The sequence below is a fragment of the Nicotiana tabacum genome, chromosome 24, assembly GCF_000715075.1.
Source record: "Nicotiana tabacum cultivar K326 chromosome 24, ASM71507v2, whole genome shotgun sequence".
Classification (NCBI taxonomy): Eukaryota; Viridiplantae; Streptophyta; class Magnoliopsida; order Solanales; family Solanaceae; genus Nicotiana; species Nicotiana tabacum.
Window position 1 is genome coordinate 101,630,756 of NC_134103.1, and position 72,089 is coordinate 101,702,844.

The following is a 72,089-nucleotide window of genomic DNA, read 5'->3' on the forward strand; positions in this document are numbered from 1 at the left end:
GTCCTTCGTATCATCTACCTCTTCATGCCCTTGATTTCGCCGTTCTGATCTTATCCAATCTCTGAGGCACACTAAAATTTCCAAAGCGTTGCTGCCCAATGAATGACGGGTATCTCCTAGTTACTACCTTGCTTGGCTAAATGCGCTCTCTGATGCGACTATTGAAATCGGCACACTTAGCACGTCTCGAGCCATGGCCGAAAGAACAGAAAATTAATTTGAGTTGCTCCTCCACCAACCAGCGGTAGAAATTCATTTGTGCGGGTCTCTGGTAACTTTTGCAAGTAGAATTGGAGTTCATCAGTATTACTGCTACTGGTTTGTTGATGCTCTCCTAGTGTATACCAAATCAAATAATCTTCAACACCATCATTATCCTCCAAAGCACCGATCCCAGATTTTGAAACTGAACTTGAAGGAATATTTGCATCTACAGCAGTAGAAGCATCAACAATGTTAGCATAATAATTATGTAAAGTTTGTAAACGTTTGTGTAGATCAGAAATATAAGTTTCAATATCAGGGGTTTTAGATGGTCCAATATCCATATAAACATATAAAGCAGTGATTAATTGGCGACAAGTGACCATTTTGATAGAAGGGTTTAAAATAGCACCAATTAGGTAAATAGAAAAATTGGGTAAAAATATTTCTTAAATTTATCTAGCATAGATTCAACAACAAAAATATATCATTCTTTCTTCTTCAAATTATAGAGTAAAATAGAAATTTCAGCAATATGAACCAAACCATTTGCAATAATAGGATAATAAGCTCCAAAAAACTCAAGTGTAACCATATAAATTTTTTGTAAAATTTTTACATCTTCAATGACATCCCAAGTTCTAGATGTTAACAAACAGTTAGGATCGGTACAATGAGAATTAGCAACTTCAGTTATAGGCATTTTATATTTATAACAACATCTTAAGAATAAATAAGTATAATTTCACGTAGTAACTATTTGTCACGACCTAAATCCACATGACCGACACCCGGCACACTAACCGACCCGAGTGAACCAACCCATATGTCAAATCCAAGTATAATTGCGGAAACCAATAGAAAATCTTATTCATTTTCAAATCAAGTCACAACATATTTTTCATTTCCAAAATCATACATGAAACTTTTCATAAAAATAATAAAATCAAATTAAATGATTATTCTTTTATGCATGATGTCCACAATCCTATTTTTTTATAATCCAACACAACTATCTATGGAGCCTCTATACCAAAGAACAGAATCAACACTTGGAGTAATTCCAACAAAAGAAAATAAGAATATACATGATAGCTACCACAAAATAAAAGTGGTGCTTCATAATATCTCGGAAAGAGAGTCATCCTAGCCTTGACCGCATGCCACGTATCATACCTCATCCTGAAACATGTAAAGTAAGCGGAGCCCCTAAGGGCTGAGTACACCACAACGATACTCAATAAGTGTCATAGACTCTCTCTAACTTAAGTTCTTGGGACAAACTTTATAAAAAATCATGCATCAATATTTGATATAAAATGATGAGAAGTTTTATCAATTCATGATCCTTGTCATTTTAAATAAAAGACAAGTAAAATGTAAACCACAATATAAACTTTTAAAATATTTACATCAATCCAAGATTTTGGATAAAATCATACAAAATTATTCTACTTGTATTAAATCATTGAAATTTCTTTCGGCTCCTTAGGCCTAAACATAAGAAAATCATCCTTACCTTTCACTGTGAGTACTATACCATCACTGACATAAGAGGGCCAACTAGGTTATGTACCTAGCGGCAAGTATCATATACCCTACTTGCTCAGGTCGTCTCATCGTAGTACCGTACGAATTGACTCAGCCATGCTAATAATAGTACAAAATAGTACTCTCTTGAGAGAGAGCACTCTGTCGTAGTCTATACTACAAAATGGATATCTACGCCTACACCGGCACATGTAGTTTGATGACAACGAACACAATATATCCGAAGTCAATCTCGGTGAACACAAGTAACTCCCAAAATATTTGATACTTCAAAAATAGATTTATAGCATAGTAGTTTCAAATGATCTATTTTTATCAACTCATAGCATTTATAGAAAATCTAAATCATTTGAATAAAAATTAAATAAATAACCTTTTACATGCTACAACCTTTAGCAATTTAACATCAATTTTTAAAAGATACCACAAGTGCTATTCTGTTCGTCAATTTCCAAAAATAGTACTTTCCATGAAAACTTGTCTTTAGTACTCAAATATGTATACTCTTGTCAATACGTAAGTTTTGATAAAAATCTATAACATTTACCTTGAGTGTCATTTTGCCAACAAGATTTAAAATAAAATTTTATAAAACGACATGACACTACATATGCAACATAATATTCTAGTACATGGAGACATCCGTACTTGTTGGCCCAAGTAAAGGATAGTTTTAAAGATTGACAAAGGAACTCATGGATGAACCAGGTCCATCACTGGTAGGCATAGACACAGGCAGATTCAAAGCACGTGAGATGCACATTCAGGATATAAACGAAATCTGGCATAATAATAGATATCTCCTGATCGAAAAGATTGCATAATTGATAAGGAGAAGGACTCCTTACTCAACGAAAACATTATCCAAGATAAGGAAGGAGTTAGGAGTTGAGATTAACTAGAACTCTTCCACCAAGGAAGAGTAGCATTAGAACTCTAGTTATTTTCTACTCTACTAATTTTATAAATCGCAGGATGTTCTCATTCTACATGTGACGCACAAAAGCAGAAGTTAAACGTGAATTGAGAGTAAAATAGCAAGGCATTTTGCAAGCAGTTCGTGTGTGATTCAAGTGTGCGAACATGAAACTACATGAACCAGATAGAAGAACCAGCTCCAAGTGTCTGTCTTTTATTCTAGTTCAATTGTAGTAGGTATTTTCATATTGTACCTTTCAGCTTTATCTAGAGGCAATTGTAATAGGTACTCAGAGTATTCAAGTTAGAGTTAACTTGAAGTTGTCGCAGCAGTTAGAGGCTGGTTGCCACAACGTGATTAGAGTTAATCCTAGGTTTACAAAAGTGTTTTGTAAATGCAGTTTTTGGCTCAATGATTTAGTGGAGAGTTTGGGAAAATCCTATTGGGAAGTAGATCGTGGTTTTTTCACTTTTTGAGCCAGATATTTTTCTCGTAAAAATCCTTGTGTTCTTTAATTTCTGCATTTATTATTCTGCACAGTAGGATAAGGAACACATAGAAGAACCAGGTCCTTCTATAATCTGTGCACGCGAAAAATTAGACACCACACAAATCATCCCCCCCTCTTGTATGGTATTGAAGTTAAAATATCAATTGGTATTAGAGCGGGTTATCCTTGAAAAGGATAACACCTTAGGAGAAGAACAAGATGAGTGCACCACCTGAAAACTAGGAAGGGCAATCCACTGCTAGGCCATGACTCTTCAGCGGCCAGTATTATTCTTGGTGGAAAAACAGGATGAGAGATCACATCATAGGAGAAGACTATGAGCTATGGGACATTGTCACAGATGGTCCACTAGCTACCATGAAGATAAATGCCGAAGGAGAAGAGGTGCCAAAAACAAGAACTGACTACACTGCTGACGACTTAAGGAAATGGGAGAAGAATGCTAAAGCCAAAAAATGGCTTGTTTGTGGACTCGGTTCAGATGAGTACAGCAGAATTCAAAGTTGTACTACCGCTAAGGAAATTTGGGACACTTTGCAAGTGGCTCATAAAGTAACACCTTAGGTGAAGAGGTCCAGAGGAACTTTACTATATTCTCAATATGAGAATTTCGCTATGAAGGATGGGGAAACCATCCAAGATATGTATACAAGGTTCACCATACTAACAAATGAACTTAAGTCTCTTGAAAGGGTTATTCTTGAAGAAGACAAAGTTGAGAAGATTATGACAAGGGTTCTGCCGGTCTCATGGGAGAGCAAAATCACTGCTATTCAGGAATCAAATTATATTTCCACTCTTAGGTTGGATGAGCTAATTGGAAATTTCACTGCTTATGAACTTAGAAGGCAAACCATGAAGATGGATGTACCCAAGAAGGAAAGTAGACTGGCACTCAAAATCACTGAAGGTTCTGATCTAGAGGAAGATGAAATGGCTATGATCACAAAGGACTTCAAGAAGTATCTGATGAGAGGAAAGGGTTCTTCGAGAAGTGGAGGCTACAGCAAATCAAGGGTTACTGGAAAACAGACCAATGAGGGCTGCTACAAGTGTGGAAAAACTGATCAACACATCAAAAACTGCCCTCAATGAGAAATTGAATGGAAGAAGGAAAGAGCTGAACGAAGAAACAGAAAGAAGGAACAGGTTCATCCCAAGAAGAATAAAGGATCAACAAAAGTTATGGTTGCTTCTTGGGGAGAAAGCTCAGATGATGACTCAGATGATGAAGATGGAGATGAACAAGCACTTATGGCAATTGGAGAATCCGATGAGGAATCCGAAGTAAGTATAATCCATCTAAAGGACAAGATTAAGTTTTTGTCTAAAGAAAGGCTATCTGAGTTACTTCTAGATTTCATTGATGAATATGAGGATATAAACAATGAAAAGGAACAGCTGTCCAAGGAATGTGTGATTTTAAAAGCAAAGTGTAAGAACTTGAAACTTAGAGTTAGTAAGACTGTAAGTGAAAATGCGGCTCTAAAGAACCAGGTTCATGCATTTGAATCAAATGTCCTAGAACTTAGATCTGAAAACCTAAAACTGAAATTAGGAACAAGTAAAAAGACAACTGATTGCACACAACTCACTTTAGAAGAAAATGTAGGTAAACTAAAAGATGAGTTGTATAAGAAGGATGAGCATGTAAGAATTCTGACAGAGGATCTAGGTAAGGCCAAGCATGAACTAGACAGAAATTGTAAATGGAACAGGTCCTCCCATGCACTGTCATGGATACAGGAACATCATAGTAGCAATAGAAGAGGAAATGGCTTTGGGAATCTGCCACCTAAATGGGATCCCAAAAGCAAGTATCTCACACTTCCTGAGAACAAAATTTGCACACACTGTGGTAAGACTGGTCACTATAAAAGTGAATGCACTGCAAAAGAAAAGGCTAGTCTAAAGAATAAAAATTTTGCTCAAGGGAAGAATAGGCTACCAAGTTGGGCTAAAAAGAATCTGATTCATCCTTTTGCCTATAGAAAGGGACACAAACTAGTTTGGATTCCTAAGACTAACCCCTGATTTCTTTTTGCAGGTCCAAGTGAAGGGGAGTAGCCAAATATGGTACATGGATAGTGGCTGCTCAAAGCACATGACTGGATGCAAGAACCAGTTCCTTTCACTTGAGGACCTCAAAGGAGTTAATGTCTCCTTTGGAAATGGGAAGAAATGTGAGATCATTAGGATTGGTAAGGTAGGTAAGGCTGACTCTCACTCGATTGAGAATATCCATTTGATAGACGGCCTAAAATGCAGTCTAATTAGTGCATCATAACTGTGTGATAGAGGTAACTTGGTAGCATTCACCTCTACTAAATGCTTTGTGATTAATCTTACCACTGACAAGATTGTTTTGCAGGGAAAAAGAGTGAACAATATATATATTGTAGATCTGTCCACATTGTCAGAAAATGAACTCACTTTCTTAAGTGTGTTGGACAATGATACCCTCCTTTGGCACAAGAGACTTGGACATGCAAGTCTGAGTCAACTCAATAAATTAGTATCCAAGGACTTGGTGATAGGACTGCCTAACATCAAGTTCAAGCAAGACAAAGTTTGTGAGGCTTGTGCAAGGGGAAGCAGGTAAGATCCTCTTTTAAATGTAAGAAAGCGGTAAGCACCACCAGGACGACGGAACTGGTCCATATGGATCTCTGTGGTCCAATGAGAATATTTAGCAGAGGTGGTAAGAGATATGTGATGGTGCTTGTTGATAATTACTCTAGGTTTACTTGGACATTATTTTTAACATCTAAAGATGAAGCATTTGACATGTTCACTTCTTTTGTTAGAAAAACTCAGAAACAACTAGGTAATCAACTTGCATCAATTAGGTCTGATCATGGCACTGAATTTGAAAATGCTAAATTTGCTGAATTTTGTGATGAGCATGGCATAGATCATAATTTTTCTGCTCCTAGGACTCCACAACAAAATGGAGTAGTTGAAAGAAAGAATAGGACACTTGAAGATAGAAGCTATAAATATTGCATGCTACATCATAAATTGGTGCATGACTAGACCTCCTAGAGAAAAGACTCCCTATGAGTTACTTAAAAGGAGAAAACCAAATATATCCCATCTTAGGGCATTCAGATGCAAGTGCTTTATGCACAACAATGGTAAAGACTCCCTAGGTAAGTTTGATCCCAGAAGTGATGAGGGAGTAGTCTTGGGATATTCTTCACATAGCAAAGCTTATAAAGTCTATAACAAAAGAACTATGTGTGTTGAAGAAAGCGTTCATGTAGTTTTTGATGAAACTAACATTATTTCTGAGAGACAGGAACATGATGATGAAGCAATTGGGCTAGTAAGAAACTTAAGTAAAACCACAGCCCAGACTGAAGCTGCACTGGAAGAAGAAACAGGTGATGGAACAGGTACTTCCACCCAGAGCAACCTGACAGGGGGAATAGAACAAAGAGGAAATAATTCTCAAACCTCAAGGGAACCTGTCCATGAACATGTTCCACAGCAACAAAGCATTGAAGGAACATCAAGGGGAAACCAGTTGATTGTGAAACCTTACAAGTATCAAATTTCTCATCCCATTGAAAATATAATTACTGATATAACCTCTGGAATCAAAACCAGATCTTCATTAAAGAATCTTTGTACTTTTGATGCTTTCTTATCTCTTTTTGAACCTAAAAATATTGCTGAGGCTTTGCAGGATGCAGATTGGGTAAATGCAATACAGAATGAACTCAACCAATTTGAAAGGAGTCAAGTTTGGCATCTGGTACCAAGACCCTTGGACAGATCAGTAATTGGCACAAAATGGGTCTTCAGAAACAAATTTGATAAAGATGGAACTGTTACAAGGAACAAGGCAAGATTGGTGGTTCAAGGATATATCCAGGAGAAGGGCATAGACTATGATGAAACCTTTGCTCCAGTTGTAAGGTTGCAAGCAATAAGACCCCTTATAGCCTTTGCTGCTTACATGGAATTCACCCTCCACCAGATGGATGTCAAGAATGCCTTCCTTAATGGATATCTAAAGGAAGAAGTGTTTGTCAAGCAACCTCCGGGGTTTGAAAGCAAGGAGAGTCCTGATCATGTGTACAAACTTGACAAAGCACTTTATGGGCTCAAGCAGGCGCCAAGAGCATGGTATGAAAGATTATCAAAATTTTTGCTTGAGCATGAATACAAGAGAGGTGACAATACTTTATTCTTGAAAGAAAAAGGTAAAAATCTCTTGGTAGTTCAGATATATGTTGATGATATAATCTTTGGAGAAACAACTGATAAGTTAAGTAAAGAATTTGCTAAACTAATGGGGAGTGAATTTGAAATGAGCATGATGGGTGAGGTTAATATCTTTTTAGGCTTACAAATTAAAGAAAATCCAAATGGAACTATGATCCATCAGCAGAAGTATGTAAACGAGTTGCTTAAAAGGTTTAAAATGGAAGATTCCAAAGAAATTGACACTCCTGTTGCAATAGCTACAAAGTTGGATATAGATGAACTTGGTTCATCTGTCGATCAGAAGTTGTATAGGGAAATGATTGGCTCATTGTTGTATCTCACTGCTAGTAGACCTGACATTGTCTTCAATGTAGGCCTTTGTGCAAGATTTCAGGCAAATCCAAAGGAGTCTCACTTGAATGTCGTCAAGAGAATTTTGAGATATCTAAAAGGCACCACTGATCTTTGTCTTTGGTATCCAAAAGATAGTAATTTCAATCTTGTGGGATATGTTGATGCTGATTATGCAGGTTTTCTTGTGGATAGAAAGAGCACCTCAGGTATGGCACACTTTCTTGGCTCATGTCTTGTGTCTTGGGCCACCAAAAAGCAAAATTCTGTGGCCTTATCTACTGCTGAAGCTGAGTATGTTGATGCTGCTTCATGTTGTGCTCAATTGTTGTGGATCAAACAATAATTAATGGACTTTGAAATTGATGTTGGTTGTATCCCTATTTTTTTTTGTGATAACACTAATGCAATTAGTATGACCAAGAACCTGGTTCATCACAAGAGAACTAAGCACATAAATGTTAGGCATCATTTTTTTGAGGGATAACTATGAAAAATAGTTGATCATTATGGAATTTTGTGCTACTGACAAGCAAATAGCTGACATCTTCACAAAAGCCCTAAGTAGAGATCACTTTGAAAGGAACATGTTAGAATTAGGGATGATTAAGATCACCTAAAAGGATCAGTTCAGAATTCACAACAGAAAAAAAATTGAAAAAAAAAATTGAATTTTTTTTTTTTTTTGAAAAAAACAATTGTTGGTTTTGGTTAGAAAATATGAAAATGTGTATATAATTAGATTAATTTTTTGCTCAGACTCATACTTTCAATAGTATACTCTTGTGCCATGTGTTAAAATAACTCATTAATCTCTAATAATATTTTTTCTATTTTGGCAAATTTAGACTTACACAAGAGAATTATCAGTGAAGAACCCGATTCATCAAGATAACACGGTATATTTTCTACACTCTGCATAATTTGAAATAATAATATTTGGATCATGAGCGGAGTCCTACTTAATTCCAAACTCCTTTTGGACTTATATGTTACAAGTGAACCAGTTCTGTTCAAAAGAGTCCCAACCGAATTGAAGTACCTAGATTCTAGGGATACACTCCAAAGTCTTTTCAAAACTGAAATTCAGTTTGATTAGACTTCCACACCCACTATCATCTCTTCCACCACCCCAACCTCTAAGAAAATAGTAAAGATGCTTGCTCGCAAGGTTGTTACGGGGAGAGAACAAATTTGGAGAATAGGTTTATACTAGTAGGGTCTAAAGCAGGTGTTGAAACTACAGAGTCTGAAGGAATTGGTGGTAAAAATAAAAAAGAAAAAGAAAAACAAAAAGAGAGCAAGGGTGTTTGAAGTGCTACGAGGGGAAAGGGTAGAAGAGTGGTTGATTCTTCACCCACTCCTGTGAGTTTAACCAAAGACACAGGTGTAATGGTTGTTTGGGGAGAAAATCTGTTGGAGTAGAGGAGAGTGTAAAGAAAACAGGAGAAAGTGGGTCTGGCGAAGCCGTTGAAGGGCTGGTTCAACTTGGGAAAAATATAGATGAACCTGTTTCATCTGAACAGGAAACCCTCGCAGACCTACTGAAGAGAGTGATTGAAAGTTATAATCCAAAGAAGAAAGGGAGGTTGGTACAAGCAAGGATCATTTTGGGGCAAATACAATGCATGCTTGTGACTATGAAGTCCATGTCACTCCTAAAGAACCTGGTTCATCTAAGAAGGTACCAGTGAATAGCAAGGTGCGAGCCTTGGTGCAAGAAAGTGGGGCTAAGGATGCTGAGATTGAGAGGCTGAAGAAAAGGTTGGCTGAGGTAGAGTCTGAGAAAGATGCTCTCAGAACTGAACTAGCAAGGAAAAAGAAGAAGAATGATGGAATTCTTCAAGACATGTTGAAACTTCTCCAAGCCAAAAAAAAAACCAAGCCCCCAGTTCTTCCATGCCTTAAACTTCTAGCCTAGTGTAGACCTTTCAGTGACCCAGTTTGGGATGTTTTTTGTTTGCTCATGTTTTCAGTATTTTTATTTCTTTTTATGCTTTGTGGAAGAATCGTATCAATCATCAATGAAATTCATTGTTTTTGCTCTAACTGTTTGTTTATATTTCTTTGATGGTTAAAATTCTTAGCTTGATCTATGATGATTAGTCCATGATTGCATTTGAAGTAGCCCCAGTGGCCATGAGTAAGTTTTAAAATCTGGTTATCTCATATTTTTTATGCAACTTTTTGATGATGCCAAAAGGGGGGAAAAGGTTGTGCTTTACACTTTGAACAATGATGTTTATAACCTAATGAACCTGGTCATTGATGATAAGTGAAAATTGTTCTAACATTGTGTTGATGTTGGGCTAAGTTGAAATGGGCCCTAAGCTTGTGGAAGCACATAGTTTGTCATCATCAAAAATGGGGAATTTGTTGGCCCAAGTAAAGGATAGTTTTGAAGATTAACAAAGGAACTCAGGGATGAACCAGGTCCATCACTGGTAGGTATAGACACGGGCAGATTCAAAGCACGTGAGATGCACATGCAGGAGATAAACGAAATCTGGCATAATAATAGATATCTCCTGATCAAAAAGATTGCATAATTGATAAGAAGAAGTACTCCTTACTCAACGAGAACATTATCCAAGATAAGGAAGGAGTTAGGAGTTGAGATTAACTAGAACTCTTCCACCAAGGAAGAGTAGCATTAGAACTCTAGTTATTTTCTACTCTACTAACTCTATAAATCGCAGGATGTTCTCATTCTACATATGACGCACAAAAGCAGAAGTTAAACGTGAATTGAGAGTAAAATAGTAAGGCATTTTGCAAGCAGTTCGTGTGTGATTCAAGTGTGCGAACATGAAACTACATGAACCAGATAGAAGAACCAGCTCCAAGTGTCTTTCTTTTATTCTAGTTTAATTGTAGCAGGTGTTTTCATATTGTACCTTTCAGCTTTATCTAGAGGCAATTGTAATAGGTACTCAGAGTATTCAAGTTAGAGTTAACTTGAAGTTGTCGCAGCAGTTAGAGGCTGGTTGCCACAACGGGATTAGAGTTAATCCTAGGTTTACAAAAGTGTTTTGTAAATGCAGTTTTTGGCTCAATGATTTAGTGGAGAGTTTGGGAAAATCCTATTGGGAAGTAGGTCATGATTTTTTCACCTTTTGAGCCAGGTATTTTTCTCGTAAAAATCCTTGTGTTCTTTAATTTCTGCATTTATTATTCTGCACAGTAGGATAAGGAACACATAGAAGAACCAGGTTCTTCTATAATCTGTGCACGCGAAAAATTAGACACCACACAAATCATCTCCCCCTCTTGTGTGGTATTGAAGTTAAAACATCACATAGAGACATTCGTACTTGTTTGTCCCCACAAGCAATCACATTTGCAAACAACTTAAGTATTAACTTGAAATATGCTTTTAGAGAAAGCCCCTCAAGAAGAGTAAGTTTTAATCAACTTACCTCGTTTTCGCTAAATTAACTCCCACAAGCTTTCAATCCTCTTCAACCATTCCAATATTGATTAAAATGCCCAAACATCACCAACAAGTCGATATCTACATTATATCATAATTACATCAAAATATGACCTAAAATATTAATCAATATCCATATGTGGATCATAAGTTGGCTACAAGCCACCAACAACTCAAATTGCCATTTAGATTTACAAGCTAGACTATTCAACTTCATTCTTATATTTTAATACCCCTTCGAAATCATTAATGATGCTACATCAATTGTCCAATACTACCAAGTTACTATTCATCGTCTTTCAACTATTAAAACTTGTAACAATTGCTTCAAATACTTCTAACTACTCATAATAAACAAGTTTGAAGCATTTAAATTACCTCTAGTAGCTCAATCTTGAAAAATCACAACTTTGGTGATTTTAGTGTTCTTGAGGATTTGATGATGAAATCTAGAATTTGGATGCAAGAATGATGTTAGAACTCATGTATATTGAGCAAGAATTAATCCAAAACATCATTAACAACTTACCTTAGTTGATTGGACTTGATTTGAGCATAAAATTGCCCCTTCACCTCAAGAACCCTAACCCCTAATACTCAAAATACTCTCCTCCCCCGACTTTGTATTTATAGGCCCAAATTTTTGGGTTTCGGATGCGGTCTCGGATGCTTCGCATCCCCAGTTCACTCCACTTCGAAGCTCTGACGCGGACCTGGATGCTATGGCAGCACTTCACTGCCAGTCTTTCTTTCGGACGCGGCCCCAGATGCTTCACAAACGCACTTCACTCCTCTGCTAGCCTTTGGTAATTTGGTCATAACTTCTTATAGGAATGTCCAAATAACAAATGGTTTGAAGCGTTAGAAACTAGACTCGAAGATATTTCATTTGATAGTATTCCATCATATAACTACTTATATATATGTAGATATGCTCGCCCAAAGTTAGATCTTGTGCGTACTTATTTGAAACTTTAGTCTATCATGTAATTTCCAACTTGATTTGTCCCAAAGGCTCTCCTTATGCCCTATTGTCACGACTTAAAATTCTACCACAGGCGTTGTGATGTCACTTAGTCTCTAAGACTAAGTAAGCCGATTATAATTTTATTTCGAGCTAAATTTTTTTTTGAAATCGAATTTAACACAAGTGTCGAAACTAACAGCGAAAATAATTATAACAACCTCCCAAGACTGGTAATACTGAATCACGAACTCTAACTGAATACATGAAATTATCTCGAGGGTCAAATATACAATATTGTTCGAATAAGAAATTAATAGTACAATAAAATGGAAAGACTCCAAGGGAATGCGATAACCAAGCAACTCTACCTTGAATCCTTGCGATCACAGTCTAACTCTGTTTGATTCCGATATCTCCAATACCTAGCTCTGCAAAAAAATGTGAAGAAGTGTAATATGAGTACAACACGGTCGGTACCCAGTAAGTATCAAGACTAACCTCGGTGGAGTAGTGACGAGGTACAGTCAAGACACTCACTAGTCAAATAACCTGTAAAATATAGCATACAAAAATAACAGAAAATAAATAGCAGTGATGGCAACAATAATCAACTTGTGACATAAACAGCAAGGCAACAAGAATACCATAATTATTGCTCAAACGAATAAGGAACACAAGTACAACTAATTAATCAGGTCCTTCAAATATAAATCTTTCATATATAATTCTTTCAAATACATATCTTTCGAATATACTTCTTTCAAATATAATTCTTTCAAATAAATATTTTTTGAATATACTTCTTTCAAATAAATATCTTTCGAATATAATTATTTCAATTAAATATCTTTCGAATATACTTCTTTGAAATAAATATCTTTCGAATATAATTCTTTCAAATAAAAGTCACTCTGTGACACCTCATTTCATAATCATAAAATATGGCTCTCAACCCATTTTTATATTTTCGTAACACGGGTCTCAGCCCACTTTCATATTTCTATGGCACCTCGTGCCTATATTTCTATCATAACTGCACGGACAACTTACGTGCCAATAATAAAATCATCATATTTCCCCAGCACCTCGTGCCCACATTTCATATCAGTTGCGGCGTGCAACCTGATCCCATATAACATTAATCATACATGTTGCGGCGTGCAACGCGATCCCATATAACATAATCCGCCAGGCAATAATCACATGCTCACAATTTCAACATAGATCAGAATATTATCAGGTTTACCGAAACAACAAGACAAGTTGCACAAGATATAAAAATAAACACAAGGAAAATCACAACATCACATGAAAATTACCAACGCAATAACCCCACATAAACACATATCATCCCTGACAGTAGCCACCCTTATCTCTCCTATAGCCACCATTATCACTCCTATAATAGCTTCCTTAATCCCTCCGCCCTGACAATATCAATAGCCACCCTTATTGCTCCTATAGCCACCTTTATCGTTCCTATAGCCATCCTTATCCCTCCTATAATAGCCTCCATTATCGCTCTGTTTAATAACCTCCCATTTCACTCCGCCCAAACAATATCCCAACACACATAATAACAGTGAAATGTCACCCTTATGTCCGTGTAATGTCAACAATGGAATGACACCTTTATACGCCGCATAACAGTATCCTAGATCACACAACAATTCACACAGAATATTATCAAAGCAACACAGCATCATCAACTCGTATTTACAAATTGCCCGTAGGCCACAACCTTTCCAAAGGTACAACAAAGTCAATTAATTTCACAAAAGACAGCCCACGGCTCAACACAATGTATATATAAAATCTCAAAAACAACAACAAGGATGGAAAAAATAATTCAGCATAGGACAACGCCTTCTTTAATCCAAATTTTAGATAAATATATAAATGCCATAATTTAAAATTATTTATTTAATTATTTGCAGATGAAAATACCATAATGTGATTATTTCCAAGAAATATCAAATCAATAAACCCACGGAATTCACATAAAAATCCAAGTGGCAATCACACCAAATTATCATATAAAATACAAACTCGGCAAACAAGGAATGAGGCATGACAAATCAAAGATTTACTAAGTTTTAACAATTTTCCAATTTAATACATAAGGGTATCTACGAATTTAAACCAATATAATTTGCACATTTAAACCAAGTATGTACTCGTCACCTCACGTACATGGTTTTCAATCACACAATTTCCACATAAGACTCAATGCCTAAGGAGAAATTCCCCCACACAAGGTTAGGCAAGATACTTACTTTTTTATTTTTTGAAGTTATGTCAATATTCCAAAATAACCTTCTTGCTTGAATTAACATCCAGACAGCTCAAATCTATCCAAATTAATTGTATAACTTCACTGAAATTCATCGGAAATAATTCTGGATAATAAAACGCCGACTTAAAATTTAACATTAGAAAGTCAACCAAAAATTAACGCGGGGCCCGCCTCTCAGAACCCGACAAAATTTTCATGAAATCCAAACACCCATTTTGATACGAGTTTAAGCATACCAATTTTATCAAATTCCAATAACAAATCGTCCTCCAAATCTTAAATTTCCATTTTTTGAGGAGTTTTACAAAAATCCCATTTTTCTCCATTAAAACTCGAATTAAATGATGAATATAATCATGGATTTATGAAAGATAATCACTTTCGAATATAGAACACTTATTCCAATCGATGTCGTGAAGAAATTCTCAAAATCGCCCAAAAATCGAGCTCCAAAAATCCCAATCGAAAATGATTCAATCTTAAGTTTTTGTCCAGGTTCGCATTTGCGAATGAACAGTAACCTCCAATGAACAATATTCGCAATTGCGATAAATTGTTCGCAATTGTAAAATGCACTAAAATCCAAAATCATCGCAATTGCGATAAACTGTTCGCAGTTGCGAACTGCACTAAAATCCAAAATTATCGCAATTGCAATAAATTATTCGCAATTGCGAATGAACAGTACCTCACTAGAACCAGCAAACTCATACTTCTCCAAAATGATCTGAAACTGCCCCGAAACTCATCCGGAACTTCTCGGACACAAACTATATATGAATTTCAATAAAAAAACACGCTACGGACTTGCTCGCATACTCAAAATACTGAAAAGAGGTTGTCTTGACCCGGTATTGACCATGGTCAAACTCTAAATTTCTTAACTTTACTAGTCTTTTAACTAATGATCCAAAAATATACCCAAGCCCCTCGGGACCCCGTCAAATCATACCAACAAGTCCAAAAATATGATACAAACTTAGTAGAGACTTCAAATCACATCAAACAACGCCGAAACAATGAACCGCGCCTTGAATCGAATTATGAGTTTTGAAATTTCTATATTCTATAATTTGCGCCGAAGCGTATCAAATTAATCCGGAATAACTTCAAATTTTGCACACAAGTCATAAAATGACATAATGGAGTTGTTCCAATTTTCAAAATTAACTTTCGACCCCAATATCAATAAAGTCAACTCCCGGTCAAACTTTCTAAAAATATTCTATTTTTTAACTTTCGCCAAAATACGTCAAATTGTCCTACAGACTTCCAAATCTAAATCCGGACATACGCCTAAGTCCGAAATCACCATACGTAGCTACTAACATCATCAAAATCCTATTTCGGAGTCGTTTACTCAAAAGTCAAAGTTCGGTCAACTCTTTTCATTTAAGATTCAAAAAAAAAAGATTGTTCTTCCAATTTAATTCCGAAACTTTCAAAACTAAACTCGACCGCACACGCAAGTAATAATACATATTACAAAATTTTTCAGGACCTTAAGTTGTAGAATGGAAAGTTAATTCTCAAAACGACAAGTCGGGTCGTTACATTTTCCCCCTCTTAAACATACGTTCGTCCTCGAACGTGCCAAGAATTATTCTAAGGACATTAAATTACTGAGTGATTTCTTACACACATTCTCGCGGGTGATTCTACGTCACCGCAAATTTAACATGGATTTGACAATACCATCTCAGTTGAGATTATTTTTTTTATCCACATTTATACACTTTAAACCCAATTTCTTACACTCCAAACATTTTAAAAAGACCTAATTTTCACATCAACACACGATATTAGTATCAACCGGTTGTTGTAACTTATGCCTACCCATACGTCATACATATGCCCATAACCACATCTCTGATCATAATAGATATTCATAATTAATTCCAGTATCGTCAATTAACCTCACATTATCCAAAACCTCGTTTCAATTTTTTCACAACACTGACAGCAACACACGAGGCATGAAGACCTCATAATTATTTACCCGGATTAATGAGTCACATTTAACGCCACCTGGGCACTCACCTCATAGGCTAAAACTCAATAATTACAGCACGAATATGGCTAAATATGCACACAAACACATAAAAGAAATATCAAATAAGCCTAACATGGATGACTCCCTTTTAGTACTATAGTACAAATTAAATTTCACAAGGGAGAATTTAGAACACATGAATTTAACCACAAGGACCTCATCCTGATATAACTTCCACTGCGGCACGTAGCCCGGGTTAAACATATCAATCTTATTAAACCGCGAGGAGCCCATCCTCAACTCTAAATCACAAGTACTTAGCACATTGTGCCAACTGAAATTTTCCATTTCTTTTCTTTTTTTCTTTTTAAAAAATAAATAAATTCTGTGAAATAATTTCACAACACATAATGAACCCCCATATCGGTAGGGCATATAATTCATAAAATTAAAATCAATTATCCCGAAATTATATCAAAAACCACTATAGTGAGTAATAGATAGTCACTTTTGGACTCATTGTCCTCAATAGTGTACAAAACAAATGATAGACACAACTATCATAATAAAATCTCCCAACAGGGGTAAACACATAAGTAGGTTACAGAATTACGAAGCTCACCCATAAGTGGAGCATAATAGGAGGACTCGCCTCGATACTCAGAACCGAATCAAACTAAGAAAAATATTCATTTATAACAAATTGGGATCGTACTTGTAATGACACCATCTGGTGTAGCGGACTCGGCCATACTATAGCCATTATATCAATGGGCTGGGCCTCCCTCTCTAGGGCGCCCTCTACCCGCATGTCCTCCACTCCTAACTAGTTGTGCATGTAGGGTAGTAACTGGAATAGAGCCTGTAGCCTGAGTGTTTTGATGAAATCCACATCTCCCAAGTCTGGGACAATCTCTCATGATGTGCCTAGTATCACCACACTCATAACAACCCCTCTGAGGTCGCGACTGCTCGTACTGAGTCTATGCCGGATAACTAGAATAACCACTGTAAAAACCTCATATCGGTGGTGCACTAAAAGTATTAACTGGAGCACTACAAGTACTCTGAATTACGGACCGACTACCCGACTGCCCGAGCCTCTGCCATGATGAGTCATAGCTGCAGAGTAGAATCTACTGAATCCTCTAGAGTTTCGAGACTTTTGGCCTCCTTAGACTCCTTTTCCTCACTTCGAACACGTTTTAACATCCTGGCAGTCTCTACAACTTACTGAAATGGAATGTTAGTCTGCAACTCTCGAGCCATACATATTTTAAAATCATAATCGAGCCCTTTGATGAATCTGCGGATTCGCTCTCTCTAACTATAGGAACTAAGATAGGTACATGACGGGCTAACTCACTGAACCTGATAGCATATTCTGACACCGTCATGGTTCCCTGACGTAACCGTTCAAACTCTGTGCGCCACGCATCCCGGAGAGCCTAGGGAACAAACTCTTTCAAAAACATCTCCGAAAGTTGAGCGCAAGTTGGTGGTGTTGCATCGGCTGGTCTACCCTCTTCATAAGCTTGCCACCATTGATACGCTGCTCCTGACAGCTGAAATGTGGTAAAGGCAACTCCACTCATTTCCACAATACCCATAGTGCGGAGAATACGATGATATTTTTTCAGAAATCCATGGGCATCCTCGGTAGCTGTGCCCCTGAAGGTAGTTGGACTATACCTCTAAAATCTCTCAAGTCTCTTTTGTTCTTCTTCTGATACCTCTGGCCTAACCTCAGGCTGAACCGGAATAACATATTGTACCGGTACTATACCGAAAATCTGACCAAGGTGAACCTGCTGCTCTGGAGTACGGGCGGTAAGAGTCTGGACTCCACCCCCAATCTGTGAAATATTTGGTGAAACGGAGATCAAATCCGCCTGATTCAATGTACCAAACATGTTCAGGAACTGTGCTAAAGTCTCCTAAAGTTCGAGGGTAACAACAGGTGTCTCGGGTGCCTGTCCCCCCAACTGGAGCTACTGGTGGCTCCTCAACTTCCCCTCTGACCGGTGTTCCAGCTGTAACACGTTCCCTTCCTCGGCCTCTACCTTGTCTTCTACCTCGTCCTCGACCTCTTGCGGCCCTAACAGTATGCACGGGTGTTTGCTCTGCTGACCCAGTAGCACATATCCTCACCATCTGTGAGAGAATAGAGATACCCAAAATCAACAAATTCCGCACGACAGGAATGAAACAAGTGGAAATTTCCTAACAATTTTGTAGCCTCTAAAAGATAAGTACAGACGTCTCCGTACCGATCCGCAAGACTCTACTAAACTCGTTCGTGACTCGTAAAACCTGTGAAACTAGAGCTCTGATACCAACTTGTCACGATCCAAAATACCACCACAGGCATCATGATGGCACTTAGTCTCTAAGACTAGGTAAGCCGATTACAATTTCATTTCGAGCCCTTTTTTTTAAAATCGAATTTAACACAAGTGTAGAACCCAATAGCGGAAATAATTATAACAACCTCTCAAGACTTGTAATACTGAGTCACGAACTCTAATTTAATACATGGAATTATCTCGAGGATCGAATATACAATACTGTTCGAATAAGAAATTAACAGTATAATAAAATGGAAAGACTCCAAGGGACTGCGACGACCAAGTAGCTCTACCTTGAATCCTTGCGATCACAGTCTAACTCTGTCCGAGTCCGATATCTCCAATACCTGGCTCTACATAAAAATGTGCAGAAGTGTAGTATGAGTACACCACGGTCGGTACCCAGTAAGTATCAAGACTAACCTCGGTGGAGTAGTGACGATGTACAGTCAAGATACTCACTAGTCAAATAACCTGTGCAATATAACATACAAAAATAATAAAAAATAAACAACAGTGATGGCAACAATAATCAACTTGTGACATAAACATCAAGGCAACAAGAACACCATAATTATTGCTCAAACTAATAAGGAATACAAGTACAACCAATTAATCAAGTCCTTCAAATATAAATCTTTCATATATAATTCTTTCAAATACATATCTTTCGAATATACTTCTTTCAAATATAATTCTTTCAAATAAATATCTTTCGAATATACTTCTTTCAAATAAATATCTTTCGAATATAATTCTTTCAAATAAATATCTTTCGAATATATTTCTTTCAAATAAATATCTTTCAAATAAATATCTTTCGCATATACTTCTTTCAAATAAATATCATTTGAATATAACTCTTTCAAATAAAAGTCACTCTGTGACACCTCATTTCATAATCATAAAACACGGGTCTCAGTCCACTTTCATATTTTCATGGCACATCGTACCCATATTTCTATCATAATCACACGGACAACTCACGTGCCAATAATAAAATTATCATATTTCTCCAGCACCTCCTGCCCATATTTCATATCAATTGCGGCGTGCAACCCGATCCCATATAAGATTAATCATACATGTTGCGGCGTGTAACCCGATCCCATATAACATAATCCGCCAGGCAAAAGCCACAAGCTCACAATTTCAACATAGATCAGACTATTATCAAGTTTACCGAAATAACAAGACAAGTTGCACAAGATATAAAAATAAACACAAGAAAAATCACAACATCACATGAAAATTACCAACGCAATAACCCCACATCATCACATATCATCCCTGACAGTAGCCACCCTTATCTCTCCTATAGCCACTCTTATCACTCCTATAATAGCCTCCCTAATCTCTCCGCCCTGACAATATCAATAGCCACCCTTATCGCTCCTATAGCCACACTTATCTCTCCTATAGCCACCATTATCGCTCCTATAGCCATACTTATCCCTCCTATAATAGCCTCTATTATCGCTCTGTTTAATAGCCTCCCTTATCACTCTACCCAGACAATATCCCAACACACATAACAACAGTGAAATGCCATCCTTATGTCCGCGTAATATCAATAATGGAATGCTACCCTTATACGCCGCATAACAGTAACCCAGATCACACAACAATTCACACAGAATATTATCACAGCAGCACAATATCATCAACTCGTATTTACAAATTGCTCGTGGGCCACAACCTTTCCAAAGGTACAACAAAGTCAATTAATTTCACAACATATAGCCCACGGCTCAATACAATGTATATAAAATCTCAAAAACAACAACAAGGATGGAAAAAATAACTTAGCATAGGACAACACCTTCTTTAATCCAAATTTTAGATAAATATATAAACGCCACAATTTAAACTTATTTAATTAATTATATGCAGATGAAAAATCCATAATGTGATTATTTCCAAGAAATATCAAATCAACAAACCCACGGAATTTACATAAAAATCCAAGTGGCAATCACACCAAATTATCATATAAAATACAAACTCGACAAACAAGGAATGAGGCATGACAAATCAAGGATTTACTAAGTTCCAATAATTTTTCAATTTAATACATAAGAGTATCTATGAATTTCAACCTATATAATTTGCACATATAAACTAAGTATGTACTCGTCACCTCGCGTACATGGTTTTCAATCACACAATTTCCATATAAGACACAATGCCTAAGGGGAAATTCCCCCACACAAGATTAGGCAAGATACTTACTCTTTTATTTTTTGAAAGTTATGCCGATATTCCAAAATAACCTTCTTGCTTGAATTAACCTCCAGGCAGCTCAAATTTATCCAAATTAATTGTATAAATTCATTAAAATTCATCAAAAATAATTTCGGATAATAAAATATCGACTTAAAATTTTACATTTAAAAAGTTAACCAAAAGTCAATGCGGGGCCCGCCTCTCGGAACCCGACAGAATTTTTACGAAATTCGAACACCCATTCCAATACGAGTTCAAGCATACCAATTTTATCGAATTTCAATAACAAATCATCCTTCAAATCTTAAATTTCCGTTTTTTGTAGAGTTTTACAAAAATCCCATTTTCTCCATTAAAACTCGAATTAAACGATGAATATAACCATAGATTTATGAAATATAATCACTTTCGGATATAGAACACTTACCCCGGCCGATGTCGTGAAGAAATTCTCAAAATCGCCCAAATCGAGCTCCAAAATTTCCAATCGAAAATGAAGAAATGACAGATTTTCAATCTTTAAGTTTCTGCCCAGGTTAGCATTTGCGGACAAAAACTTTGCATTTGCGAATGAACAATAATCTCCAATTAACAGTGTTCTCAATTGCGATAAATCATTCGCAATTGCAAACTGCACTAAAATCCAAAATCATCGCAATTGCGATAAATTGTTCGCAATTGCGAACTGCACTAAAATCCAAAATCATCGCAATTGCAATAAATTGTTCGCAATTACGGATGAACAGTACCTTACCAGAAACCAGCAAACTCAAACTTCTCCAAAATGATCCGAAACCACCCCGAAACTCATCCGGAACCTCTCAGACACAAACCATATATGAATTTCAATCATAAAACACGCTACGGACCTGCTCGCGCACTCAAAACACTGAAAAGAGGTTGTCTTGACCTGTTATTGACCATGGTCAAACTCCAAGTTTCTTAACTTTACTAGTCTTTCAACCAATGATCCAAAAATAAACCCAAGCCCCTCGGGACCCCGTCAAATCATACCAACATGTCCCAAAACATGATACAAACTTAGTCGAGCTTCAAATCACATCAAACAACGCCGAAACAACAACTCGCGTCTCGAATCGAATTATGAGTCATGAAATTTTCAAATTCTATAATTTGCACCGAAGCTTATCAAATCAATCCGGAATGACTTCAAATTTTACACATAAGTCATAAATGACATAATGGAGTTGTTCCAATTTTCGGAATCAACTTTCGACCCCGATATAAATAAAGTAAACTCTCAGTCAAACTTTCTAAAAATCTTCCATTTTCCAACTTTCGCTAAAATGCGTTAAATTATCATACGGACTTTCAAATCCAAATCCGAACATACATTGATGTTTGCTATAATTTTATATTTTTAGTGCATTACTTACCGTATATTTAGGTGCTTTAATACTAAACTATACTATATTTATGTTTAATTGAGTTTATTTTATGTGTAGGTACGTTGAAAATAAAATTGGGATCAAAATAGAGATTTTATGTGTATTTTATACACTACAAGAATGGTCCATGAGTATTTAATTATTGGACAATGATTGAAGGTTAGTATTATAAAAAACAAAAGATAAAAGAATGATTGAAGAGACAAAAAGAAAGAATGCAAGGGAATTTGAAAAGAGAAACAGAAACAAGAATGAGAAATGAGTTTGAAAAGTTAGGCAGCAAGAAGTCGAATTCAATTCTGGGCGACGCGAGCAATCTAGCTCGCTACAGAGCATGCGACGCGAGCAATTTAGCTCGCGATGGAGCGGGCGACGCACGGGTCAAAGCTAGGTGGAGCGCGCTATAGAGGTCGCGAGGCACGGTCTATAGCGAAGGTGTTCCAGATTTTTAAAACCTATTTTGTTTCCTATTTGATTTTGGACTTGGTTATTTCGTCTAGGCCTTTTCCCTACACATATAAATAGTCATTAATTACCTTTTCTAGAGGGGAGACCGGGATTGGACAGGAGATACCGAGATTTGACCTAAGGAGACAAGAACACACTAGGAGCAAGGCGGGAAATTCTTCTACGAGTTTTTCACTTCCTTCTTCCTATTTTCATTATTGGTTATGAATTCTAGTACTGTAGTTTTGCATACTATTATGAATAACTAATTTGTTATCTAGAGTTTTGATAGAACCTTTTGTAGGATAAATTCTTGTTATGTTTTTATATAATTGAGTCGTTGGATTTCTCTACTTATTCAACTACCTGTTTATTGTTGTTGATTGAATGGCCATCAATTGATTGTGCCTATTTAGTATGTATTGCTTAGAAAAGGGTACATATTTAGGTAGTTGTTGAATAACATCACTCCTGACGTATGTGAGGAATCAATACGAAGGGTTTAAAGGTGGGATTAGAAATAACGAAATCTTGATGCGATCTTAGTGAGAAGTAAACTAGTGCCAGCTAGCGTAGTTCGGACGAATATGTCTAGTAAATTATGGTAGTTGCTCGGAAGAGAATTATGACACCCGAAGTACTCACGATCGGTAGAGAATACTTAGACGAAATTATAGAAGGCATAGCGGGAAGAATTCCGACAATTGAAAAAATCATAAATCTAGACCTCCTTAGTCTTGTCTAAAATTTCATCCTTATTAGTTGATAATTTTACTGCTTTATAATAGTTGTTAGTTAATTAGTTAGAAATAAATATTATAATCCCTATAATTAAAAAATTGTTTGGACTTGTGTTTCTTAGTAATATTGAACAACTGTAACTAAGCCTTAGTTATCTATGAGATTCGACTCCGCACTTGTAAATCGGATTATATTTGCAGCGACCGCTTAGTCCTTTTTATAAGGCAGAGTTGGGCGTGATCATACATCTAAGTTCAAAATCACCATACGAAACTATTGACATCATCAAAATCTCATTCCGGAGTCGTTTGCTCAAAAGTCAAACTCCGGTCAACTTTTTTCATTTAAGCTTCAAAAAATAAAGATTGTTCTTCCAATTTAATTCCGAACCTTCCAATACCAAACTCGACCATACACGCAAGTCATAATACATATTACGAAGTTGCTCGGGACCTTAAGTTGCAGAACGGAACTTTAATTCTCAAAACGACAAGTCGGGTCGTTACACCTATATCACTTCAAATACACCTCGTACACTTATTATCATATCCAATAAATATCCATCATATTAATAGTCCTCGTCTACACACAAAATAATATAATTAGAACACATCAACTTTATTAAATGCGCTTAAGTATTTCAAAATTTTCCGGGGTGCTACACTATTTCTTCAGGCATGAGTCTTGGTTTTAGTCCATATTGTACATATTTTTCCTTAAATGCATTTAATCTAGCACTTCTATTATTTTCTTGAATTACACCAACATCTCTTCTAACTAAAGTGATCTCATCTCTAAATAATTCAAGGCCACTCTTCACAATTAAATTATAAATATGACATGCACACCTAACATGAAATATTTCAGGAAGTGGTGGGTGTAGATGCAATTTTAATATTGTAATAGCAGCATTATCGTTAGAAGCATTATCAAATGACATACACAAAACTTTTTCTGAAAGATTGTAAAATATAGCAACTTCATGGATAGTATTACTTATAAATGCACCAGTATGACTTTGATCTTCATCATATTTAAAAGCAATAATACGTTTTTGCATACAAAAATTATCATCTATCCAATGGCGTGTAACGGTCAAATAATCATTTTCATTAACAACACGACCAATATCAGAAGTAAGAGAAACTCTACAAGAAAGACTAGCGAACAAATAACAGATATATGTCTCATATTGTCCAAAAAGCCTAAAGATATCAGCTCTACAGGTACTTCTAGGAGTACCTTTAAACAAAGGGTTATAAATTCTTTGAATATAAGTAACAAGATATGGTGAAGCAGCAAAACTAAAAGGTAGACAACCTAAAACAATCATCTTAGCTAATTATTCCCAATCCTTACAAACTTCCTTACAAATTTGACATCTTACATAATTTTTATCTTTTTCTAGTCTTTCAAAAAATTCCAACACTTACTTCTTAATCTTCGATTTCTTTTAATAGGGAGGGGAGGCCTACCTGTATTACCACGACCTCCACCCCTAGTATTTTGAGTTTGACTAGCATTACCAGGTGTAGCTGGTGGTGTTTCAAGATTATCAGGTGATTGAATATCATCTAAATTATCATCTATACCATAATTTTCTTGAAGTTGCTCATAATCTACATTTAAATTTTCAGGTGAACTTTCAGAAATATGTGTGAAGCAGTTTTACTCTTACTACTACCACCCCTACTAGGACACACTTTTTTGGCTGCTCTAAATATATCCATTATGTAAATTAAATTAATAATTCTAAATAATAAAATAAAAAATATACACCAAAGAAGAGAAAGAGATGGAACAAGTGTACCGGGATTCCAGATGCCGCACTAAATTTGATATCAAACTTCAGTTAATAGACTGATATTTGATATTTGATGATATTGAATATTGATACCACACTTCACTTGAATACTTGATATTTGATAATTATAATTTTGTAGTGACTAAAATAAATATCTAACGAAACTTGAAATAATAAGTAATTGAGAATTTAAGAGCAATAAGCAATATTATCAAGAGAGAATTGAGAGATATTAGAGTGGTAAGAGAGCAAATTGTGAGAAAAATAAAGAAGAAGGGGGGCTATTTATAGTTTTTAAAAGGTTAAAATTATAATTTATAAATTATTAGGGGTGGAGGCTATTTTCTTAAGGAGTAAGCTGAAATGGCCATTTTTGCAAAAAATGGCCGTTGCCCAACGGTCATTTTTGAATTTGACCGTTGGCAACGGTCAAAAAATTTAAAAAATAATAATAATTTTACAACGATAACCGGGATGGACCGGGTTGTAGCCCGGTAAAAACCCGGTAAAGGGTAACCGGGCTAATCGGATTCCGGGGCACCGGTTACCAAATTATGTTTGTTCCCACCCGGCTCCCCCAACCCTCCCCAACTCGTCCCACCCTCTAGCGTACCGGGCTGACCCGGGTTGAACCTGGTCGAACCGGGCTGTGACTGGAGTAGCCCGACCCGATTAACATGCTTAGTTTGAATGATGCTAGTTTAGTTGATACACAAATATAATCAGTAACATATTTTTATTTGGCCTTTTAACACATTTGGTCCGTGGACCGAAATAAATTACATGCGGTAATCTACAAAAAAGTATACTAATTATGTAAATTGTATGATTAATGCAATATATATATATATATATATATATATATATATATATTTGACGGTAAATGGTTTAGGGTATAGCTAAGACGGTAAGAATGAAAACTTTGTATACCTAATCACAATTACGAGAAAATGACAGTGCTGATGTGTTGACTAAAAAAGTTGATATACCCACAAACAAAAGGAAGCTTTACGATATGAGTGAAGAAAACCCCAATAAGAGGCGACTCCAAATATTGACTGCACACTTCACTACTCATCAGAAGAAGAAGCCTGCTGCCATGGCTTCCGAGAAAGAAGCTGCTCTTCTCACCGTTCCTTCAGATTCTCCTACCTTGTATTCATCTCTCTTTTTATTTTTCCATTTTCTGTTTATTTTGATGGTTAATTAGCTTTTGTGTAAATTGTAGGGTTTATTTTAATTGATTTTTGTTTTTTCAGATTTGACAAGATCATTAACAAGGAAATCCCAGCAAACATTGTCTACGAGGATGACAAGGTATATACTGCCACTTGGCTCATATTTTTTTTTTTTTTTTTTTTTTTGTGTTTGTGTCTGTGCCTCTATGTTTAGCTGTTATTTAGGTATTTGGTGGAATAGTGAGGTATACGCAAGTTAGAGCGGATGCCACTTGTTATTAGGGAAAAAAGATAATTTTGAAAATATTTTGATAGGTATAAAAGTAAGTGAATGGTGATACTACAAGATGCAGCATTGGGTATAGGGATGTGTTTTGGTGGGATTTTTGAGTATTAAAGGTTGTTAACAATGTGTAAGGTGTTGATTGAAGTAAGTATTCTGGTGGAAGAGTTGGGATATTTGTAAAAGAAAATGACTGCAGTCAACAAGTGACACAAGTGAATTTCCTTCCTTTTGGTAGAAATTATTTTCATTAGATACTTAGCATTTATCACAATTTGTAGTGACCAAACACTGGAAGTCATTTTCCTTTGTACCAAAACACACCCATAGTTGAATACTATATCCTGCTCCAAATATTCGTTTTCTGAGTTTTTTTTTATCCTTCCTGTAGTTCTTTGTTGAGTGGAGAAGAAAGGTTAATTGGAGCTCCACTTGCGGAGCCCTTTTTAATGGGGAAAAGACAACCCCTCGGACATTCTTGCTTGTCTTGTGCGAGGAAGATACTCTGAGAACATGATTGAGACAATATTAATATAGTAAAAAAAATTCCTGATATAAACTTCTGCAAATCAGCAAATGCAAGCAGATGGTCTTGGAATATGTCTAGGGAGTTCATAAGTTCTTGATTCTGAGGAGTGGGTATAGTGTTCCTTGATACTATGAAAGTAGGCTACTTCACTTACACCTGGAAAAGATTTAATAAAATGGGCATTAAAATTGTGGTTTCCTAATCCAACTGTCCATGAGATGTAAGCATGTTTCGTTTCTGGGTGATTGTTTTAAGTCATCTTTTATATTACACGGGGAATTGAAATGCACTATTGCCTTTTTAAGCAGCATCCAACGTTTGCTTGGATGTTGGCAAAGATTGTATAATTTGCTGCTGACCTGCTGTTATTTTAATAAAAGTTTAAGTTACTCGATGAAGAGTGTTTTGATTTTTCTACTGCCCTGTCAGTACTTTATCCGCCGTTTATGGTATGAGTGTTTTGATTTTGTACATCAATATTTGCAAGCCTTTAAGCTTTCACGCTGGCCATTCTTTGATGTACTGTATTATATTTTATATTTAAGTCAATAATTTTCATGCCAGGTTTTAGCTTTCAGAGACATAAATCCCCAAGCTCCGGTGCACATTCTGCTTATTCCCAAGGTCAGGGATGGCTTGACTGGACTGTCCAAGGTATTCTTTCTACTCTTGAAAGAGTATGAATAAGCTTTTTGTAGGGAGCTCATAGTGTTGAAAGGTTGCGCACAAGAAGCACAATAGTACCCTGCATTTGCGCCTCAGAATATATGATGTGCAATGCTTGTAAGTGAAGTAAAAATTGGTGACATTTCGAGGCGAGCTTCACTAGTTTATTGGTTTAGAGTTTAATGGTGTACTTTGGTTTATGTGACTGCACTTAACATGATGATCCTTGCTATATCTGATCAAATAAAGTTGTAAAAATGGAAAAAGAAGAATAAGAATTAGAAACTAGCTTTAGCACATTGCTGCTCGCAGACTCGCAACATTCCTTGTAGCTACTCTAATGGGAGGGAATGATCTCCTTGCTTGTTCTTTCTGTGTTTTTGTTTTCATTAAGTTGTTTCTCTCTATGTTCATCAATTCATTCATTCTTGCTTATTTCTTGTTCTCTTCCTATACTTCTCTCTTTCTTGCTTTCTTCTGAATAGGCATTAAACACATAATTCCACATCTGAGATACTTATTTTTTTATCATGTGATGTCTGTCACTCTTTTGCTTGCTTACCAGTTTGGGGTTTTGGTCCGAATCATTAGATGGAACTAGGGAAGTTTTTTTTTGTCTAATTAATAGGCACAATTTGCTTCGCTGAATTTTTTGGTTTGAAGGCTAAAGCTTTACTCTTTTCATGTGACTGCACCTTAATATGATGATCCTTGTTATATCTGATCGAACAAAGTATTGGAAACGAGAAATAGGAGATAGAAGATCTAGAAATTATTTAGCACTGAGCTGTTAAGACTCTCAGCATTCCCTGGAGCTGCTATTAGTGGCTGAGGGGGTTATCTTTGTCCTTTATTTCTTCTTTCTTTTATCTCTTCAATTTTTTTTTGTTTATTTAACGGGAGAAGAGAATAACTTTTTTTTATAGAGCTTGTCACAAACTTGAGCATTCCTAGAAGCTGTCTATCCGTCTTTTGCTCTCTTTGCCCTTTCTTTCTCTCTAACCTGTATTGTTAGTATGCAGTTAATTCCACACCCAATCAAGGCATGGGCCTAGAGTAAGACACTAAGAGTAACGAATAAAAGGAAAGAACAAAAGTGAAATTAGATATATGATATTAAATTACATAAGTTAAGGGAGAAAAGATTCACTTGATTTAATTAATCACGAGAAAAACTCACTTCGACTAAAAAACCTAATATCAAAGAAGGAAGAGAAGATCAGGGTTTGCACCACTCGCTTTATGTGGGTCCTACGGATGGAGAGGCTTATGGTATTTTTCTTGAAGTTGGAAGTGATTCAGCACATTTGAGATATTGCCTCTTATTTCTCGTTTCTTTCTGGTTCACCAATTTATAGAAGATTGAATGTATTTTGTGGAGAATGATATTTTTGTGTAGGCTCTTTACCCTTTAATATAGTTTTCGTGTACGGGAATTTTTCCACAATATAAAATTACTTTATCTTATCAAAAACTAAAGAAAATCAAATATTTCCTTCTTATCTTTCGCCGGAACTGTATGCTTATTTCCGTAGTTTTTTGGGATTTTTTGAGCCTTAATCAATATATGGAGCTTATGTCCTTGTACTTCATTATAGTTTTAACTTTCCACTCTTGTGTGATCTTATTGATCATTGAATTAATTGGTACCTTAGCACCCTGATAATGAGAGAAAAATGGGACCTCAATACGATAAAAATGAGGGGGAAAATTGTATTTGAATTCCAAAGTTGGGTCGACTTGGTCATGTTATGAGCTTGAAGATGTTGGACCAGGAAACTGTAAAACTTTATAGTCGTTTTACATTTGGTTTACCTGAATTAGGAAATGTCTTGGGTACAAAGGACAACATCCTTAGTCCTTAATTTCATAGCTGGACCTCTTGAGAGATTTGATTACTATGGCTCTATGCTGCTATAATATGCAAAAGCCTCCTCTTTTAATCAATCTAGTATTGCTTCCGTATCTAAAGTATTGTCATCAATTCTTCACAAACGGTTGAGTTGGTCCTTGTTTGGTATATTCTCCTGCTTGTTTCGTCACCCTTTTTTTTTCAGGCTGAAGAAAAGCATTGTGAAATTCTTGGTCAACTTCTTTACACCGCAAAGCTTGTTGCTAAACAAGAAGGTCTGCTCGAGAATGGGTTCAGACTTGTGATCAATGATGGGCCTAGTGGATGTCTGTATTTTGCTTCATGCTCTCCTTTTTTCCAATTAGAGTTGCATTTAAATGTATATTAACCTGAAGATTGTTTTGTCAGGCCAATCTGTTTATCATCTTCACCTTCACCTTCTCGGGGGACGACAGATGAACTGGCCACCCGGCTAAAGGAAGCCGAGATGAATTCCAGATCTCATGGAGTATCCAGACTTCATCCGATCATCTATGTGTAGCACTTACTGAAAACACTATCGTCTATGTGTAGCGTTTGAAGAATCAAGCTCTAAGCTCGTCCTATGCTCCTATGGAGTGACAAATAGGACTCATTCCGACTATTATATTGATCATCAATAAGAGGGATTTCTCTGAACTCTTATATAATTCCTAATAATTTGTGTGGTTCAGATGGTGTGAGATAAATATTGTGTAAAAAGCCCATCATGTTAGAGCGAGACACTAGCGGAATACACAAAAATGAGATAGAGGGCAAGGGGCAAGTGCACGGATAGCCGGATAGCCATTCTATTTAGAGATTAGCCAATACTTATTTTGTCCTGAAATTTTAAACTGAAGATTTTATCTTCAGGACAATTCAAAGATATCTTTGTCCCGATAAAATTGAACTGAAAAATTGAAATTAAGGACGCACTGGCTAATTTGTAAATAATAACCCTTTAGAGTGGTTAACTGGTATCATTTCTAGTATCCTTTAGGATGGTCCTAACCAGGTAAATTAGGAAGCTAATCAGCATGGGCTTTTGCAAAGTATGGCGTATTCTCCATTGGATCTGCTTATGGCCATTTGAGGAGCAAATACTGGTATGACGGTTGCTACATAGCGTACCTTGTTAGTGGAGACAAAAAAACACTTTGTTATTTTTTTTTTCTCGTTACCCTAAATTTTAAAGTTATCCAGTGCTTGGGCTAGTAGAAGGTAGTAGATATTCGGTTGATAAGTTGAGGTGTACGTCAATTAGTCTGTACAACAACAAAGGAGTACCCTTGCGTTTCGTTCTCCTTTGGCTCGTTGTTCATCGGACAAAACATATGCTCTTATAAGATTGCTAAAACTACAGGAAATTGGGAACTTACCATTAGTTAGCTGGAACTTTTCCACGCACTAGTTTATTATTTGTAAACCACCCATTTTGCCTTTTGCTCTCCTTTACCATAAACACATAAAATAAATGATGATTACTATAAAATAAAAAGAAAAATAAGAAACTGCCCACATAAGGTTATTGCAGAGCCAAAAAAAAAAAAGTATTAACTTGAATATGAAATTGAAAATGCATTACCTTCTTAACTTCCTAATTGAAGCCTTGAATAACTTCCCTGGTTCTCTCTGTATTTCTTTGCTCTGAAGTCTGAAGCAACACGTTTCCTTATCAAGACTTAGAAGCCAAAAACTAAATGAAATATAAAAAGTGAAGATTGGATATAGCGTGGAGATTTATCTAATTATATCCCACTATTTTAATAAAAACAATTAATCCTCATAAGCTGTCTATTCATTGAGTTTGTGTCACGTATGTATCGTATGATGTACACACCAAGTAATTGATAGACGTTTTAATATATGAAGATGCTGGTTAGGAAAGTGATTGAGCGAACTCTGAGAAATTTCTCTTGTTGATGTAGATGTTACGTGAAAGAAAACGTGCAGTTTCATGTCCCCATCAATATGTAACAAAGTTGGCAAACCTTAATTTGCTACAAGCTAGAGACCTTCCAAATATGCAATTTATTCTATATACCATAAGCTATGTTCCAAGAGGTTGAAACTCGATTATGTCACCTTTATCCCAATTGGCACACTTCTATTATCACCATATACATTTTCATTATTTTATCATAATAAATAACTTTTGTTTTGTGTACATTAATGTGTTACATTACTCAAAGGTAGCCTAGTCAATAGCGAAGTTATGATTTTCATTAAAGGGCGTCAAAATATAAAGAAGTAAATACACGAAGAAGTCAAGGGGAGTCAATATCATAGTATATATATATATATATATATATATATATATATATATATATATATATATAAAGAAATGAAACAGTATGAAGTAACACAGGATAATAAGAATAATAACAAATAACACCCCTTGGAGCTATGTGGCTCTGCCACTGAGCCTAGTGGATTAAAATCTCGCTATCAGTGGAGCCAGACTAAAAGCTGGACCATAACGAGTCAATTGTATTCAGCCTTGACTTGCATTTTTGCACGAGTTTGTTTGTACAGCTTAAACGCATGACATTCTTATCACATGGAAAAAGCCTTTACCATTTGCGCTAACGATAGTATTGTACTCAATAATAAAAAATTATTTTCCATGAGAGCGGAGAAATCTTCCTACAAAATTTAATTTAAGAGGGAGGGAAAAAACTAATCGCGTGAACAAAATGTCATTGCCACCTCTAATTTCTTAAAGTAGAAACTGAGAAATGGCAACTCATAAGCAATTAATGACTTCAAGAAATGAAACTTCCAAGCAAAAATAATGAAACTTCCAGTATAAATTTGCACTTGAACCAATCCACAAAAGACCATTTCAACATTGAGAAATCTACAATCTGAGAGAGTTCTTGTATTCATTAATTAGTTGTCAAAAAAATGGAGAAAGTTGGTAAAAAACTGGCAGTTCTAGTTGGCTGCAACTATGAAAACACACATTACAGGTTACATGGATGCCATAATGATGTTTTAGCCATGAGAGATGTGCTTGTGAATCGATTCAGGTTCGATTCACAGCACATTGAACTATTGATGGATAAACCAGGAAGTCCAGTGATGCCTACTGGAGTTAATATCAAGAAAGCACTAAACAGGATGGTTGATCAAGCTGAAACAGGGGATGTTTTGTACTTCCATTTTAGTGGCCATGGAACATTGATTGGAAAGAAGAAACAAGACGAAGCCATCATTCCTCTTGACTTCAATTATATCACTAGTATGTTTCTTGATCTTATCTAATCTAGTAGAAAGTAAAGTTACTTCACATGAAAATAAGGCAGATAACTTGTTACAACATATTGCAATTATAATGTAAAATCTCTTTACACTAACAGTGTATATATATAGATTTCATGATTTTGCATTCTTGGTAACCTTTAAAAACGTGTATTTGGCAGATGTAGACATTAGAAAAATAGTGAATCGCATACCAGAAGGAGCAACCATCACCATCCTTTCAGATTCTTGCCATAGCGGAGGCCTAATTGACAAAGAGAAAGAGCAAATTGGACCATCCCATAAGCCAAAAAACCAAGCAGAGGGAAAAACCATTCAATCATCACAATCTTGCAAGCCTAAATTCATCCCTCAAGAAACTGTCTTGGAACATCTCACATCCTTAACAAACATAAAAACCTCAGATATTGGAACACATATGCTACAACTCTTCGGAAATGAAGCTAGTCTTTTATTTCGTTTCCCTCAAATGGAGTTGGATTTGTTGAAGTCTCTTAAACAAGATGAGGGCATTTTGCTAAGTGGTTGTCAAGCTAATGAGGAATGTCAAGATGTAGGAGGAAGTGAAAATGAAAACAAAGCTTATGGGGCATTTAGCCATGCAATTTTAACTGTGTTGAAGAAACATTCTGGCCCTCTTAGTAACAAAGAGCTGGTCATGATGTCAAGGGATGTTCTGAAAAATGATGAACATATTGAGACTCAACATCCTTGTCTCTATTGCAATGATGAAAATGCTGAAGCAGTTTTCTTGTGCCAAGGCTAAAACTACTTCTAATGCTATATTTGGAATGCAATGATGACAATTAATGAAATAAATGATCAATAAATTAATAGAACTTCCTTTCATCTCTCAAGTAAATACTACTTCACTAAGGTGTGGTAGTTTATCATAATTCAAAGGAGCTATTGTGGTGGTGCCTCATTTAGAAATTTATGTTAAAACTTTTAGATTGAGGCAGTTCATAATGATTTTATATAGATCACTTTTGAATATTCTTACTTAACCAATGTAGAACTAAGTTGCTCGGACACGGATGCGGGTGTCCGACACGGGTGCGGATATAGAGGTCGGATCTTTCAAGATATAAATTTTAAGATTCGGGGATACGGATCCTAGTACGGATACGTGTGTGTGGATCCGGCTAAAAATAATTTTAAAAAATAAAAATCTCTCTAATTTATGAGAAATTTTGTGGCATACTTACGTATAGCTTGTAAAGTGTGGATTTCCTTTTTATTCTCAAGTTGTAGATAAGTAAAAGATTGATTTCTTAGATAAGATATGCTATTTTCTTCAAATTTACCCTAGTTTTAGTTCTCATTTCGGTAATCAAATTGTATCTCGTCTCGAATTTTTCTATCCGTCGTGGTCAAAGTACCCAAAATTATTTGACCAGATCTGGTACGGATCCCATACCCACACCCATACTAGTGTCGTGTCGACACGGATGCGGCACCTAAACTGCCATGTCGGAGCAACTTAGATGTAGAACATTCAGTGTTATGAAAGGCGCGCTTAAGCCCTGAATCGAGGTTCAAAACATGCTGAGCGCTTCGCCTCGCTTAGCGGGCCCTTTAGTGAGTGTTCTCCTGGAGAGGCGACACTAAACAATTGATATTTCACTTTACCATAAATTTTCTTTAATTTCTTTGTCCATATATTTGGTATTCATGCTATTAGATATTAGTCTTGGACTACACATACATAATTGTAGTTTTCTCCATTGTACCTTTCTTTATTAAAGCCCACATTTTATTTACGCTTTGCGCTTAAAGTCACAACAAACCTCAGAAGCCCCTAACAACATATAAGAGATGGCTCAGAGCACTTGAAATTCTTAAAAGCGAAAAGTCATAGAATGATAAAATGACTTGAGAAAGGAAAAGGAAGAATTAAACAAAGAAGTATATGAAAAACAGATTAAAAGAAATAGACACGAGGCAACAAACAATTTTACCCAAGTTTGGCTCCATAAGCATGAATTAAAGCTGCAGAGAAAAAGGCAAATAGCTCAAATGACATTCTCCAAAAGGTTACTGGTAGACCTACAGAACTTAGAGAATTTAGTAAGACTAATTGTTATATCAAAAAGAACAACAGTTAAATTCTGTGAATAACGGATCAAAGGAAGTGTAAACGTTTCTTGAGATTTAGGGGGTATTTGGTTAAGCTTATAAGCTGGTAAAACTAGCTTATAAGCATTTTTTAGCTTATGACATTTGGTAAATATTAGAAGTGCTTATAAGCCAAAATAAGTCATAAGTCATAAGTTGGTCCACTCCAACTTATGACCTTTTAGCTTAGACATACTTTTGTTTTGACCAATAATTGTATTATTTTATCCCTAATATTTTTATTTAATCCCGAAAAATCCTTTTTAAAAACAAAACCCCAAACCCTCCCGGTGATTTCACTTCCTCACCAGTATTCGAAACCTAGAACTTTCATCACCTCTTCAATGTCAATAACAATATTCTGCAGATTCTCCTTGCCATTATTTGGGGTGAGAAAGTTATTCCTTTACTTTGTTAAATGCTTTTGCATATTGTATAAAATCAAGGAGATAACAAATTGGATGGCAATTCTGATATGATTGCTCAGAATATTTATTATCGTTGTAGGAGTATGTTTTAACTTAATTAGCAGCAAACAATGAGGCAGATGGGACACATTACGTACACCCTAGATAATATTAGGGATATCAAATGCAATCCCTGATAAAGCAAAATGAAACTAAAACAAAACAAGTGGAAAATATTCAAAACACGCTGCATATATAAAGCTTTCAAAAGGGTGACTGATCGACACATATATCTACTTACCATAAGCATGAGGCTTATATAAGCAGTATATAACAAGATGGCAGATGCAGAGTATGAAGTTTATGTACAAAGTTTACCTTTATTACTTTTTGTTTAATGTGTTTTATATATATATATTCTCACCTCTCCCTATAAGCTCCCCACTTTACTCCGTTGGCGACTCGAACACAAACCTTAAGGTTGGAGGCGGAGGGTGCTTACCACTTGAGCAACCTGTATTGTCAAAGTTTACCTTTATTACTTAATGAATTTCTTAAGCCTGCAAAATTCCACCTTTCTGGTTCCATTAATACCGTCCCACACCAATGTTTGAAAGATCTTTATCGCGCCATCAGTATCTCTAGCTTGAAAGGTGAAATAAAACCACATCCCAGCAGCAAATGATGCGTTTACCTTGACAATTTCCACGAACTCATACTCTTTAGCCTAAAATGAAGACAGGCAAAAAACTCAATTACAATCAATATTAGCTTGATATTATCAAAAGAGTAAAGCAAGCACTTACATTCTGGAAATTGAAAATTCCAATTGCCAAGTTGCACAACTCAGTGTATATCTGTTTTTCTTTTGGATTCTTCAGGTAACTCCGTAGCTGCGCAATTGGAGCCATAAAAGAAGCACCTGGGTGGACAGAGATATCAAAACCCTACCACACAAACAATTACAAAGTAACATCAATGATGAGTAGAAGGCGACGAATAATAACAAAGCAAAGCACACAGGAATAGCATAAGTACCAACCTCGCTCTCATTCCACTCCCGGTAATACTAGTTCCAGACGTTGCGATACGCATTGGCACCGTCCACATTTCAAAATCAGAATCATCGGAGTCATAGATTATAGCGTCCTCGCTTTCCTCGGAATCATATGAATCATCAACTTCTTCTTCATCCATACTCTCCTCTTCTTCTACCAGTTCTCGTTCCCTCTCGCGAGAAGGAAATCGCAAGATTTACAAGGGATCTCCCGCTCCGCCATTGCAGCCGAAATGATTTTGCCTTAGCCGGAGAGTCCTTTTCCCGATCGTGTTGAATATTGTTAGTTTAAATAATATAATATTTGTTTTGATTGTTATTTAAATTTTATTGTATCGTATTATTAAATTTGTCAAAGTGTCACTTTATGAAATATCCATTTAGTATGATCAGGTCGTTCCTTTATTTTTTCCCTCTCATTGTGTCCTTCTATATTATTAAAAAATTTAATTTTATCCTTTGACCTACCTATTTATATAATAATTCTACCTTGTACCTTATTTTTTTTCTTTATAATATTACAAGTTTATTCTTTAAATTATACGTGAATGACATCATAAAACAACAAAAATTAATATAAACTATCCAAACATTATATACATCAAAACGATATAGTACAATACAATACGATACATTATGAAAGGATGCATAACAACCATCCAAACAAGCTTTTATATTCCACTAAACATTAATATGACTCAACTGAAATATATTTGGTAAAATAGCCACACCTGTATTCATTGGTACTCTATGACATTCCGATGAAATATATTTGGCAAAATAGCCGGAGTACAAGTTTCACTCAAACACTACTCGATCAAAATAAATGTTTTGAACCCGTCTGATTGTTGACTAAAAGTGTACGTGGAATTTGTTTTGTTGAGTAAAAGAACGCCAATCACGTGGTCTTTAATCTATTTATATCTACGGTCAGACCACTCTATAATAGCATCTCTATTGTTTATCCGTAAAACGATACAGTTGAATTTATACGTGATTTATAGACAAACGAATCGTTTTGATCCAAAAATAATAGATGAATTAGATAAAAATATACGATTTAACCTTGAAATTGAAATAAAACGGCAAATATCTTAGTCCCAGGGGCAGAACTTCCAGAGGCAGTAGGAACAATATAAATAAGTAATAAAATAAAATGTTATTGAGCTTTTGATAGAATATAGTGTATGCTTGTCAGAAAATTCGTCCCTTATAATGATGGTAGAGATCACTATTTATAGTTACACATAGGGAACAAGGTCTTAGGATCAAGCCCCTCTTAAATGACAATTATGAGGGCCATTGGAGAATTTGTAACGGTAGGCAGTGAATGCCACTTTCTCTGTAACGGACCATGGATTTAATGTTATAGAATATTCTTTATTGAATGCTGCCGGGTGGCAGTCATTTATTTTGTCTTTATGAATATCATTCTTTCTGACGGCAAGTGGGATCACTGCCTCCGGGCCCGACTGTCTTGTGTCTTCGGCTCTACGTGTCGCTTTCTCATGCGATCATAAAATATGAACATATTTTACCCTATACAGATAGTCCCCCTGTTTTTCGGTGGCATAACTTTGTGTCACCGTGAAGTTGGTAGAGATACCTTTTTTGATGGCAAATTCCCTGACCCTCTCTGAAAAGTTTCTGACGGTTGATTAGATGCACGTCTCTCTGCATTTAATGCCCGCACACGCGTCACCTCACATTAGCATCACTTTTGCCGGTTATCGAGGTAATTATGGTCACGATTTTAGCCGCATATTCCTTTACTTATACGCATCAAACTTCTTCATCACACTTCATAATTCTCCAAATTTTCTAAAGCTCTCTTTACTCAACTCGCATTTTGTCTTCAACTTTTCTTTAACCTTCTTCTTCATAGAAACCCCTTCTTCATTTCTGCTAAAAATAGCTTCTTCTTAACCCTAGCTCCTCAAAAAATAAATGTAAAGTTGATGATGTTGCTCCTCCTACGGTGAGCACTATCATCCCAAGAAGTCTTATCACAACAAAAGACTTCGAAGAGAAGTATATTTCTGCTAACCTTCGTACGTGGGCCGTTGGCGTGTACCCTTCTCCCATTCGTTAATCCAGCATTCCTGCTATGAAGGAAGACTGCCATTGCCATGATTTAGATATTATCGCTCCTGATCTGGTGGAACTGATAACCTTACCCAAGAAGGGTTTCATGTATTTTTATACGTATCCCTTCACTTTGGGGCCATTCTCTTTGAGCGGGGAGCTTGATTCTGTTATTGTGGAGTTCTGCATCCACTACCAGGTATGCTTGGCACAAGTAAGTCCTTCTGTGTGGAGGACAGTCGCTTGTCTTCGGGGTCTGTGTCAGGAAACGGGAGATGAGCTAACCCTAGCTTGATTAATGAACCTTTATTCCCCTACGATCTTTCGCGGGGGAATGATAAATTTCTGCAAATGTGGACACCATGCCCTACTAGCCAGCATGGATAATGAAAATGACCGTGGATGGATGGAACGATTCATTGCAGTTGCCACCAGGGATATCATTCTGTCCACGGCTTCATCCTTTCTTGAATTGTGGAATCATACGCGTAAGTTTATCGCTTGTTTCTTCTTCTAGCTAAAGATAATCCCATGCTGTTATTGATTCTTCTTCTTTCACTTGTTTCAGCGACTCAGTGGGTTCCACCGAGAGACGAAGGCTTGGACCAGTGGGTCCAAAATATTTTGGATGTTACTACGCCCGAGACCCGTACGTGGAAAGAACTAGGGTGTACGTATCGGTAGAAGGCCAAAAATCATGATAGGTTAAACTTATCTTGTTTTTCCCTTTCGTATGAGAAAAACTAATTAACCCTTTTCCTCTTGTTGAATTCAGGTTTACCCCAGGGCTCAATTGTCGTCCCTGTGGAGGATGTTTTGGCTAATCCTGCTGATGCGGCGAGGCTGCTGCAGAAGGCTTTTACCCGAACATGTGTCTCCGGGCTTGCTTCTGGTGCATGTGACTTTTCTCGGAGTCCCCGGCCGGAGAACAAGCAACCAAAAAGGAGGCGTTCTTCCGCGACCGGGTGAAAAAATAAAAAGGCAAAGAATGTAGTGCCTGAGGCATCCCCGGATGTTATGAAGATGAGTTAGCTATATCAACAAAATGCTCAATCTGCTGAGTTAGCTACACCAACCGAGGACGATACCTCAGTACTATGGGGGAATTTGATATGGTGGAAGATGCCAACTCACGCTTCTGAGTCCCAGTTGCCGCGCCCAGTACTGTAAGGCTGAGTACCGGGCCCCTTCCGTCTTTGGTTGATAAGTAACCAACAACCAGCACTGCACTTGCCGTAGCTGCTTCTCACCCTACAATGCCATCTGCTTCTTCTCTCTCTTCTCCAACTCTGCCTTCGCCACCAGCAACTGCTACATCATCTCCACCAGCCACAGCTGCCCGAGAGGAGGATGTCCCTCTTCCCCAGTCCCCAGTTCATGGGAACCTGGGGCAAAATTATGCTGCCCCTCAGAAGATCCTCAAAAAAGGAGGAGCGTTACTCTCTCGGTCTCTACCGGATGCCACCTGCTGTCCCAACCGGTTGAACTTGTAAACTATATGAAGCCTTTGGCTTTAGAAAAAGATATGGAAAAAATACAAACTCTCTCGGGTGAGTGTGTTGAACAATGCCATACACAACGCAATAGTTGTATAGTATTTATTTCCTTTGTTTCTTCTATATTTTTATGGCATGATTCTGAATTTGTATTTTGTTTTATTATGTAGGCCAACTTTCTTGCTTCCGAGGGCCTTCAAAGGTTGATTCGTGATAAGGAGGCACTTATCTACGAGCGAGATAAAGTTTTGCCCGAGCGAGACCAAATTGGTACTCGCCTCTCAAAACTGGAAGCACGAGCTGCTGAGGCCGTTGAGTTGGAGTCTCGGTTGCAGCAAAGCGAGCAATAAGTGGTAACCCTTAGTCAGGAGGTCGCACCGTTAAGGGCACAATTTGAAGAAACTAAGACCAAATGGGTTGAAGTCCAAAATGTCGTTCTTGCTGCATCCGATCGTGAGGCTGCCTCTGCTAAAAGATTGAGTAATTTGGAGGCAACCTTAAACTCCAAACCTGAAGAGCTTGTTTTTACCGAGGAAAAGTATGTTCGGTTGGAGGAGAAACATAAGAAGATCATAGAGTATAATAAAATCTACAGTTCCACTGTCCGTGATTTTGATGTCAGCCTTCGATCCATGAGATTCGCATGGGACAACCTTTCTGCTGAGGTTGGCCAGCTTAAAGAATAACTCCAGTGCTAAGAGGCTTCCCTTATTGTTGATAAAATATATGCTATGTACAGCATGGGGAGAAAAACCTTGGAAGAAGCCAAAGCGGGTGTCATTAGATTTGATGCCGAAATCGCTAAGGCCAAAGAGCTGGAGTTAACTGCCAAAAGAGGAATTCTGAACCGACCTGATGCTACCAATTCTTCTGGTTTCGGTTTTGAGTTCTCGGGAACGGAAGAAGAACCGGAAGGTGATAATGCTGAAGGCCAAGATAATGAAGGCCAAGATATCTAACCGGCAGCAAATCTACCCACTTCTCCCGGGGGCGTTGATGCTTCTCTTCCTCCGGGTTCCGGAGATGCAACAACTTAGTTTTGTCCCTTTTACGCACTTTCATATTTTTGCACTTGTGCTGTTTAGCACGTTTATTCTGAATAGAAGCACTTTTTCGATCCAGTATCGTGCAAGTTTTCCTCTACGCGTACTTTTCGTTTAAGTATTTGCGCAAATTTTGCATCCTTTTCGTTTAAGTATTTTCACAAGTTTTGCTCTTTTTCATCCTTTTCATTTAAGTATACCTGTAAGTTTTCCGTGCCGAGATATGCGAGACTTCGGGTGTATTTTCCCCTATAGTATTTGGATTTCGGGCATAGGTTCTTCCGAAATCAACCCTTTAACGTCAGGGTTTATTAAGAGAGGGCCCTCTTATGCTTACAATGCTCTTGAAGAGGACATCTCATATTCATTATGGCACTAGCATTTGAAGTAAACTTTCAAATGATAAAATCAATTCATCATTCAGACAAGAAACAAGATAAAAATAAAAGGACTTTACTTTATTCCTTCAATTTTCAAATTACATAAGCATTCGTTGTGCTAAAAAGAAATTGCCATTTCTTGTGGCTAACTTGTACAACTTGTTTCTACAGGGCTGGACGCACAGTCCCTGGTCCCGATGATACAACTATGTTTTTGCTTTTCGTATTCCGATCGATGTGGCAGTCAATGTTGCCATATCCTCATATCACCCCCCAGTGTTCGAATGCGAAGAATAGGAATTTGAATACTGGAAGTTTTGCTCCTTCGAGGATTCCACTAGTGAATTTCTAGATGATCTTCAGTTCGATAGCAAACTTCACTTCCCCTTAGGAATTTATTCTATCGAGCCAAAGATTATCTATCAATCCTCCAGTGGCTTGCACTTGTGAACGATCAGGTAATCTCTATTCGACGGCAAATTTTACTTCCCAGTAGGAACTTTGCCATCGAGCAAAAGGCTATCTAACCGCTCCGTAGTAGTTCTTTGCTTGTGTGCCTTGTCATTTAAAGGTCTTATTGCTACTGCTAAAGATTTCTTCGTAGTATGCTTTCCGTTGCTGCCTCATTAAAAAACTTGCTAGTACAACCCAATTGGGACAATGTTGAACGAAAGGAAAAAGAGTGCAGCACATAGTTTCAGTACATGCGATGTTTATCAACAATAATATCTCTTGAGGTGTTCCACGTTCCAGTTTCTTGGCAACATTTCTCCATATTGATTTTCTAATACGTATGACCCTTTTCCGGTGACAGCGGAAACCCGGTAGGGGCCTTCCCATATTGGACCTAGCTTCCCCGCATTGAGCTCCCCGGTATTCTGAGTTACTTTCCTTAAAACCAGGTATCGTACTTTGAAATAATGGAGGTTGGCTCTTCGATTGTAATATCTCTCTATTCTCTGATTTTGGATGCCATCCTTATATGCGCCAAGTCCATGCATTCATCGAGCAGCTCTAAATTGACTAACATTGCTTCATTGTTTGCTTCTTCTTTTGCCCGGAAATACCTCAGGGTAGGTTCTTCCACTTCCGCCGGGATCAGGGCTTCTTCCCCGTACACAAGAGAGAAAAAAGTCTCCCCCATGCTCGATTTGGTACCCTATAGTACACCTGGAAGCTCTTCGGGCCATTTACCTTTAGCTACTTCCAATCTCTTTTTGAGATTTTGTATAATCACCTTGTTCGTTGATTCTGCTTGGCCGTTTGCGCTCGGATGATAGGGTGATGATGTGATCCTCTTGATTTTCAAGTTTTCAAGGAACTTTGTGACCTTTGCGCCTATAAATTGCGTCCTGTTGTCCCAGGCTATCTCTTTTGGTATCCTAAATCTGCAAATTATGTTCTCCCATAAGAAATCTACCACTTCACGTTCACCGATCTTCTGATAAGGACCTACTTCAACCCACTTAGAAAAATAGTCAGTTAAAATCAAAAGAAATCTTACCTTGCCGGGGCCCGGTGGTAGAGGTCCGACGATATCCAGTCCCCACTTCATGATCGGCCATGGAGACAAAACTGAGTGCAATGGCTATGCCGATTGATGTACCAATGGTGCGTAGCATTGACATTTATAACATTTTTGAACATAAGCTTCGGTGTCTTGTTCTATCCGGGGCCAGTAGTATCCTACCCTAATTAATTTTAATACTAAGGAATCTAGGCCTGAGTGATTTCCGCAGATCCCTTCGTGGACTTCTCGCATAACAAAATTAGCTTCGGAGGCTCCCAAACATCGGACAACGGGCCTTGGAAAGACCTTTTGTAGAATTGACCCCCTTAAAGCTGTATCAAACTGCTTTAGTGCGCAGTGCCAGAGATGCCTTAGGATATTCAGGCAATTTCCTATGCTCGAGATAGTCAATAATCCCGTTTCTCCAGTCCCAGACCAAATTAGTCGCGTTTACCTCATAATAGTTATCCGCGTCCAATACTGAATGCATAAGCTGTACTACCGTACAAGAGTCTGATCCCTTCATATCTATGGACGATCCAAGGTTAGCTAGTGCATCTGCTTCTACATTCTCTTCCCTCGGGATGTGTGTAATCGACCATTCCTTGAACCGAGCGAGCAAAGCCTGGACTTTCACTACATACTGTTTCATACGTTTCTCTTTGGCTCTGAAGATCCTGTAGACCTAATTTACTACCAGTTGGGAATCGCATTTGATTTCTATGACTTCAGAGTCCTTCCCCCGGGCCAGTTTGAGTCTGCAATCAAAGCTTCATACTCTGCTTCATTGTTAGTCAGAGGAACGGTTCTTATGTCCTGCCTTAGGATTTCTCCCAAAGGCGTGGTTAGTACTATACCGAGCTCGGACCCCTTCACGTTGGATGCCCCGTCCGTGAATAGGGTCCAAACTCTTGATGTCGATTCTGACACCGTTACTGCTTCTTTGGTAGACAGAGGTAAAATCCCCGGGCTGAAATCGGCTACAAAGTCGGCCAAAACTTTCGACTTAATTGCAGTCATGGGTTTATATTCTATGTCAAATTTGCTCATTTCGACGGCACACTTGGCCAACCTACCCAAAACTGTGGGGAAAAGTGGTCACCACAGCTATCGGGTGACATAGGGAATAAGGTCTTAGTTTTCGAGCGGCGACTACAAGGTCTAAGGCCAATTTTTGAAGATGTGGGTAGCGGGTTTCTGCTCCTGTCAAAATTTTACTTACATAATAAATAGGAGATTGCGTACCTTCATCCTCGCGGACTAAAACAACACTTACCTATACCTCCGAGATCGCTAAGTAGTTCAGTAGTTGTTCGCCTTCCTTCGATTTTGACAGTAACAGAGGACTTGACAAATACCTTTTCAAATACTTCAAAGCCTGCAGGCATTCCGGTGTCCACTCAAAGTTATTCTTCTTTTTGATAAGTGCGAAGAAATGATAGCATTTTTTCGAAGATCGGGAAATGAATCTGCTCAAAGCGGCCAGTCTCCCCGTTAGCCTTTGAACCTCTTTTATGCTTGATAGCTGGTCCGAGATGTCTTTGATGGCTTTGGTTTTATCGGGGTTAACCTCGATCCCTCTTTGCGACACGAAGAATCCTAGAAACTTACCGGAGCTGACCCCGAATGCATACTTATGGGGGTTAAGCTTCATGTTGTGTTTCCTCAAGATGTCAAAGGTCTCTTGCAGGTGTTTCAGATGGTCACCTGCGTTCAAATACTTAACCAGCATATCAGCTTTTGTAAACTTCCATAGTTTTCCCTATTTTCTTCTCGAACATTTTGTTTACGAGCCGTTGATAAGTGGCTCCCGCGTTCTTTACCCAAAAGGCATCACATTGTTACATCATGTGCCAAAGTTCATTTTAAATGAAGTTTTTTCCTGATCCTCCCGGTTCATCTTGATTTGGTTGTACCCGGAGTAAGCATCGAGAAAACTCAACAACTCGTGCTCGGATGTCGCATCAATCATTTGATCAATATTTTGGCAGTGGGAGCGAATCTTTTGGGCATGCCTTATTTAAATCCTCATAGTCTACGCACATGCGAAACTTATTATTCTTCTTTGGAACTACTACTACGTTAGCTAGCCCGTTAGGATACCTTACCTCTCAGATTGAACCGATATCACGCAAGTGAGTTACCTCTTCTTTGACAATAGGATGTTTTCTCTGTCTTACCGGAGGTATGCTGGGGTCCAGGCTTAGCTTGTGAATGGCCACTTCTAGCGAGATACCTGTCATATCCGCATGCGACTATGCAAAACAATCGACATTAAATTTAAGAAATTCAATAAATCCAGACCTGAGTTCGGGGTGCAGTTCTGTCTCCAAATGGAATATCCTCTCTAAGAACTTTTCGAATAATGTGACTTGTTCAAGTTTTTCCAATGTGGAATTTATTGCATCCGTCTTTTCTGGTACTTGGAAAATACCTTGGCACCTGATAGGATTCCGACAACTCTTCCTCCTGGTTGACTTTGCTCGGCTCGGGAGTAGGCGTCGGTTCCTATAATTGCTATGTCGCATGCTTCTTCCCTTTGCTACTGGAAAATGAGATTGCATTCATTTATCTTGCTGCCTGTTGGTCACCTCTTATTTGTTTAATTCCGTCGGGAGTTGGGAATTTCAGCTACTAATGATATGTTGATCACACAACCTTCATCTCGTGCAACCATGGTCTCTCCAGGATGATACTGTAACCCATATCACCGTTCACTACCTCGAAAAGGGTCGTCTTCATCACCCCTTTGGCATTCGTGGGCAGCAGGATCTCTCCCTAGGTTGTCACGCTTAGCAGATTAAACCCGACGAGAAGTTTCGTGATCAGAACGATACTTCCGGTGAGCTTAGCTTGATCCAACACTCTTCACTAGATAATATTGGCCGAACTTCCTGGGTCCACCAGAACATGTTTGAATTTAAAATCTAAAACATTTAGAGAGATTACCAGTCTGCTACCGCATAACGACGGTTTGTCCCGTGGTATTCGCACCATAAATTAGGATCCGTTTGGCTGGGATCGGATCTTATAGGCTTCGGGAACCGTGCTTCTTCAATGTTACTCATAGTCGGCACCGGCTCCACTATGCTGATGTTGAAATTTTATTCGGTAATTTAATTAAATAAAGATGCAATTATCGCAAGTAATTCATAATTTGAGTCCTAAACTACCCGGACATAGCATAATTAGTAGCTACGCACGGACTCTCGTCATCTCGTGGGTACGTAGCCCCCACAATTAGAAAAAATATTAATTTAGATCACCTATGGGGTAAATTCTCTCTTACAAGGTTAGACAAGAGACTTACCTTGTCTCAAAGCCCACTTCCGATCATGATGTCGTGTAAAAATCCCAATTCGGTGCCGAAAAATCCGAAACTATCCAAATGTTATATAAAATATTTATTACATGCTCAATAATTCGAAATTAGACTATTAAATTAATTACCCACCCAAAATGGTAAAATTCCTAAAATTTACCCCGGGATCACGTACCCGGATTCCGGAAATGTTTGAAGAAAATCGCTACCCATAATCTCAAAAACTCAAATATACAATTTCCATTCAATTTCATAACCATTTTCGTGGTTAAAATCTCGTTTTTATACAAATCTAGGTTTTTCCTCTAACCCTTGATTTCCACAATTTACAGGCTATAATCTACTCATAATCTATGTATTTAACTCAAAGTTTGTAGAATTAACTTACCTTCAAGTTGCTAGTTGAAATCCCCTCTCAAAAAGCTCCAAAATCGCCCACACAATGGAGGAATTACGAGCTAAAATGGCTGAGCCTCGTCCCTTTTTAAGGTTCTACCCAGACAGTATTTCTGCATCTGCGGTGCCTGGGCCGCATTTGCGGCATCACTTCTGCGGACCACGGTCCGCTTCTGCGGAAGAGCCCAAGGCTGGCTAGGCTCGCTTATGCGCCAAAACTGCCGCTCCTGCAGCTCAAGCCGCTTCTGCGCCCATTGCCGCGCAGGTGCGGAAATTTATTTGCTTCTGTGGTCCTGGGCAGCCTTGGCCTGCTCGCTTCTGCATCTCATCTCTCGCAATTCTGACAGTAGATGGGAGCTTCAGCTTTGGCTCCCAATTTCCAACTTGGTCCGAGCCTCGTCCGATTAACACTTGGGGCTTCCGGGGGCCCGCCCGATCATACCAACAAGTTTGAAATCATAAAACGGACTCGCTCGAATCCTCGGAACGTGTAAAACAACATCAAAACTAAGAATCATACCTCAAACCAAATTGATTCAACTTAGAATTTTCAAAATTTTCAAACTTACTCCGAATGCGCCGAAATATACTTATACTACACGGAATGACACCAAAATTTGTGTGCAAGTCTTAAATCACCATACGCAACTATTCCCAAATTCGTAATTCTAAATGGACTTCAATTACTCCAAAATGTACTCCAAACCAAATTTAAAGAACTATTAAGCACCGAAATACTCCCGGGTTGTCCAAAACCCGATTCGAACATATGCCCAAGTCCAAAATCATCATACAAATGTATTAGAACCATCAAATCCTGATTCCGGGGTCGTTTTCTCAAAATGTTAAACGAAGTCAAACTTGGCCTTTTAAAGCCAAATTAAAGAACTAAGTGCTCCGATTTCAACCCGAACACCTCCAAATCCCGAATCAACCGTCCCCGTAAGTCATAAATTAATAAAAGCACATACGAGGAGTTTTATTTAGGGGAACAGGATTCTAAAAGTCAAAATGACCGATTGGGTCATTACATTCTCCTCCTTTTATACAAACGTTCGTCCTCGAACGGGTTTAGAATTATACCTGGAGTGCTGAATAAATGTGGATATCTACTCCGCATGTCCTCCTCGGCCTCCCAAGTCACTTCCTCGACTGGTTGGCCCCTCTACTAGACTTTCACCGCAGTAATCTTCTCGGACCTCAAGTGGCGAACCTGTTTATCAACAATGGAAACTGGTTCCTCGTCATAACCCAAACTCTTATCTAGCTAAACTGTGATGAAGTCTAACACATGTGATAGGTCAGCATGATACTTCCGCAGTATAGATACATGGAAAATCGGATGAACTCCTAATAGACTGGGAGGCAAAGCAAGCTCATAAGCAACCTCCCCAACTCGTCTCAACACCTCAAATGGGCCTATAAACCTTGGGCTCAACTTGCCCCTTTTACCAAATATCATGATTCCCTTCATCGGCGAAATCTTCAAGAGAACTTTTTCACCCACCATAAATGATAAATCATGCGCTTTCTGATCCGCATAACTTTTATGTCTGGACTGTGCTGTATGAAGTCGCTTCTGAATTAATTTTACCTTTTCCAATGCATCCTTTTCCAAATCAGTACCATATAACTTAGCCTCACCGGTCTCAAACCATCCGACGGACGAACGATATCGCCGACTATATAAAGCCTCAAATGGAGCCATCTCAATGTTGTATTGGTAACTGTTATTATAAGCAAACTCGGCCAAAGGCAAGAAACGATCCCACTGACCTCCAAAGTCAATCACACACGCCCTGAGCATATCCTCCAAAATTTGAACTGTCCGCTTCGACTGCCCATCGGTCTGCGGATGAAAGGTTGTGCTAAGCTCTACACGGGTCCCCAATTCACTATGTACTGCTCTCCAGAAATGTGAAGTACACCGAGGGCCTCTATATGATATGATAGAAATTGGCACACCATGCAACCGAACTATCTCCTGAATATAAATCTGGGCCAACCTCTCCGAAGTATACGTAGTCACAACCGGAATAAAGTGTGCCGACTTGGTCAACCTGCCGACAATGACCCAAGCTACATCAAACTTCCGCAAGGTCCGCGACAACCCAACTACAAAGTCCATAGTAATGTGTTCCCACTTCCACTCTGGTATAGTCATCTGCTGAAGTAGGCCACCTGGCCTCTGGTGCTCATATTTAACTTGCTGGCAATTTAGACACCTAGCTACATACTCAACTATGTCCTTTTTATCCTCCGCCACCAATAATGTTGCCTCAAGTCACGATACATCTTCGTAGTATCTGGATGAATAGAATACCGATAACTGTGTGCCTCCTCTAGAATCCTTTTCCTCAGTCCACCCATATTAGGAACACATAGACGATCCTGGAGTCGCAGATTACCATATCGCGCCAATAGTAACTTCCTTGGCACCACCCCGTAGTACCGTTTCTCATAGTGAAGACTGGGCCACAACACATGCAAGAACTTGCTGGGCTCTGAAATATCCAGCCTCACAAGTCTATTAGCCAAGGACTGAATATCCAAAGCTAATGGCCTTTCCTCTGCTGAAATGAAAGCCAAACTACCCATACTCTCTGCCTTTCTACTCAAGGCATCTGCAACCACATTTGCCTTGCACGGATGATAAAAGATAGTAATATCATAATCTTTTAGTAACTCAAGCCATCTGCGCTGCCTCAAATTTAGGTCCCTCTTCTTGAACAAATGCTGTAAACTGCGATGATCAGTGTAAACTTCACAAGACACCCCATAAAGATAATGCCTCGAAATCTGAAGAGCGTGAACAATTGCAGCTAACTCCAAATCATGTACCAGGTAATTCTTCTCGTGGGTTTTCAGTTGACGTGAGGCATATGCAATAATTTGCCCTTCCTGCATCAATACACAACCCAAACCAATGCGTGAAGCGTCACAATACACTATATACATCCCCGAACCGGAAGACAACACTAACACTGGTGCTGTAGTCAATGCTGTCTTGAGCTTCTGAAAGCTCACCTCATAATCATCAGACCATCGGAACAGAGCACCCTTCTGGGTTAATTTGGTCAAAGTTTCTCCAATAGATGAAAAGCCCTTCACGAACCGACGCTAATAACCTGCTAAACCTAGGAAACTCCTGATCTCAATCGTCGAAGTGAGACGATGCCCATTCTGAACTGCCTCGATCTTTTTGGGATCAACTTTAATGCCCTCGCCCGATACAATATGCCCCAAGTATGCTACCGAATTTAGCCAAAACTCACATTTGGAGGACTTAGCATATAGCTTTTGTTCCCGCAGTGTCTGAAGCACCACTCTCATATGCTGATCGTGCTCTATTACTGCGCGAGTAAATCAAAATGTCATCGATGAAGACAATGACAAACGAATCAATATATGGCCTGAATACCCTATTCATCAAATCCATAAACGCCGCCAGAGTGTTAGTCAAATCGAAAGACATCACCAGAAATTCATAATGACCATATCTAGTCCGGAAAGCAGTCTTCGGAATATCCGAATCCTGAATCTTCAACTAATGGTACCCCGACCTCAAGTCAATCTTAGAAAACACCCTAGCACCCTGCAACTGGTCAAATAAATCATCAATACGCGGCAACGGGTACTTGTTCTTAATGGTGACTTTGTTCAGTTGGCGATAGTCAATACACATTCTCATAGTTCCATCCTTTTTCTTCACAAATAATACCGGTGCACCCCAAGGCGATACACTCGGTCTGACGAACCCTTTGGCTAGTAACTCCTCAAGCCGTTCTTTCAATTCCTTCAATTCTTTCGGAGCCATGCGATACGGTGGGATAGATATAGGCCGGGTATCTAGAGCCAAGTCAATATAAAAATCAATATCACGATCCGGTGGCATGCCTGGAAGATCTGAAGGAAATACATCGGAGAACTCCCGAACTACAGGCACTGAATCAATAGTCGGAGTCTCTGCAGTAGTATCCCGAACATAGGCTAGATAAGCCAAACAATCCTTCTCGACCATGTGTCAAGCTTTTAGAAAGGAAATAACCTGATTAGACGCACTGACAGACGAACCCTTCCACTCTAACCTAAGAAATTCCGGCATTGCCAAAGTAACAGTCTTAGCATGGCATGATATGGGGATAGCTAGTCCATGCCCAGGATAATCTCGAAGTCGGTCATGTCAAGCAGCAGAAGATCTGCTCTAGTCTCATAACCACATAATGTAACAACGCAGGACCGATAAATCTGATCCACAACAACAGAATCGCCTACAGGAGTGGACACATAGACATGAGTACTCAAGGACTCACGAGAATCACTCAGGAAATGAGCAAATAGAGATGACACATATGAATACGTAGATTCTGGATCAAATAATATGGAGGTACCTTTGCTGTAAATAGAAATAATACCTGTAATCACGGCATTTGAGGCCTCTGTATCTGGTCTGGCCAGAAAAATATAGAACTGAGCTGGAGCGCCAACTGGCTGGACTCCACCTCTAGGACGACTCCTACCCACCGGCCCTCCACCTCTAGGTGGTCGGACGGCTGGTGGAGCAACTGGTGTGGTAATCATAGGCTCCTGACCCTGCTGCCTCAAAATTTCCACATGTAACTGAAATCCCCACACTCATAACAACTTCTCGGTACGATGGGCTGCTGACTAGAAGTCTGGGCCTGGTGACCTGAATACCCATTGGAAGAACCCTTAATAGCTGGTGGGCGATAAGAACTTTCTGGCATAACACTAAAATAAGGTTGCATTGGGGCACCCTGAGAAGGCGGTGGTGCTAGATATGGGGGCCTGTTGGACTGCCCTCTCATGAGCTGACCTCTACCCCCTGACGGAGTACCTCTGAACTCTCCAGAATATCTAAACCGCTTATCCCTCATAACATGCTCTTGGCTATGCTGACGCACACCCTCAATCCTTCGGGCTATCTCCATAACCAACTCATAAGAAGTCCTTATCCTAACTTCTCGAGCCATAGTAGCCTGAATGCCAGTATGTAAATCTGCAACAAACCTCCGTACTCTCTCCACCTCAGTAGGGAGTATCATAAGTGCATGGCGAGATAACTCAGAGAACCTCACCTCATAATCGGTCACTGACATCTGACCCTGTTGGAGCTGCTCAAACTGGAACCGCAACTCTTCCCTCTGGGAGGGTGGAATATACCTGTCCAGGAAAATACGGGTGAACCTGTCCCAATTCATGGGAGGAAAATCTACTGGTCTTCCAAAAAGATAAGACTTCCACCATCTACGGGCTCTGCCCTCCAGCTAAAAAGTAGCAAAGTCTACCCCGTGAGACTCCAATATCCTCATGTTGTGCAGTCTGTCCCTGCACCGATCAATGAAGTCCTGGGGATCCTCATGTCGCTCACCCCCAAAGACAGGAGGATGTAGTCTGGTCCATCTGTCCAATAGCTTTTGCGGCTCGGCGACCACAGCTGGTCTGGGCTCAGGTGTAGCTACTGACACTGGCTGGACTCCACCCACGGGTAGTGCACCCTGGGTTTGATATACAACATCTGCCTACCCATGAGCCTGTGCGGTAGGGGTCTGAGCTCCCCCGCCTGCTTGAGATGTGGCTGGGTCTGCCGAAAATAAATCGGTCTGAGTCATTGTGTCTATGAACCGCATCATACGGCCCATAACCTCCTGGAATCCCGGTGCAGACGTGAAATCCACCGGAGCTGGCTCTGCTACGGGCACCTCACCCTGTTCCTCAATAATAGGATCCTCTGCTGGACCCACTGGTGGCATAACTAGAATAATTCTAGGACGTCCTTGTCCCCTACCATGGGCTAGAGCCCTCCCTCAGCCTCTACCTTGGCCTCTAACAATAGGGGGAGTAGCTCTTCCCTGGTTCGGAACCTCATTAGAGCGCGTTCTCACCATCTGTGAGAGAATAAGAGAAAGATATTTAGTACTACATAAGTTGCACGATGTGAGATGAAGAAAGGTAGTTTCCTAACACCCTATAGCCTCTCGAAGATAAGTACCGACATCTCCGTACCGATCCGCAAGACTCTATTAGGTTTGCTCATAACCTGTGAGACCTACGTGAACCTAGTGCTCTGATACCATGTTGTCACGAATCAATTTCAGCTATAGGCCATGATGGCGCCCAACACTATAGCTAGGCAAGCCAATCAATAAATTAAACTTATATTAATTATTTTCAGAAAAATATTTCTAAGTAATTAAACTCTTCTTACTTGCAAGAATTTAATAAAAATATGAAAGACCTGGTAAATTAAGAACCAAGAAAATAATTAAATCCAAAACTCTACTAGTGTGTTCCAAGACCTAGTGTCACAAGTATATGAGCATCTAGTAGATTATACAAAATTCTAATTATTGTCTGAAATAAAATAGACAGAATACAAATACAAGAAGAGGCACTAGTTGCTGCAGAACGGCTCGGAAATACAGCTCACCACTAAGCCTCTGGATAACGTGGGTGCGCTCCGATAGGTCCTCCGATAGTACCTGTCTCAGGTCCTGCACAAAAAGTGCAGCAAGCGTAGCATGAGTACGTAAACAACGTGTACCCAGTAAGTATCAAGCCTAATCTCGAAGAAGTAGTGACGAGAGGTCGACTTTGACACTCACTATGGGTCAATAATATTACAATAGAATATATTTAATTAAACATGATTTTTAGGTGAACAACAATAATTTTCTTAACAAGCAAAAATAATTAATTCCTTACATTTCAATAATTTCCAATTTATCAATTAACTTCACAAGCAACAATTAAAATATAAAGGTATCGTGTAATTATTATTATTAGGCACGATTTTTGCCGAGGACGTACGACCCGATCTAGAGTGTCGTGTATACTGCCGAGGGACGTGCGACACGATCCATAGATGCATCTATACTGCCGAGGCGTTCGGCCCGCTCCACAAGAAAGGAGGAAATTTTCTTATGAACCTCCGGAATGAGAAGTTATTATAATATTAACACATAAGATGTTCAATTTCTATTAACAATTAAATAATTTACACAAAATTCAAGTATATGAAGTTTTGATCTTTTACTATTTTCTCTAATAATTTATAATATAATTCCAGTAATTTAATTAAATAAAGATGCAATTATCACAAGTAATTCATGATTTGAGTCTTAAACTACCCGGACATAGCATAATTAGTAGCTACACACGGACTCTCGTCACCTCGTGCGTACGTGGCCTCACATTTAGCAAACATTATTAATTTAGATTACCTATGGGGTAAACGCCCTCTTACAAGCTTAGACAAGAGACTTACCTTGTCTCAAAGCCCACTTCCGATCATGATGCCATGTAAAAATTCTAATTCGGTGCCGTAAAATCCGAAACTATCCAAATGTTATATAAAATAATTAATACATGCTCAATAATTCGAAATTAGACTATTAAATTAATTATCCCAAAATGGTAAATTCTAAAATTCACCCTGGTCCCATGTGCCCGGATTCCAGAAATCTTCAAAGGAAATCACTACCCATAATCTCAAGAACTCAAATATACAATTTCCATCCAATTCCATAATCATTTTCGTGGTTAAAATCTCATTTTTATACAAATCTAGGTTTTTCCTCTAACCCTTGATTTCAACAATTTATAGGTTATAATCTACCCATAATCTATGTATTTAACTCAAAGTTTGTAGAATTAACTTACCTTCAAGTTGCTAGTTGAAATCCCCTCTCAAAAGCTCCAAAATCGCCCAAAAATGGAGGAATTACGGGGTAAAATGGTTGAGCCTCGTTCCATTTTAAGGTTCTGCCCAGACAGTATTTCCGCATCTGCGGTGCCTGGGCCGCATTTGCGGCGTCGCTTCTGCGTACCACGGTCCGCTTCTCTGGAAGAGCCCAAGGCGGGGTAGGCTCACTTCTGCGTACGGGCCCCCACTTTTGCAGTTCCGCTTCTGCGCCAAAACTGCCGCTCCTGCGGCTCAAGTCACTTTTGCGCCCATTGCCCTCGCACATCGCCTTCGCAGGTGCGGAAAATTGTTTGCTCCTGTGGTCCTGGGCAGCCTTGGCCTGCTCGCATCTGCGACTTGTCTCTCGCACCTGCGGCTGGTCAAGCGCATGTGCGATTCTAACAACAGCTGGGAGCTTCAGCTTTGGCTCCCAATTTCCAACTTGGTCCGAGCCTCGTCCGATTAACACTCGGGGCCCCGCCCGAACATACCAACAAATTTGAAATCATAAAACGGACTCGCCCGAACCCTCAGAACGTATAAAATAACATCAAAACTAAGAATCATACCTCAAACCAAATTGATTCAACTTAGAATTTTTATAATTTTCAAACTTACTCCGAACGCGCCGAAATATACTTATACTACACGGAATGACACCAAAATTTGCGTGCAAGTCTTAAATCACCATACGAAACTATTTCCAAACTCGAAATTCCAAACGGACTTCAATTACTCCAAATCTACTCCAAACCAAATTTAAAGAACATTAAACCTTCAAATAGTTGATGTTTCACTATTAAGCGCCAAAATGCTCCCGGGTTGTCCAAAATCCGATTCGAACATACGCCCAAGTCCATAGCACCATCTGTACTAATTCTGTTAAGCAAATAACATTCCGCAAATCAATACACAATGCCTCTTCCATATAACACCATGCTCAAGCGATACTAATATAACGCCAGCTCACTCTAAACATCTAAATTCTTCCCTACCCATTTGAGCTCGTGACATTCTTATCAACACCGAACTGCAACATTGATCCTCAACTTCCAATTCCCATGCTTCTCATTGCACCTATCATGCCGTTACATGAGAATTCACGAATTCATCGTTACCCATGAACTACCAGTAGAATAAACAGTTCATCGGCTAGAAACCTTTCACTTAGCTCATTTCATAAGAGCCAATGCATCACGCAACTGAAATCCCGAACCATATAAAATACAAGCCTCAAGTAGTGATCTAGACCGTCATGACTCTTCCGGAGTCCATTTACACAACAAGGCGAATTGAATCAAATAGCTCCCAAGTCAATCAAGTTACGGTGGCTGTCAAGCCCGCACGTACATCCACAAACCACCTGTATAACTCCACACGCCGAAGGAACTGATCATTGCCACAACCATGCCGATTCAACCATTACTAGCCAATCCAACTTCTTTCAATGCACTCTTGACATGTCTTAAGAATGATAATAGCTCCATTCAAAACATAACAAACTCGATCCGCACTCATCCCGAGTGACCGGAAATGCAAGACCACATCGTCCTAATACCCATGAATCATCTCATACTCTTTTCAAGCACGCCATACCATCTCCAACTGGTACACCTATTTTTCAAGACCTTCTGCGAATCCGAAATTATTTCTTCCTTTACTCTAATATTGCACTTCATACCCGGCGATGACATAGAACATTCCAAGTTCCGTTCGTAACCCACTGCGAAAACTCGGTCCTTAACCATACAACGGACCAGAAATCCTTAGGCACTACACTTTAATTCTTGAACCCAATAGGACCATTTTTGAGAGTCACCCACTCTGACCTGATCTCGAACCTAACCAAACTCCCACACTCTGCTAGCGCATGAACACCCTCTGGAAGAAGCAACTGACTAAATTCGTTTCCTTGTACGTTACATCCACAAAGCATAAACTCTGAGTCTTCCCAAAACCTACACATAAATTGATTGAGCGGAATATAACACACGTTTATTAATTTCTCTGCTCGAATTATTCTTGATGTTTCCCTTTCTTAGTCACAAATAATCCACCAATGCACCGATAACCAGAAACTGCACAAGCCGACACCCACGTGATCAAATCATAGACGGCGGGGCTCCCCCACTTAGATTTTAGCTAACATCACATAATATAGAGCCTACAATGATTCCTTCTTCTCATTTACCATGACCCCGCATCGTTAACCTGCCAAAATTTCTCGAAGTCTTTTGTTAAGCTTTTCATGAACATTCTGAATCATCAATTGCCTGTTTGACCTCCCGTTGGATAGTAAGTAGAACGCTTCGTAGAAACTTCATCAAAATCACGTAAACGCCAACCTACTCACAGGAGATAGACCACCTGTGGAATTCCTTACCGACATCTTCCAACGACGCTACACTGGGTATAACTACCACGTAATCAGTAAATTACTCGCCCACCAGCTGTATAAGTCTGCTCCTTCCCTATTGACATCAACTGAAAGTTCAACAATACCTTCCGAACTCAAGTCATATAGCATCTGAAATGATAATCAAATCTGCACACCCCTCTTCATTTCAAACAAACTCCTTTTTGCCATATCCAATCTTTCTTTGTACCGTGACCCTCATTCCAAATAAAATCCGTAGGCTGAATCACCTTCCATCATTCCCAAACCTTTCTAAACTTTCTCAAGGCACGCGGCTATCCTACCACAGAATCCATATGCTAATCTGCCACTCTTACTTCGGTTAAACCATCTCCTTTAAGCAACTTCTTAACCTCTACTTCTCATACTTGGCCTGCTATTACTTCAACCACCGCGAAACACTTCCTGCCATGTCTCCCCTTATACTTTGAGTCCCAAATGTTGCATCAAATCAACATCCATCTCTGTAACACCTGAACCAACAAATTATTACCGACTCTAAGCCACTTCGAAGATCATCTTTCTCACGCAATCAAAATTAGAAATACCAATTCGATTCTGAACCGCTGCACACCACTATCTCAGACAACCAGCCCTCAAGCACCATTTCACAATACCCTGCCCCGAAGGAAAAATCAAAGGAGACCATAACACCGGCGAACCGTAATATGCAAAAATAGGGACGACGACACCGCATCACAATGAAAATTCCACCACGCTCGAAAATACCAAGTCTCGTTACTCCATCGACTAAAACCTGAACATCCATAGTCCGATTGCTTTTCCTTTGTTGTAATTAAATGTTGAACCTCTAAATCATGCACTGAGAAATCCTCATTTCGATTCATTCACTGTCTCGACACATAACTAAGCACCTTACCATTACACCAACATTGTGCGATAACAACGCATGAACATCATAGCAATTTGTGCATAGCCTCAAAACCATAGAAAATACGGATACTGAGCTAGAACAAAAGAACATCCTTCCGCAAGGCGACGATAATATCATGTCCGAACACGCAGGGAAAAACATCCCGCACCACGTCTGTAGTACCACTACAGCTCCTCGATGCCCAATTGATAACAAGCGCTTCGCGTCGCATACGATTGAGTAGGAAGGAAATAAAGGCACACGCCTCTATGGAATCAAACCGCACGAAATCAAGAAGGGAAGTGCCCCTAACAGCCCTGTAGCCTCTTGAAGATAAGTACAAACGTCTTCGTACCAATCCGCAAGACTCTACTAGACTTGATCATGACTCGTGAGACCTAAGTGAACCTAACGCTCTGATACCAAGCTGTCACGACCCAAAATCCACTAAAGGTCGTGATGGCACCTAACAGCACCGTCAGGCAAGCCGGCGATGATTGATCAACTGAATTACTCATTTTAATAGTTGGAAATCATAATATTTCCTTAATTAAATTGTATGAAATAGAATTTACAAGGTAAATAATAATATTTACACAACTACAATAACGAACAACCCGTAGGAACCCCTAAACCCCAGTGTCACGAGTGCATGGGCATCAACTCGGAAATATAATATAATACAACATCTGTCTGGAATACAAATTTGATAGAAAAATATAAATAACTATGATGGAGACTCTACAGGCTGCGAATCGTAACATGAAATGTATCTCACGGTAATATCCCTGCAATAGCAGCACCTTTGCGCCCAAAAGACCACCAGACATATATGTACCTGCACAAAAACTGCAGCAAGTGTAGCATGAGTGTGTAAATCAATGCGTACCCAGTAAGTATCTAGGCTAATCCCAGAGAAGTAGTGACAAGGGGTCTATACCGACACTTACTAGTGGTCCAATAAGACAGATATAATAGAAGTAAATAGATATGGGTCAGATTAAATAAACGAAATAACAAGTATAAATACATGGTACAGTTCTTTGCTCAGCAATAACTCAAGCTCTCAGCTAGTAATTACCTCATTAATCGAAGCATATACATAATGGACCTCACCAGATAAGTCGTCACAGTTCAAATCAGGAAAACTCACAGATATACTGCCTTCTTATCAATTATTACGCACGATTTCATAAGAGTATTTCATAGAAATGCCGAGGTGTACGACCCGATCCATCATAACATTTTCGAACCATAGATACATCTAATATATTGCCGAGGCGAACGGCCCGCTCCTATGAGAGTGGTACATAATCCTGCTGAGGCGTACGACCCGATCCATCATATTGTGTGCACTGCCGAGGGTCGAACGACAACAACTATAGATTTATCTATCCTACCGAGGCGAATAGCCCGATCCCATTAGAATAATAAGCTTTGACGGGTCCTTGACCCCACTCATGAATAGACGTGTGAGTTATAAATTTTAAGGGAAACCTTTCGATAAGAATGCATAGCAAGTCATGACTCTACACAAGTCACGGCTAATCATGAAGCCCATCGAATCTCTACGATAGCAAGTCTATCACTCTATACAAGTCTAGTCTCAAGTCGCAACTTAAAATAAAGGAATTTAATAGGCAGGAGATAACTCAAATAGTACAGCTATAACACGATGTGAACCTAAGTCTACCCGGACAATAACATGGATTTAGCTACGTACGTACTCTCGTCATCTGGTGCATACGTCGCCCCCACAACAAGAAGCACATATCAAATACATCACCTAGGGGTATTTTCCCCCTCACAGAGTTAGACAGAAGACTTATCTCGCTCCGAAGTTCAATAACCGGCTCCAAAGATTCTCTAACACCTCAAACCGATGCCCGTCGATCCAAAACTAGTCAAACAAATGTGCAAACTAATCATAATATACTCTAATACCCATAATTAATCAATTTAAACAATTCCCAACTCCGCTCGAAAAGTCGATAAAGTCGACCCTCGGGCCCACGCGCCCGGATTTCGAAAATATTTGAAGATAAACTCTACCCATAACACCACGAACTCAAATATATAATTTATTCCTAAGTCCATGTCCCATTTCATGGTAAAATTCCAAAAATACTAAATTCTAGGTTTTCTACCAAAAATTTCAAGTTTCTACTAATTTCCAGGTTTAAATCCATAAACAAACCATGTATTTAACTTGCAATAGGTGGGGGGTCACTTACCTTGTGTTGCTTGATGAAAATCTCCACTTGAATATCTCCAAAATCGCCCCAACTAAGTGAAAATGAAAAAAAAATGGGCCAAATCTCGCTTTTAAAAGAACCCCTTCTGCCCAGACGACTTCTCGCACCTGCGGCCACTTGACCGCTTCTGCGGTTCCGCAGGTGCGGCCAAAATACCGCTTCTGCGGTTCTTCAATCCACCTGGTTTGCATATGCGGACGAGACTATACTTCTGCGGAATCGTACCTGCGGCAAGAAATCCGCTTCTTCGGTCTCACAGGTGCGGCACAAACCTTGCACCTGCGCCTCCAGCCTGCCTTACTCCCTACCGCTTCTGCGACCACTGGGCCGCTTCTGCGGTCACGCAGATGCAGGAAAATCTTCTCACCTGCGGCCACTTCCAGTCCTTCCAAAATTCGCTTTTGCGAACGCTGCTTTGCTTATGCTCTTGCGCATCTGCGATCAATTTCATCGCTGATGCGAAGACACCAGTGGCTGCCCAAAACCAACTCTTACCAATAACTTCCAAACAATCTGTCAACCATCTGGAATCCACCCGAGGCCCTTGTGACATTAACCAAATATACCAATACGTCCCAAAATGCAATACGAACTTAGTCAAAGCCTTAAACCACGTCAAACAACATCAAAATCATGAATCACACCTCGAATCAAACTTATAAATTTTTAAATTTTCAAATTCTATATCTTGTGTCGAAACGTATCAAATCAATCCGTAATGACTTCAAATTTCATACAAAAGTCATAAATGATATAACAAAGCTAATCAAAGGCTTAGAACCCCAAACAGACATCGATAACATCAAAATCCACTTCAAACCAAACTTAACAAATTCTAATGCCTTCCAAATGCCAACTTTCCATATTAAGCGCTGAAATGCCCCCAGGTGATCCGATACTCAATCCGAACATACGCCCATGTCCGAAATCACCATACAAATCTATTGGAACCTTCAAATTCTAATTCTGAGGTCGTTTATTCAAAAGTCAATCCTTAGACAATTCTTCCAACTTAAAGCTTCCGAAATTAGAATTTTCTTTCCAAATCAACTCCGAACTTTCCGAAATTCAATTCCGACCACACGTACAAGTCATAATACATGAAGTGAAGCTACTCAAGGCCTCAAACCGCCGAACGACATGCTAGAGCTCAAAATGACCGGTCGGGTCGTTACATTCTTTCCTACTTAAACATACGTTTATCCTCGAACGTGCTAAGGTCTGCTCCAGAGTTGTCCAAAATCACTGTTTAACACCTCGTGCACCTACCCGTGCCACCACATTCTAGTTGAACACATTAGCTCGAGCCAGATTGAAAATCCTCCCTATAAACTTAGCTAACAAGCTTTAGAACCAAGTTCCAACTTCCGAATTTGTTTACAAGGATTGATTTTAACACACGAACATTGTACCAATCACCACACACTGTACCAAAACATGATCATGCATCTATGTTGAAATCACACCATTCACCACATAAGTTGGTTGTCCATAATAACATCCCCCGACCACAATAGCTGAAATTTCACGAATCTGATGCCCACAATACACCTCATGACACATGTAAGTCCTGTTCCAACTCTTGCAATACTGCCACGACGAAAGGGACGTGTAGAAACTCATAAACACCTGCCGAATTAATAATTCATGGAGTCTCTCCCCCTGGCAAGAACCATTACCTCATTATGAACTGAATATCTCTTTAATGTACCTTATATAAATCTGATTGCACAAATTTCAGGTCCAATAATCTCGTCTCACCCAGTACAAGCCGCTTAGGCAATAAACATCCTCAAACACTGACTCAGATCTCATATGATGCCATCAATGCACCGACAAGCTACAACTTGAATATGACACATAAGGAGGAACGAACTCTGGAAAAAAGAATTACTCAGCCCCCGTAACGAATAAAACGGTTGAACAGATGTTATGAACCTTTCTTAGAGGATGAGAAACAAAATATGTAGGAATAGATATAGGGAACTGTACTCAACATAACACTGCTGCGGCGTGCAACCCGATCCAAACATGATATTGTTGCGGCGTGCAACCCAATCCAAATAACGTACCCGTGGCGGCGTGCCACCCGATCCACTCACAATAATAAATAAGGACATACCCCTCAAGACATAATGCTTCTACCTACGGAATACCGAATATCGGCCACAAGCATGCCAAGTGCATAAATACAACTCTGGGGAGACGGATAGCGCAATATGCCACAAAACCCAAGCACGACTAAGGTGCGATAAAGGACCTGCATCTAGAGAGCCATCCTGCTTATATGACGCCACAAGCTACACGAGACCTCAACACACATGCGAATAATCAGGTCATCTCAATCCGGCACCCCCCCCCCCAGTTCACAACCAAAAGAATAGAGCGCCTTCCAGGCATAAACTCTCACATTAACGATAGTACCAAAAATCTCCATACTTGGTTTCGATCTTTAACAATCAAGTGACTAGCGTGTCACACTTATACAATTTCCCCGTGGGGTACGCTCCCACGAACTTTTGCCCAGGTAGCCAAGTCTGCACATCCATACCACCAACTGTACTAATTTTGTAAAGCAAATCACATTCCGCAAATCAATACACAATGCCTCTTCCACAGAACACTATTCTCAGGCGACACTAATATAATACTAGCTCACTCTAAATATCTGAATTTTTCCCTGCTCATCCGAGCTCGTGACATTCTTATTAACACCGAACTGCAACCTTGATCCTCAACTTCCAATTCCCATGCCGCTCACTGCACCTATCATGCCACTACGCGAGAATTCACGAATTCATCGTTACCCCTAAACTACCAGTAGAATAAACACTTCATTGGCTAGAAACCTTTCACTTAGTTCATTTTAGAAAAGCCAATGCAACATGCAACTGAATTCCCGAACCGCAGAAAATACAAGCCTCAAGTCGTGATCTAGACCGTCATGACTCTTCCGGAGTCCATTTACACAACAAGGCGACTTGAATCAAATATCTCCCAAGTCAATAAAGTTACGGTGGCTGTCAAGCCCGCACGTACATCCACAAACAACCTGCATAACTCCACACGCCGAAGGAACTGATCATTGCCATAACCATGCCGAGTCAACCATTACTAACTGATCCAACTTCTTTCAATGCACTCTTGACATGTCTTAGAAATGATAATAGCTCCATTCACAACATAACGAACTCGATATGCACTCATCCCGAGTGACCCGAATCGCAAGACCACATCATCTCAATACCCATGAATCATCTGATACTCTTTTCAAGCACGCCATAGCATCTCCAACTGGTACACCTATTTTGCAAGACCTTCCGCGAATCCAAAACTGTTTCTTCCTTTACTCCAATACTGCATCGCATACCCAATGATGACATAGAATATTCAAAGTTCCGTTCGCAACCCACTACGAAAACTTGGTCCTTAACCATACAACGGACCCGAAATCCTTAGGCACTGCACTTTAATTATTGAACCCACTAGGACCATTGTTGAGAGTCACCCACTCTGACCCGATCTCGAACCTAACCAAACTCCCACGCTCTGCTAGCGCATGAACACCCTCTCGAAGAAGCAGTCTGCTGAATTCGTTTCCTTGTACATCACATTTAGAAAGCGTAAACTCTGAGTCTTCCCAAAACCTGTACATGAATCGATAGGGCAGAATATACCACACATTTATCAATTTCTTCGCTCAAATTACCCTTGATGTTTCCCTTTCTTAGTCACAAATAATCCACTGATGCACCGATAACCAGAAGCTGCACAAGCCGACAACCACGCGATCCAATTATAGACGGTGGGGCTCCCCCACTTTGCTTTAAGCTACCATCATATAATGTAGAGCCTACAATGATTCCTCCTTCTCATTTACCATGACCCCGCACTGTTAACCCGCCAATGTTTCTCGAAGTCTTTTGTTAAGCTTTTCATGAACATTACGAATCATCAGTCACAGTTTCATGTTCGACCTCCCGCTGGATAGCCCACCTGTGGAATTCCTTACCGACATCTTCCAACGACGCTGCACTGGGTACAACTACCACGTAATCAGTAAATTACTCGCCCACCAGCTGTATAAGTCTTCTCCTTCCCTATTGACATCAACTGAAAGTTCAACAATACCTTCCGAACTCAAGTCATATTGCATCTGAAATGATAATCAAATCTTCACACCCCTCTCCATTTCAAACAAACTCCATTCTGCCATATCAATCTTTCTTCGTACAGTGACCTTCATTCCAAATAAAATCCATAAGATGAATCACCTTCCATCACGATTCCCAAACCGTTCTAAACTTTCTTAAGGCACGCGACTATCTTACCACAAAATCCATATGCTAATCTGCCACTCTAATTTTGGTTAAACCATCTCCTTTAAGCAACTTCTCAACCTCTGCTTCTCAAACTTGACCTGCTAGTACTTCAACCACCGCGAAACACTTCCTGCCATGTCTCCCTCATACTTTGCTGCCCAAATGTTTCATAAAATCAAAATCCATCTCTATAGCACCTGAACTAATAAATTATTACAGACTCTAAGCCTCTTCGAAGATCATATTTTTCGCGCCATCAACATTAGAAATACTAATTCGATTCTGAACCGTTGCACACTGCTATCTCTGACAACCTCCCCTCAAGCACCATTTCACAACACCCTGCCCCGACGGCTAAATCAAAGGAGACCATAACACCGGCGAATCGTAATACGCTCAAACAAGGACGATGACACCGCTTCACAATGAAAATTCTACCACGCTCGAAAATACCACGGCTCGTTACTCCATTAACCAAAACCTGAACATCCATAGTTCGATTGCCTTTCCTTTGCTAGAGTTAAATGTTGAACCTCTATATCATGCACTGAGAAATCCTCATTTTGATTCATTCACTGCCTCGACACATAACCAAACACCTTACCCATACACAAACATTGTGCGATAACATTGCATGAACATCATAACATTTCGTGCATAACTTCAAAACCATAGAAAATACGGATACTGAGCTGGAACAAAAGAACATCCTTCCGCAAGACGACGATAATTGCCTACCCGAGCACGCAGAGAAAAACATCCTGCACCACTACAACTCCTCGATGCCCAATTGATAACAAACGCTTCGTGTCGCATAAGACTAAGTAGGAAGTAAATAAAGGCACAAGCCTAAATGGAATCAAATCGCACGATAAGGAAATCAAGAAGGGAAGTGCCCCTAACAGCCATGTAGCCTCTCGAAGATAAGTACAAACGTCTCTCTACCAATCCGCAAGACTCTACTAGACTTGTTCATGACTCATGAGACCTAAGTAAACCTAACGCTCTGATACCAAGATATCACGACCCAAAATCCACTAAAGGTCGTGATGGCGCCTAACATCGCCGTCAGGCAAGCCAAAGGTGATTGATCAACTTAATTACTCATTTTAGTATTTTGAAATCATATTTTTTCCTTAATTAAATCGTATGAAATAGAATTTACAGGGTAAATGATAATATTTAAACAACTACAATAACGAACAACCCGTAGGAACCCTCAAAACCTGGTATCACGAGTACATGAACATCAACTAGGAAACATAAAATAATACAACATCTGTATGGAATACGAATTTGACAGGAAAATAACTCTGATGGAGACTCTATAGGCTGCGGATCGTAATATGAAATGCAGCTCACAGTAAAGTCCCCGCAATAGCGGCGCCTCTGTGCCCAAAAGACCACCGTACATATATGTACCTGCACAGAATTCTATGAGTACGTAAATCAATGCATACCCAGTAAGTATCTAGCCTAACCACAGAGAAGTAGTGACGAGGGGTCGACACCAACACTTACTAGTGGTCTAATAAGACAGATACAATATAAGTAAACAGATGTGGGTCAGATTAAATAAATGAAATAACAAGTATAAATATGTGGTACAATTCTTTTCTAGCAATAACTCAAGCTCTCAAATAGTAATTACCTCATCAATCGGAGCATATACATAACGGACCTCACCAAATACGTCGTCACAGTTCAAATCAAGAAAACTTGCAGATATACTGCCTTCTTATCAATTATTATGCACGATTTCATAAGAGTATTTCATAGAAATGCCGAGGCATACGGCCCGATCCATCATAACATTTCTCAACCATAGATACATCTATTATATTGCCGAGGCGAATGGCCCGCTCTCATGAGAGTGTGGTACATAATCCTGCCGAGGCGTACGACCCAATCCATCATATTCTGCATACTGCCGAGGGTCGAACGGCACAAACCATAGATGTATCTATCTTTCTGAGGCGAATGGCCCGATCCCATTAGAATAAGAAGCTTTGACGAGTCCTTGACCCCACTCGCGAATAGACGTGTGAGTTATAAATTTTAAGGAAAACCTTTCGATGAGAAGGCATAACAGGGGAGAAATTCGTAAGAGGAGTACAATTATTTCGCGGCTAATCATGAAGTCCGTTAAATCTCTACGATATCAAGTCTATCACTCAACACAAGTCTAGTCTCAAGTCGCAACGTAAAATAAAGGAATTTAATAGGCAGGAGACAACTCAAATAGTATAGCTATAGTATGGTGTGAACCTAAGTCTACCCGGACAATAACATGCATTTAGCTACGTACGGACTCTCGTCACCTGTGCGTACATAGCCCCCGCAATAAGCAGCACATATCAAATACATCACCTAGGGGTAGCTTCCCCCTCACAGAGTTAGATAGGAGACTTAACTCGCTTCGAAGTTCAGTAACCGGTTCCAAAGCCTCTCTAACACCTCAAACCGATGCCCGTCGATCCAAAACTAGTCAAAAAATGTGCAAACTAACCAAAATATACTCTAATACCCATAATTAATCAATTTAAATAATTCTCAACTCCGCTCGAAAAGTCGATAAACTCGACCCTCGGGCCCACGTGCCCGAATTTCAAAAATATTTGAAGATAAACTCTACCCATAACACTACGAACTCAAATATATAATTTATTTCTAAGTCCATGTCCCATTTCATGGTAAATCTCAAAAAATACCAAATTCTAGGTTTTCTATCAAAAATCCCAAGTTTCTACTAATTTCCATATTTAAATCCATAAACAAACCATGTATTTAACTAGCAATAGGTAGGGGATCACTTATCTTATGTTGCTTGATGAAAATTTCCCCTTGAAGCTCTCCAAAATCGCCCCAACCAAGTGAAAATGAAAGAAGAATGGGCCAAATCCTGCTTTTAAAAGAACCCCTCTACCCAAACGACTTCTCGCACCTACGACCACTTGACCGCTTCTGCGGTTCTGCAGGTGCGGACAAACTACCATTTCTGCGGTTACTCAGCCCCCCTACCTTCACATCTGCAGACAAGAAGCGGTCTCGTAGGTGCGGCACAATCCTCGCAACTATGCCTCCAGCCTTCCTCACTCCCTGCAGTCACGCATATGCGGGAAAATCTTCGCACCTGCGGCCACTGCCAGGCATTCCAAAATTTGGTTATTCAAATGCTGCTTCTCTTACGCTCTTGCGCATCTGCGATCAATTTTATCGCAGATGCGAGTACACCAGTGGCTACCCAAAACCAGCTCTAGCCAATAACTTCCAAACAATTCGTCAACCATCCGGAATCCACCCGAGGCCCTCGGGACCTTAACCAAATATATCAACATGTCATAAAATGCAATACAAATTTAGTCTAAGACTAAAACCACATCAAACAACATCAAAATCATGAATCGCGCCTCGAATCGAACTTATAAATTTTCAAATTTTCAAATTCTATATCTTATGTCGAAACATATTAAATCAATCTGTAATGACTTCAAATTTCGTACACTAGTCATAAATGATGTAACGAAGCTATTTCAAGGCTCGGAACTCCAAACAGATAACGATAACATCAAAATCCACTTCAAACCAAACTTAAGATATTTTAAAGCCTTCCAAATGCCAACTTTCCATAATAAGTACCGAAATGGTCCCGGGTGATCCGATACTCAATCCGAACATACGTTCAAGTCCGAAATCACCATATAAATCTATTGGAACCTTCAAATTTTGATTCCGAGGTCGTTTACTCAAAAGTCAAACCTTAAATAAATCTTCCAACTTAAAGCTTTCAAAATTAGAATTTTCTTTCCAAATCAACTCCGAACTTCCTGAAATTCAATTCCAACTACACGTACAAGTCATAATACCTAAAGTGAATCTATTCAAGGCCTCAAATCGCTGAATGAAATACTAGATCTCAAAATGACTAATCGGGTCATTAGAGGGATCCCTTGTGCACATGCAATATGTGCAATCTATCACCAAGAAGAAGAACCATACAATTATGTGGATCACTGGTATAAAAAGGAGACATTTCTCAAGGCATATCAAATCTTTCTTGAACCAATCCCAACATGAAAATGTGGTCTGACACTAATAATATGGTAATTGAGCCTCCTGCACCAAAGCCAATGTCAGGCAGGCCCCAAAAGAAAAGAAGAAAGGCCAAGAATGAGACTAAGAAAAAGAAGTATGGCAAGCTCTCTAAGCAAGGAGTTAAGATGACATGTTAAAAATATCATCAAGCAGGCCATAACAAGTCTACCTGCCAATCAAGGGTAAGTTGTAATATTATTCACTTTTTTATTCACTTCAAATGCTAACTTGTATATATTTTATAATTGGAATTTTTTAAGGGTGGAATGGGAGAGTCTACAAGTATACAGTCAACTCAAGAAACTCAACAAAATCAAGAAAGTCAAGCAACTCAAGAATCTGCAACAACTAATACAAGCAATGACATAGGATGTGGAAACAACACTAGATTTGGCAGGGGTGCATTTCCAAATATACCTCTAGCAACTAATACAAGCACAACCAGTGGTAGAGGAAGGGGAAACAACACTAGATTTGGCAGGGGTTCATTTCTATATGCACCTCCAACAACTGCTCCTAGAAAACTTACCGTTGGGGTTAAAAGAATAAGGGGAAGAGGTGTTGAATCTGCACCACCATCTGATGGACATAAGAGGCCAAGAAATATTGGTTTTGGATGTTACACCAATCCTACAACTAGAATTACTATTATTAATGTAAGGACTGTCTATTCATAATTTCAACTTATTATTACTACCATTTTTTATGACTAATCTATATGCTTTTATGTCAATTTCAGCCTAGTAGTTCAGGTAAAAGAGTTGTATTATATGGGACTAAGGTTGTGAATGATACTAGTGCAGTCAATATTAATCTTGATTTTAAACCTCATGGGCTTAAATTTAAAGGCAGAAATGCTATAACTACTTTTCAGCTACAACAACTAAGTGCAAACAGGAGAAACCAAATTGAATTTTCATCAACTATCTTTTCAGTTGCAAGTCCAGCCAATCTAGTGCCATAGTTGCGTTAGGATTGTGCTATTTTGAGTTTGAGTTCATGTATTTTGCTAAATATTCAGACTTGGATTGATTATTATGTCTTTTTTGGGTCAGTAGTTGGCATTACTTTAAGTTGTAAACACTTTAGTTGTTTGGAATTGTGGCTGGTGTTGTAAACACTTTAGTTGTGAATGCAATTTAAATGCTATTGCTAGCCTTCGTTTAAAGCATTCGTGTATGTGCTTTTATGAAGAATTCAGTTTAAAGCATTCAATTTAAAGCATTCAGTTGGTAGCATCATCAGCCTTTTGCATCAGTTATGAATGCAATTGCAGTGCTTTTTATGCATAAGTTGGACTGTATGTGCTTGGTAAATCAGGAGGATGGTAGGCTACGATGGTTGTTTGTTATAACTTATCAGTTGAGTTTATGTTACAACTTCAACATTTTAGCACTTTGAATTCCATATTTGAACTAATACATAAAAGGCAATTGCAGAAAAATTCTTCGTTTCATTGAAATAAGGCCACGGGCCACAATTACATTCAAACAAACTAGATACACCCAAAATATATCAACCACCATTACAAACACAAAATACATCAGCTAAGATACAAAATACAGCAGCTACTCCAACCACCAGCAAAACCTCAATAACTTCAATGATCGACGACATAGTAGCAAACCCAAACAATTAGCATTATTACTATAATAGAAACCAATTTACTCCATGTTCTTGCTTGAGCCCTTTCTTTTTCAAAAGCTTTGACCCTGTTCAGTAAACCCCAAATAATCCTATTCATTTGGCTAGAAAACTCATCGTTAGCTCACCTAAAATAATTACATCCACCTTTGTCCTTAAAAAAAATTCATTCAAACTAAAATGGGGAACAACATAGTAAAAATAATTAATTATAGTTAATTATCACTTACCTTTTCAATTTTGCATCCATAAAACCTCCTTCCAGGATTAGATGGAAACCATGAAGTTTTGACATTTATGACTACACTGGCATGAATCGACTCTTGGTGTGAGAGACATAATTAAGAGCTTAAGCCAAGATTCGAACACAAACGACGAGATTACTTTCAATTTGGAGAGAAGAATAGAAATTTTAAACCAAAAAATCAAGAAAAAGGTGAAGAAATAGGGCTTGATTTTTGAGGGAAGGGTGAAGAACTAGGGCTGGTAAAAAGGGATGATGGTTTAATTATATAATAGGGAAATAATTTATTTTACCATTTGTATTGTACCGTTGAAATAGTTTTCGTCAGCATATTATTAATGTTCACACGCTCAAAAGTAGTGACATTCACGTTATTTGCCATGTCAGTCGGACGTGTTAAAATGGTGCAGTAAAGGTATAGTAAAAGTGTTCCGGTGGAAATGGCTTAGTTGAGTTATTCAAGTGGAATTTCTGTGATAGTTAAAGTGTTCTATGTATTCTGCCATATTGATACTTTAACTTTTAGTTCAGTGTTTGCTTTATTTTATCTTTAAGATTAAAAACTACAAAAAAATATTTTATTTTGGGAGTAAGTTTCATTTTCTTTTATCAAAGGAAGAAAAAATGTACAAAAATATGTTTTCTCTAAGCTTACTCTAGTTTTAGGAACTTTACGTTTTGTCAAATAGTTCTGCATGATTATAATATTTTCGTTATTATTGTTGTTTGAAAGAAAAGAAAACCGAGAATTCCTCCTCTTTTTTCGCTAAGAGCAACTTCGGCTGGTCTTCTTCTTCTTCCCTTTTCGAAAAAATGCAGCAGTTGAAAAACTCCATAAACTCACACCCTAAAACACCACAAAATCCCAGCCAAAAAATACCCCAAACTCACACTCAAAAGGTCGAGGTTGCTGGGTTATTCAGAGAAGGTATCTATTATGGTTCTCGTTTTCGGTTTCGGTTGCCGACGAGTTCTCCTTCCGTAGCTCAAAGTCCCAATTGTGGTCCTGTTCGTGTCCCGATTTGGTCGTCGAGTTTGTCGCCTCTGTATAACAATTGGTTTCTTAATAAAGGAAGGCTTCTACTCATTAAAATTTTTTTGTACTCTCTTATTCATTCTCTATTCATGAATGGCCCAACATCATGTTTTTCGCTAGATCCATTAATTATTTTTTCGTTTGCTCTGTTTTGTTGAATGTCGAGGTCGAACCCCAGGGCATATGATATTTTCTTTACTATTGGGTGCGGGTTCGAATATTCTGTTGGGTTTTAGTTTAAGAGATATTGAATTGGTATTTGATATGATAATTTCCTAATCTGCTAATGTTTCTTTAATTACTTTAATTATGATGCGGCAACTAGGGTTCCGGCGAAAGAAGAAATAAAATTACAGCTAAAAGATAAAGTTAAGCAAAAAGAGAAATGGGATTTTCATTCATAATCAGTAATGGACTAGTACACTGATATATATGCCTTCACTATACAATAATTGACAAAATAGCAGACCTAAATC

The 72,089-nt window shown here is 38.7% G+C and overlaps 2 protein-coding genes and 2 long non-coding RNA genes across 4 annotated transcripts; 2 read left to right on the forward strand and 2 right to left on the reverse strand.

Moving 5' to 3' along the window:
- The first annotated feature begins 26,411 nt into the window (after positions 1–26,411).
- LOC107800041 (14 kDa zinc-binding protein) lies at positions 26,412–30,607 on the forward strand. The gene is made up of 5 exons (XM_016623184.2): positions 26,412–26,570; positions 26,675–26,732; positions 27,970–28,059; positions 30,129–30,249; positions 30,332–30,607. The coding sequence occupies exons 1-5, from the start codon at positions 26,431–26,433 to the stop codon at positions 30,397–30,399; spliced, it is 477 nt and encodes a 158-aa protein (XP_016478670.1). The 5' UTR covers positions 26,412–26,430; the 3' UTR covers positions 30,400–30,607.
- Positions 27,198–31,756, reverse strand: LOC107800042 (uncharacterized). The gene is made up of 3 exons (XR_001651274.2): positions 31,530–31,756; positions 31,324–31,394; positions 27,198–27,381 (listed from the first exon to the last, which is right to left on the reverse strand). It is a non-coding gene; the product is annotated as an uncharacterized LOC107800042 (long non-coding RNA).
- Positions 31,757–32,765: 1,009 nt separating this feature from the next.
- Positions 32,766–34,047, forward strand: LOC107800039 (metacaspase-9-like). The gene is made up of 2 exons (XM_016623183.2): positions 32,766–33,188; positions 33,370–34,047. The coding sequence occupies exons 1-2, from the start codon at positions 32,852–32,854 to the stop codon at positions 33,972–33,974; spliced, it is 942 nt and encodes a 313-aa protein (XP_016478669.1). The 5' UTR covers positions 32,766–32,851; the 3' UTR covers positions 33,975–34,047.
- A 143-nt stretch (positions 34,048–34,190) lies between these two features.
- LOC107800040 (uncharacterized) lies at positions 34,191–37,052 on the reverse strand. The gene is made up of 3 exons (XR_001651273.2): positions 36,776–37,052; positions 36,540–36,680; positions 34,191–36,460 (listed from the first exon to the last, which is right to left on the reverse strand). It is a non-coding gene; the product is annotated as an uncharacterized LOC107800040 (long non-coding RNA).
- Positions 37,053–72,089: the final 35,037 nt, after the last annotated feature.

Excerpts from the sequence above, each read along its gene's own strand:
- LOC107800041 (XM_016623184.2), top strand. The coding sequence starts at position 26,431 with ATGAGTGAAGAAAACCCCAATAAGAGGCGACTCCAAATATTGACTGCA. Across the intron at positions 26,571-26,674 it reads CCTTCAGATTCTCCTACCTT|ATTTGACAAGATCATTAACA; the intron begins GTATTCATCTCT and ends TTGTTTTTTCAG. Across the intron at positions 28,060-30,128 it reads GCTTGACTGGACTGTCCAAG|GCTGAAGAAAAGCATTGTGA; the intron begins GTATTCTTTCTA and ends TTTTTTTTTCAG.
- LOC107800039 (XM_016623183.2), top strand. The coding sequence starts at position 32,852 with ATGGAGAAAGTTGGTAAAAAACTGGCAGTTCTAGTTGGCTGCAACTAT. Across the intron at positions 33,189-33,369 it reads TGACTTCAATTATATCACTA|ATGTAGACATTAGAAAAATA; the intron begins GTATGTTTCTTG and ends TGTATTTGGCAG.